This window comes from Pinus tabuliformis, chromosome 3_2, assembly GCF_031772625.1.
Source record: "Pinus tabuliformis cultivar Carrire ecotype Pingquan chromosome 3_2, CPIR1, whole genome shotgun sequence".
Lineage (NCBI taxonomy): Eukaryota > Viridiplantae > Streptophyta > Pinopsida > Pinales > Pinaceae > Pinus > Pinus tabuliformis.
In genome coordinates this window covers 1,025,565,692-1,025,637,780 of record NC_142302.1, presented here as the reverse complement: position 1 = coordinate 1,025,637,780, position 72,089 = coordinate 1,025,565,692, and the positions used below count along the sequence as shown (strand labels likewise).

Sequence of the window (72,089 nt, the reverse complement as noted above, 5' to 3'; positions counted from 1 at the left end):
ACCCAATACCCTTTGTAACTATTAAGGCTATAAGGTACTTCTTGAAACCACAACTTTTCACCCATAATTACTTCTTTGGTACCTTTCCTTTCCCTTCTGTTAGTTTCAGTCTTTCCAGCCTTCCTCCAGTGATCAAATATGCTCTTACAAAGTGGTCTCAGAGTGTCAAGGCCAAATTTTGTCATTTCAGTGAGTCTTCAAGCAAAATTTGGTCACTAGGCATTAGGTCTAGGGTTTGCTTTCACTCCTTCTAAAGTTGTCCAAATGGCGGTCCATGTCATCATTCAGCTAAGTCTATCATCATTCATAGGGTTTTCATTATCATCTCAGTGTCTAATGGGTCATTTTACATCTTGTCCATGCTTCAGTTGTGCCTAGGCAAGGTCATTTCCCTCTCCTAGGGTTTTGAAGCTAATTTCTCTTGGACGGTCAAATCATCGGCGAAACTTGTATCCTGATGTTCATACACCTTCCCCTATCCTTAAAGTACCTTACCAAATGCTTCCCATCACTGAGATCCCCCAAATTCCTTATTTTTGCACAAACCCTAGTTTCTAGCTACAACCTGGCAATTTTCTAGGTTGGGCCTGTGTTTTGCCCTTTTGGACCCCTTCCCCTCACTCAATCCCTGAGATTCCACTTTCCCCTGCTTCCTAACATCCCTCCCTACTTCCAAAAATTTCCCCAAGAATTTAGAAGCCCCTTATCCCCTTCATTTCGCTCCATTTCGACAAAATTCCTTGTTTCACACATCGGGACAAGTCGCACTCAAATGATGTTTCAGAGCAATCAAAGATGAATTTGGGAAAACCGAGAGAGATTTTTGTCCATAACATGACAAAGAAGAAAAACCTCCTTCACTTTTTGCACAGGTGTCATGGTTTTAGAGAAATGTCAAAATTGCAATCGCCAGATCCAAGGAGGTTGGCCAAGGCACTAAAACGACGGAAAAGGCCCGATCCACTCCAAATTTTGGTCAAAGCCTCTTTTACTGAGCATGGTACTTGATTGGGGAATCCCAGCACAAATCCCAAGAAATTTTGAGCATTTTGGGTAAATTTTGGTTTTTTCAGGCAATTTACAGGTTTTCTCCATTAACGGGTCTCACCCCCCGCGCGACCCTTCATCTTGGCAACTCCATTTTGCAAAAACTCAGCATTTCCAGATTTTTCATGAGAAGTTACATATGTTCATCCATGGCCAAGAGATTTTATGAAGTTTTGGGCCTCCAGAAAGTCAAAAAACAAGCAAGAAATGACTTTCTGCCACATTTTTGAGACACAGAAAGCAGTCTTGGGAGATTGCACTTTTGGAGGGGCAAATGACCACCAAATTCAGAAATTCTAGTTGGGTTGGAACGTAGACTCCCAGACCTTTCCAACAAGCCTACTCTTGCTCAATTTGGACACCTGGAAGTGCCCCAAAAGCGGTCCCAAAGGTGCGCGACCCGTCAGGCAGAGGTGCGCGACCCGTCAGGGAAATTTCTCCAAATTTCAGTGTACAGCTCAGAAAAACGCAGTTTGACCTTGTTTGACTTTTGGGGTGGATTATTATCTTCTTTGATGTAATTAATGTACTTTTATGACACTTTTACACTTATATACCTCTTCTAGAAGATTCATTCATGAAAAAGGTGAAAATTAAATGAATGAATTGGTTTCCTAGCTTATAGAGGCAAGTTGTTTTGACTGCCTAGTTTGTAGTGCTTAGTTTAGAAGTGGTTGAAACAACTCCTAGGATAGTGAGCTCGACCCATGGAGGCAGGGAAAGAGGTTAGATGATCTATATAATGTACTTTCTTGCTCATTTTCATGGTTGGACTCTTGAGGGAGAAGCTATCATTGTATTATTCACTGTATCTCTGCAATTTTTGGCTAAGGGAGACCAGGGTTTTGCAGTCCTTTTTGGGATTCTTGTGGTTACATGTATTGATGGTGTGTTTCTCTATGTACTTGTAAGTGTGTTATGTGAATCATTTCCTTTCTTTCCTTCTGCACATTAGGCAAATGAAGTGTTAAAGTAGAACTCATGACTGTCATGCTCTGCTTTTAAGTTTGCTTAATTTAAATGTTTTCTACTGTTTAAGAAGAATTCAAAGTTATTGTTTGCTCTCCTTAGCTCCTCACCTGTCTTTCTCATCCATTCACCTCAATCTAAGGCATCAATACTATATCCTATCTCGCCCCAAAGAACCCCCTGCAAAAACTGTGTCCTATCCCCGCACCCAAAATTGCCACCCTCAATTTGCCCACCAAAAACCCTAAAAATCCAAAATCAACCCTTTTGATCAGTTTACTAGCCTAAAATCAGTGTTACCCTATTGGTCATCTCATCCATTGAAGATCTCACCGAGATAGACCGGAGAGAGCCCTCTCCTGCCCCGTAGGGCTAGCTACGAGGCTAAGTGGTTTGATGTTGCCTTGAGGTTTACCTTTCTCAGCGTGAGGTGAAATTTCAAGCGCTAACACCTTCTACTATTAATTAGCTAATGCATTCTTATGCAAACATAGTTAATGTCATTCATAATTGCAAATGCATGGTTAACATGCAACTAAAACCAAATAACTTGGAAAATAATTTAGTGCATAGTATAAACAACATCGATTCAACATATTCACAAATAAACCATAAACTCTTAGCTTGATGGGAATTAACACCAACTTCTTGTATATGAAGGATGTTCCACCAAACCATAGGCTCTTTGTTGCACTTAGTATTTTTGAAATGAGGCCACTACTGACCTAAGGTTATGCCTCCACAAGGTAGAAACTACCAATGGTCGGCTCTAGCTCTCTACACACAACCCAATACCCAAATTTTCACAATTTATAAGGTCATACAAATATCCCAATCCACCAACCCTCTTTCCCTATTAGCTTTGACAACTTAAGGAATGAGATCCCCTTCTCTACCATATAGTCCCTTCAACTATTTAACTTCCCTCCAAGGCTCTAGCATAGATTAGCTATAAAATCCAATTTTTGAGGACTCCAAGGATTCTTGGTTGCAATTATTTTACTCATTGACCACAAATTACCTTACACATGGTTAGAATTTCATGGTAGTAACTTTCAACATTTATATCACAATTATCCAATGCTAGCTAGGTCTAAGAGACAAAAGTTCTAGGTAGAATGATTGAAAATTTCCCCATGGATTATATTTGCATGCATGGGAAAGACCATGTATCTTCATGAGAAGCCAATATATATCTCTTAGCTATGAATCTCAAGGTCTTAAAACTTAGGAAAGTAAAAGTCAAAGGCTTAATAATGCTAAGGTGCTAAGGACTTAGGCTCATAATAAAATAGCATTATCCTTCGTTGCCCCCTTGAGCCCCCTAAGCACCATTTCTTTCCCTTCTTGTGGATTAATAACCCCTTGTTCTTTTATCATTCTTTTTTTGAAACCAAAAATGTGATATTGAACGAACAAATAAATTGTAAATAACTTTTAACTTACTCTAAATAAATATAAATATTTTAATTACATCATTTTCTTTAGTAATTAAATATTTTTAATTGTTTTTAGATAAATAAATTATTTTTAAATAAATAAATATAAATTAATTTTAATTAACATAAATCATAAAATTCAAATTATCAAAAATCAAACTAACCCATCAAAAATATATATATATATATATATATATATATATATTAATTTATTTATAATTATATTAAAACATATCTCATTCATTTTACACAACTTTTCAAATTTAATGAAATTCTTTATATAAATAATAAACACTATAATTTCAATTCCAACTTTCCTAACAACAATTAATATATCAACTTCATGTGTAACCTTTCACAGGTTATAAAAACTATAACTTACAGAAATATAAAATGATAAAAATTATAGCTCGCAGAAATATAAAATAAACTCATATTTGGGTAAACAATATCACAATATCTTTTACATGTTTTTGGTGAGAACATGATGAATCATCGATGTTTAGGCCGATAGGCCTTCCTTTGAAATAGACTTTCGTCATTCTTTTCATTCTCAGGTTGACACGTGGCTGACACGTAGCATGAAAGCAATAGGGTTTGTGGTTTAGGTGTAGATGTTGGGTTTTCTGTACCTGTTGGATCAGTTATTCTCTCCATCTCCTGCTGAAGATGTTGCGGAGCCGGCTTGCTGCGAGTCTTTGAAGAATCTTCTTGGCACCTGCAACCTCCATCTCTGCGAGCTTTTGCAGATGTTGACATGCTCCAGCTGTGGCAATCTTCTTCCTGCAGGTTTTGCTGGTTGGGAGAGCCAACAATGCAGAAAGGGGGAACTTTTTAGCCACAGTCTGGTTTCTGGGATCCAGCAATTGCACCAGACGGGCCACGCTCTTGTCATCCTTGATGAATTCCTTCCTGTTGGTCTGCACAACGTGCAATGCAGAAAGTGCCTGAGCAGCCGCCTCCTGAGATGTGCTTGGCTTGGCTTCCAACATCTTCACCAGAGGGGGAATACACCCTGCTTCACCCAATGCCTTCTTGGTTATCATTGCTGAATGAAAGATTGCAGTTGCTGGACAGTCGAATGCCCATTTTTCAGAATAGAAGCCAACTGCTTCAGAAACCCTGAAGAAGAAACCAAGGCCTTAGCAGTGCTGACAGAAGCAGAAAGACTATTTATCGCTCTGATGACGAGCTCCTGCGATTTGGGCGTAGTGGGTTCTTCTAAAAGACGTAACAAGGTTTGAATTCCGCCTTCTTTGGCAATCAACTGACGCATTTTCTCATCTTGGGAAGCCATTGCATGCAGGCACTCTATTGCATTTTCTTGCGCAGACGGCATACCAGAAGAAACCAGATTGAGCAGAACAGTAATCGCCCCTTCTTCCGCCATCGTTTTCCCTATCTCTTCCACAGCGGCCACATTCCTTAGCGCCCCTGCAGCCATGGCCTATGCAGCTGGGGTTCCTGATTTGCAAATATGAATCAGAACTGAAACCCCACCATAAGCCGCAATTCCCCAAGCATTTTCTGCATTGCTCGTCAGCCCTCCAATGGCCGCCACAACCTTTTCTTTACACAACGAGCTCCCGGATTCCAGGAGCCGAACCAATGGACCTAAAGCACCCTCCACAACAAGGATATGCTTGCACCCATTAGTCAAAGAAAGAACAGACACAGCCATGTATTTTGTGTGAATTTTGAACGGATCCGTATCTGGAAAATGGGGTTTCAATAGGAAGTTTTAAGAATATGAAGTTTACTTCTTTTATTTTTTTAAGTAAGTTATTAGATTTAGATTTTTTCCCAAAACAGTATCTGAATCTTTGAATTGTATTTTTGAATTTATATATGGATTTATCTTCTTAAAAAAATTATTTCAGCAAAATTTGAATAACAATCTGTTAAATTTGAATCAAATTTAAAGAAATTGGAAAAAAAACTGGAAAAATCCCAAATCCTACCGTGTTTAATCTATGGTTTTCTTTATTTTTATGCGGATTTTGATAGGTTTTGATTCAAACTACTGGTGTGGACCTCCGCAACAACAGTCATAACATTAGTGTCGGTTAATCATGGAGTCCTTCACCTACTAAAAATTCTTTGTTTTCTTAAGCCTTTGGAAGGATTATAGGATTGATGTCCCTTCCGACTGAGCGGTGTAATGAAAGTTTGATTCAGTCCAGTAAGGGCAGATCCAATAATCTGGTTTTTGACCTGCAGCTTTTCGCAAGATAAGCGATCTCAGGGTTTCCTGTTTGAAAGCTATGTGCGTGTATATGTAATCTTTTATAATACTTTATATTCCTTTTAATATTATTCCAGGGAATGAAGGTAGCGTGGTATTTTTGAAGAGTCTGGTCATCTCTTCCATAACTTCTGTTTTACAAAAAGAATGGTGCATTTGCAAAACGGACATATTTAACTCACATAAGTGAAAAGGATTCAGAGCTCACTCGTTCTTTGTCTATATCTTGTCTTGTAAACTTTGCATATGCCACATTTTTATGAATACAGTAACAAATTGAGAGGAGTCTATTCTCAGATGCCCATATGGTTCTAATTTAAAGAAATGTCGTTGCAGATTCACCGTAGCTCAGGAGATTGCAACCTTTCTTGCTTCATCTGGGTTGCTCCCCAAGGCTTGGAAAGAGTTGCTCCGTGCTTGCGAAAATAGCCCACAGAGTTTTACTCTGACTGAGGATGAAGATGTTGTATATGTTGCCTTCCCTTCGTTTCACAGATTAGAAGATTTTATTGTCAAAGAGGGCAAATATGGAGAGGGAAATCTCCCAACTGGAAATAAGATATTCTCTGGTTGCCTCAAAGGTAATGATGGTCAACCAGCACGCGTCCATCAGGGAGCTCTGAAGTTGTTCCTGCTTATTATGGAGAATACACATTTAGAAGAAAAGGTAAATTAATTTATCTACATGTAAAGTGACCTCAGATTAGTGAAAAGAGGGTTTTCTTCTTACTTATTAGAGATGAAATTTTGAAGTTCAGAAAGGAAAGTACAGTATTGACATATTTCAATGGAAAATCAGCTGCAGATCTGTATGGAACTCAAACCCGTCATATTTATTGGTCACTTCTTAGGAGGATCTGTTGCAACCCTGGCCACACTATGGGCACTGGGAAAGAGGCTAAAGCAAAGCTCTCTTTTTTGTGTCACATTTGGTTGCCCTTTAGTGGGAGATGTAAGACTTGTTGAAGCAGTTGACCGTCAAAATTGGGTAGGCAACTTTTGTCACGTGGTTTCTCAACAAGACATTGTTCCTCGGATTCTGCTTGCACCATTTGAATCAAAAGATCCAGGTCATGCAAATGCAAGTTCAGTTTAGCGGCCACCACGTCCAGAGCACTCTGCATCAGAAGCTTCCCGCTGTATGACATCTCGCTGCATTGCTTGGCCAAATCTCTAGCCTGCTCGAGACTCGAACGCACGTCGGGCAGGAGTTCCTTGATGAGATCATTTTCTGTCCAGTGAGGAGACTCGGCTACTGAGGTCACACAAGCCTTCAGTTGCTCTAATCTTGTTTGAATTATCTGCCATCGCCCTATGAAGGCCTTAATTGTCGAAACGGTTATCAGAAGAACTGGTATCAGCCTCTGAACAATTGCCAGCAGTGACGCAGAAGAACTCTATGTAGTAAGACTGAGGGCCTGCGGGGCATCAGAGTTTTTGCATAACAGGGCCAGATTCAATGCACAGCAGAACTCGGAGGTGAAAAGAGGGCAACTCAATCGATATTTGGAAAAAGCAGTGAAAGTGCAGTGAAAAAGCAGTCGAAAAAATAGTCAAAGTGCAGATGAAAGGTTTCAACTTTCAACTTTCAAGGAGAATATATGAAGTGGTATTTTATCCATAGAGAGATTATTCTACGCATATGAGGACGCTTCAAACCATTCTATGGGTTTTGACAGGTTATGTAGCTTGCCTGGCATATATGTTGCCCATGAAATTATTAATGTGCAGATGCACAGTGATCAGGATACTAATGCTGAGTAGGCTCCTATCTATGCCTCAACAATATCTGGGATTTTGTTTATTTATGTTGGAAATCATACCCTGTTTGACTCAGTTGCTCTGAATTTTTCTGGACATACATAGAAGTTTAGATCTGCCTATTACTCTCTTACAAGTTACAAGATGTCATTGCAGCTGCAATGATATCCTGTGTGACTTTTGGGGACTCAAGGAGCAGTGTTGAAGGCTCTGTGAATGCTTTCTAAGATGCAATGGAGCTATCTAATATTTGACATTTGTGTGGGGGAAAACTATTGATGATCAATTGTCAGCATCCGATTGCGTGGCTGCACATGCATAAAGTGAATAATCTTGTCGAAATGCATTATAAAAGGCTATAGCTGATGCAAATGGCTAAGTTTACTTTTCTATAAAAGTTTTATAATAGGAGATAGTTAAGTCGATTGCAGTAGTAGCATTAAAAGTCCTGGAAAGGCAATGTAATACTTGAGGATCAACATTTACTTCAGTGTCAAAATGGAACACTCAGGCTTTATAATAAGCTGGGATGGTGGATATATTGATGCATGATAAAATCCTGGGAGCTTGGTTGGGCATACACATCATTCCCTTTTAAAATCTGAAGCTGAGTTGATATTACGAGGAACACAATATTTCTGATAGATTAGGGAGATTATTGGTTATGTATGTGTTCAAAACTTGCTTCAGTGCTAGGAAGATAAATTGCTTTACATTGAACAACATATTTCTATCATGTATTTGAAATGAAATATGCTTTTGGATGATCTATGTGGTTGTATGTTTGTCCACTCTTGTCCGTGATTGGCAAGCTGTTACCCAGTTTCAGTGAACTGAAACTGTATTCTTTCAGAGATTTTCTAGAAGGATCTAAATTTTATGTTGTTTGAGGAAAACTTCTTAGAATGTTATGTTGGAGTCTAGACCACAGAATGCCTGTATAGAATCACAAGAGAAAAAATTGTATGAAAATGTTGAATAATTCCTGAATTATAGGAAGGACAATAATTCATTGAAGAGGTTCTATAAAATCTGATAAACCTAACAACATTCGGCCAATATTAAGGTACTCTAAGTTTGATAACTGGTATAAAACTTTAGTAAGCTTTTGTCTCTGAAATTGAGTTCTAATGTTGTCTTCGTGTAGGCAGTGTGTACATTGGTGGCCTTACTTGCTTCAATGCCATTAGCAGAGCTTTTCTTTTTTCATATTATACTGATTAAAAACGTTAGGTTTATTTAAAAATCCATACGGTTCTCAAAAATCTTTTGTCGATTTCTATTCACTAAACTTAACATCCTTTAACAAGAGTACTGAATAGCAGGGAATTACAACCTATGAATATGTAGTTGCAATGAGGTCAGAAAGTGAGGCGTTAGGAGTTTCTGTTGAGGGTGATGCACGAAGTATACCTTCTTCTCCAAGTGGTTCAACTGCCACTGGTTTAAGTGGAGGAAGTTCTCTTGGTTTGCAGTATAAATGTGCATGGTGTACACCACCTCGAATATTTGTTGAGCATCAGGTATATAAATTTGTTATCCACGATTTCAAATCTTGGTTTAGGTCTGTAATTTGGTCAGACTATAGTAGTACAGGCTGACATGTATTGTGTGTTAAATGGTAGGATGAAGTTATTCCACACTTGGGCCCTGGGCAAGTGCCGTCCACTGTTGATCCTGATGATATCGAGGTTGTAAATAGGATGGAAAACAGGATGCAGAAGCGTCCTGTTAGAATCAGTGCTTGGAGGCTGGCCAAATTGAATCCAGATGAAGCTATGCGAGCAGCGGCAAAGGCTAGGGAGTCTTCATCTGTTTTGCGTCCAGTTGGTGCTCGAGGAGTCCCTGATACTGATTATAGCTCTAGTGTTGGTCTTCTTTACTTAGCTGTGTTCAATTTCAATCACTCTGCATAATGGCTGAAGCTGTGTCTGAAGTTGAGTGGAGTCCATGTAAAGTCCCTTGCCCACTTGATCTACTTGGAGCAAACTTTTAGAGAACAAGAACATGATAATAACAAACCTAGGGGCAAAACCTTTTGCTTTGCAAATTCTAGTTGGGGTCTTTAATAAATATAGTTAAAGTCTATAAGCACTTTTTAAGGCATTTCAGCACACCTCAGTAACTAATTTAATCATTTGCACATCTCTTGTCTTTTGGTGAGCATTTCTTGCCTTTTCTCTTGTGTTTCTTTACTTGTTTAAAACTTTTGAACAATTGATATCATTCAACGTTTTTGTGAATTAATTAAAGTCTGGCCAATTTTCGCTGATGAATCCATTGCTACTGCGTTGTAGCATTTCTTTTTGCATTCTGGTCAGGTGAAGCAGTAAACCTTGATGCATATTTAGCTATAATGACCCTAGTGTCTTTTAACTCCTCAATTTATATTTTATGTGACAGCCAAAGAACTGATAGCTTGTTAATTGAAAAGAAAAACTTATTGTTGGATGGTACAGCTTGACATTATTCTTATGATTGATCTCTATAGGATGAGTTTATGATTACACTCCATTAGCTGACATTGGAATGATGGTCATCTTAATTACACTTCACTGGCTCACTGAAGAGTAAAATATGTAAACAACTTAATAGTGATTACTGATGAGAGGATGATATTTACTGTTTTGTTCTTTATGTTATCTGCAAAACATAAAACACATATAGTTGAATAGAAAATATTGATTGTGAACCAAAACAAGTTCTAACTGATATAATAAAATTGAAACTTGAATGGCCACTGTAAACGCATGTGATAACAAACACTACTTATGAGAACAATAGTGTTTGACAATAGATTTCTAATTAGCAACTTTGTATTTTCTTTCGATTAATACAATTGTGTCTTTTCTTGTGGTCACTCGTTTTAGTGACCCACTGGTGCTCACTAGAGCTGAAAATTTTCTTGTCCTTGCCTTTGGAGCAATTGTATGTATGTGGAAAGAAAAGCCAGTATGATATCGCCATTGATTTGCCAGACCATTGTTATGTACTTTTTCAGGTCTGAAGATGTGTAACTTGTGGTTTAGCTTGATACATTCTCTTGTGTACCACTTTACTTTAACTTTGCCAATATCATAAGTCCAGTAGCGATTTAAGTGTATGTCTGCATGGCAGAACTGTTTGCATGGCAGAACTGCATTGGGCTTGAACTTTTATAAAAAATTACATTGTATTTAAAGAAATATGATGTCCAGATAGCATAGAACTCCAAACATCAAATCTTTTTGCTCCTTGTAGGCTTCAACCAATATCTCTTTTAGAGAAATTCAACAACTCTAATTTAATAATCCTATCGGCCTCTCTTTGTACCTTTTGGGACAATTGCTAGTAGCTATATGTTTATGGTGAGAACATGATGGATCATCGATGTTAGGTATCTTATTAACACTTGGATTTTTTATTTTTATTTTTCTTATACGATTGGTTAATATGGTTCGTATATTTTTAAGTAAATAAATATAAAATACAGTGTATGAAATATTATGAGTTGTTTTATTTTATTGATTTAGTAGTTTTTATGTTAAATACATTGTGGTGTATTTAATAATCATAATGATAGTGGATGAAGGGATGATTTTAATTATCGTTAAAAAAAAAGTAATATAAAATAATTGATGAATTAAATTTAAAAATATTTTTTTAATATAATAAACTTAAAAATTTGGTCTTGATATGAATCATATTTGTTGATTCGAAATTTGTTGGTTAAATTTTTTTATTATTTAATTTCTATCAAAAGACTTTGCTTAATTTATAATAAATTTATTTAAACATATTTAATAATAATAAAAATATTTTTATTTAATATTACACTGAAAGAGTTGAGTTTTTAATTTTTAATTATTATTAAATATATCATAAATAATAAAAATTTATATTAAAAATAATATATATTAATAAAAATGGAAATTAAGTTGGGAATATATTTATTATTGTAAAGTTTTTTTATTATTATTTTATATAATGTAATAATTATGTTATTTGATTGGAAATTAATTGAATGTGAAAACTATGCTTAAGAAATGTGAATAAAAATAAGGCTAATATGGAAATGCAATCATAGATAACCATTATACTAAAAATTTTATATGTGAAAAGATAATACACTTTAAATATCATTCAGGGGTTACATGACAATTTAATTCACTACATGCTAGAGCCAACACCCATTGTTTGGATCTCTATGTAGGGAATCTATACACTCCATAGAAGAGTTGTGGTTTATTAGGTGGTAGACCCAACAACCACTGCTTGGCTCTTTTGCAAAAGATGAATACACCAACTACTCCCCAAATTCCAATCCCAAATCCAATCCCCAATGCCATTAATGACATCTTTTCATCCACATGCTCAAGCCATCCCACTTCAATATGGAAACTGCTACTATTATTGTCCCCTTCTGTCACTGGTTTTTCTTTTCCACTGCATGAATCTAAAGGACACCCATACAAGCACTTATTCCTTTGAAATGATGTTGCAGAGAATGTGGAAAATTGTGTTCCTTGAGGGATGGGCCCACAAAGGTCATTAGATGAAAGATCTAGAACATCCAAACTATTTAGTTTAGAGAGCTCTTCAGGAATCGGTCCACTCAAATTATTCTTGGACAAGTCTAATTGCTCCAAAGTAGATATGTTACTGAGAGATGCAGGAATCAATCCTTCCAATTGGTTTCCAGATAAATTTAGTAATCGCAAGCCATTCAACATTCCTATGCTTGCAGGTATTTGTCCTATAAGATTATTGTTAGATAGATCAAGTATTTTGTTTGTACTTAACAAGTATGATAGAGTATATTCACTTCCTTTCATGTTAATTGGCATTTCCCTATATGTAGTACTATAGTCCCAAGGCGTGTTTACAAATGCCAGAAGTCTTTCAAAATCTAATGGCATTTTTCCAGTAAATCTATTGTTAGATAAATCTAACACATACAATTGGGTAAAATTTGTTACCCATTCAGGAATGTCACCATGGAAATTATTGTAACCAACATTTAAAATGTTAAGATTAACAAAAAAACTCAGGTAATAAGGAAGCTTCCCTATCAATTTATTTCTCCTCAAATCTAATATCTGAATCTGAGTACAATTAGCTAAAGATATTGGAAAAGTCCCTGAGAAATTATTAGAGTGAACAGAAAAATAATTTAAAAGAATGCAATTACCAATAATTTCAGGGATGGGTCCTTCAAAATGGTTATGTGATACGTCTATAGATGAAAGAGAACTACTAATATTAGGTATAGTACCAAAAAAGTCATTATTATATATATCTAAAATATTTAGTTTATCTATGCCTGATGGAAATGATCCAATTAAATGGTTGTTTGATAAAAAAAGAGCACCCAATTGGGTATTGGCTTGGGGAATGTTACCTATAAGATTATTACTGGCTAGGCCTAAATAATATAAGTCACTACAATTGAATAGTGTGGGAGGGATGTGGCCACTTAATAAGTTGTCGGATAACTCAATTTGAATTATGCTTTTCATTAAACCTATAACTGAAGGGATTGGACCACTCAATTTGTTTCCGTTCCAGACTAAGTACTCGAGTGAAGTGCAGTTGCTAATGGAAAATGGAATGCCTCCACTTATACTATTGTGATCCAACCGGAGTGTTACCAACCTGAACAGGAGACCGAATTCTGAAGGAATTGGACCACTCAAATTGTTACCGCCAATATCCAATTCTGTAAGTGAAGTGCAGTTGCCCAGAGAAGTTGGAATGCTTCCACTCAGAGCATTGCCGTGCAACGAGAGAGATTCCAACCTGAACAGGTGATATTTGCCGTTCAACGAGAAGGATTCCAACCTGCTGTTTAACCAGAGAGATTCCAACCTGACCAGGCGACCGAATTCCGATGGGATTGGACCACTCAAATTGTTTAAGCTAATACCCAATTCTCTAAGTGAAGTGCAGTTTCCCAGAGAAGTTGGGATGCTTCCACTCAGAAAATTGTAGTCCAACACGAGAGATTCCAACCTGACAAGGAGACCCAATTCCGATGGGATTGGGCCACTCAAACTGTTCTCGTAAATCACCAATTCCTTAAGTGAAGTGCAGTTGCCCAGTGAAGTTGGGATGCTTCCACTCAGAAAATTGCCGTTCAACCAGAGATGTTCCAACTGGACCAGACGACCGAGTTCTGCTGGGATTGGGCCACTGAATTCGTTGAATCCAGCCGCAATCTCAATAGAGCTACCAAGGTTAAGTATTCGTAGCGCTTTCAGCTGCGCAAACTCCGGTGGAATTCTCCCACTCAAAGCATTACCGGAAAGATCTAAATGCCGCAATAGAGAGAGGTTGCCAATAAACGGCGAGAGCATACCTGTCAATCCGCAATTAGGGAGTAAAAGTGCAACCACTCGTTTCGTGTTTGGTCTGCACCAAATCCCGTTCCACCGGCACACGTTATGTGAGTTATTGGCCGTCCAGTCGGAGATCAATCTATCTGTACCGTATGTGATGCCATTTTTGAAGCTCAGAAGCGCCTCCACGTCCCTTTTCTCGCGAGCCGTCGCCTTGGAGGATGGTAACAGAGAGGGTTCCCCCATCATACTCCGTCCATTCAAAGGAAAACGTTGAACAGTAGTGAATCCACCCCTCTGATCAGTATGACTATGATGAATAGTCATTGCTGCACCCATCATCACAAAGCATACAAACAACATCACGAGCTGAACAATACACTTATGCTCCATTTCTAGTCACTCTTCAACTCCAAACGTTGTGAGTTGTGTTCTTTCACCATGTATATGCATATATTTATAAACTAGAGCAGCAGTTGTCGTATGAAGTGTTGGGTGTGAACAAAAAAGTGGTTTGAGTTGAAAAACTGCAAGGCGCACACAAAATTCAAAGATAGAAAATGACGTGCAAAAAGAGTGGAGCCCAAGAGAGGCGAAGAAAGTGATGGGAATTTTAACTAATTTTCTTCGAGGCGAGGTCTTCACGTAAGTGACGACAGTAACAGTAATGGAAATTGTCCAGTGATTTCGTTACTCGTATCTTCGAGGCGTGGTCACGGAAGTAACAGTAACGGAAATTGTGCCGTGATTTCATTGCCACCACTCACGCGGTCCAACATTTAGTGTGCTTTGTTTTTATATGGAAATTTGGGGCGGTTCCCAAATTATAATTATAATACCGTGTTTACCAAGGCAATGCAGCGTATAAGTCTATGCCTGTACACAGAACAGACACGAGTATGACGTTAAAAACAAACGTCATAACATTTATTGTGCTTTGTTTTTATATGGAAATTTGGGGCGGTTCCCAAAATATAATTATAATACCGTGTTTACCAAGGCAATGCAGCGTATAAGTCTATGCCTGTACACAGAACAGACACGAATATGTCGTTAAAAACAAACGTCATAACATTTATTGTGCTTTGCTTTTATATGGAAATTTGGTGCGGTTCACAAAATATAATTATAATACCGTGTTTACCAAGGCAATGCAGCGTATAAGTCTATGCCTGTACACAGAACAGACACGAATATGACGTTAAAATCAAACGTCATAACATTTATTGTGCTTTGTTTTTATATGGAAATTTGGGGCGGTTCCCAAATTATAATTATAATACCGTGTTTACCAAGGCAATGCAGCGTATAAGTCTATGCCTGTACACAGAACAGACACGAATATGACGTTAAAAACAAACGTCATAAATGTGTATAGACATTGACACGAGATTTGAGCTCTAAAATGGTACGGCATTGAGAAAATCGAATGAGATATAATGATTATGGGTGTAGTCGGAGGAATTGCTCTGACAGTTAACTCTGGTAGGAATTCCGACAAAACAAAAGTGGTTGGGGTAAAAAAATTCAAAAAATCTTGTAGATGCAGTGTTTGGATTATGTTTTTTTATGATGGAAATAGATTGAGCACCATCAAAAACTTCTTAGGCACCTAAAATTATGAAGTTAGAAATCCCTGCCGGATTTTTTCAAAATATACGCTGAATTTCCATAACTTTCAGGGCAAAAAAAGCAGTGTCATAATAAATAAAAATAAACACATATATGTCCATAATTCAAACTATTGTCTCTCTAGATACAATATAAAAAATTATTTAAAAAAAATAAATGTCCATAATTGTCTCTCTAGAGACAATATAAAAAATTATTTAAAAAAAAATAAATGTCCATAATTCAAACTATTGTCTCTCTAGAGACAATATAAAAAATTATTTTAAAAAAAATAAATGTCCATAATTGTCTCTCTAGAGACAATATAAAAAATTGTTTTAAAAAAAATAAATGTCCATAATTCAAACTATTGTCTCTCTAGAGACAACATAAAAAATTATTTAAAAGAAAAATAACTCTCTAGAGACAATATAAAAAATTATTTTTAAAAAAATAAATGTCCATAATTCAAACTATTGTCTCTCTAGAGACAATATAAAAATTTATTTTAAAAAAAATAAATGTCTATAATTGTTTCTCTAGAGACAATATAAAAAATTATTTAAAAAAAATAAATGTCCATAATTCAAACTATTGTCTCTCTAGAGACAATATAAAAAATTATTTAAAAAATAAATAAATAAAATCATTTTGAATGTTCTTTCAAAGTAGTTTCACATTCAAAGTTCACAAATAGTACTCGTGTATGAGAGAAACCACCACAGAAATTGTTGTCTGATAGAAACCAGCGCATATGGGTTATTACTAGCAATTGTCCCAAAAGGTACAAAGAGAGGCCGATAGGATTATTAAATTGGAATTGTTGAATTTTTCTAGAAGAGTTAATTGGTTTGTGGAAAACCTTGTTTTCTTGGACTGGATCATTGTGCAATTACCCTTCTAAATGCTCTTTGTCGTTTGATAAAATAATCAGAATATTGTTTTCAAATTTCCATAGATTTCCTCTTGCAGTAAATTTCAAATACAAAATCAAATTACAGAGTATTGTTTTGTATGGGACACAACTCTTCTACATTTTGGTCATTCATGGCGGATATTTCAGACAATAGAAGATAAGCTATGAACAAATTAATGAAGAGCATATTATTCATGAGGAAAAGTTGTGTTTGCTTATCCATGGAAAAGAACGAAAATACCTGGAGCTTCATTGTTGAGGATCAGACTATTGTTACAAGATTTCACTCCACAAAGAAAGTTGAAATGTAATATAGAGGCAAGTAAAAGAGGAATTTCCCTCAAATGATCACGATCAGCTCTGGAACCCTATTAAACAATGCATCCTTCTCATGCCCTGAATATAATTAAATAAGAACACCATTTCCTGAGTGGCATGCTTTTAAGGATACGCTAATCGCAAGAATTCCACCAATCCCAAGAACTCCACCAGTTGATCAGTTAATCCAATCCTGTAATAATTTACTTCATTAACCTAATTAAATTAGATTAGTGACTACCCACATTGAATCTTTAATTTTTACAATTCACTATTATGCTACTGCATTTCAATGAATTTGAGTTCATGGTCTAAAAATTCTTGCAATATTAGAGATATGACATCTCTTGTTCGAGTCACATACTTCCGTCATAAATAGACGTGCCCAATGGTCTCAATAAATTTTTCATTTCACAGAATTTTGCTTGGGAATTTCCATCAACAGGTTCTTTGGAATTCATACCCCCTTGATGATGATGCGACAAATATTCCACTGGCCGAGCCGTCCGCGATTGTTCGCCATCTCTATTACGATGTTCAACTAGTTCCAACAAGCTGAACATCTGTTGGCATCTTTTGGCCAGCTTACAGGTTACTCGTCAATGAAAATCGGCTCCAGATCTACAAATACAGCAGGGGGAACATGCTTTCAACTCTAGTTTTGCTGAAGAAAGTGTTGAAGGCATCATCTCCGTGACCAACGGTCTTCTCACTGGGCATCTGGCCATCAAGATGAATGTACCAAGACACTAGAATAACTAAAACTCACAATCTGTCTAAATTTATAATATGCCCCAGCTCTACAGGAATTGTTCCCATGATATTGTTGGAGGACAGATTTCTGTAAAAGCAGCAACGTTATCCGTTAGTCACATTGAATATGCTTAATGCAATTCAACAGCTCATTATGTTATAGGTCAATTTAGAATATGGCCCAGGATTACTTACAGATAAGTTAGCCTGTTAAGTTTTTGAAATTCCAAAGGAATAGTTCCATTCAAACGGTTGCCATGCATATTGCTACAGGACAAAGGACAATGAAGGCACAGTGTTAATATTGTTAGCCAGTGGGAAATTATGCTCCGCAAATTCATCACTTGGCTTGAAGATTATATCACTTACAAGAAAATGAGAGCAACACATGAACTAATATTCTCTGGGATCGGACCTTCAAGTTGATTTCTGGCAAGATTTCTGTCTCAAAAAAAATACAACCTTGGAATGTTAAATACTTACAGCAAGAATCCAAAAGATATCATAGATTAATGTTTAGTGTATGGGAGGTTTCAAGATATTTCTATCATTTTTATCTCCACTTTCTAGAAAAAGGTTTGGACACAAACTTACAATTCGAACAGCTGTTCCAAATTCCCCAGCTCAGGTGGAATTTGCCCAGTCAGCTGATTGTCATTTAGCTGCCTGCATATGCATACAACCGTTGACTATCAAAGAGCTATTTCTTATCATGCACGTCCAGTTTCCATTTCTTACATATCAATCATCACAAAATATGTGATTGGAATCTCTTATAGGTATCCCAGCTTTGTCATGTTCCCCAATTCTGGCGGAATAGATCCCGTGAGATTATTACTGTGTAAATATCTGAGTAGTGCAAAAGAAAGAACAAGAGAATCAGCTTCTTGAAAATTGAACATAAAGAAATTTATAGTCAAAAAGCAATGGACTTTCACAAACCCAGATGGGAACAATTCGAGCATTAACCATGCAAGCAACTCACAGTTTATTAGTGTAAGTCAAGTTGCCTAGAATCGGAGGAATTGTTCCAGTAAAGATGATTATCACTCAAATCCCTGTAATAAATATTAATTTTATTAGTACACTAAAGCTTACACCATAATTACATAATCAAGTTTTTGCCAAAGGTCACAAAACATTTATCAATGAATGAAGGAATATTGATTGATTCTGCATAAGAAATATATTGACAATATCCAAAATCATTATGGATTCTTATTGATCTAGGCTTCCATGCAATTAAATGTAAGAGATTATACTTTAATCCGATCACAGGAAAATTTTGGACAAGTTGAGATCCAGAAAACACTGTACTTACAGAACAATAAGAGCCTGCATGAGACCAATTACTTCAGGTATCCTTCTGGTCAGCTTGTTTCCTTGTAACGACCTAGGATAACCACTTTAAAATTAGGGTAGGACAACTAAAGCAACCAAATTAATGATGTCGGTTGAATAGTGCATACCATGCAATGAATTGCATTACTTAGACAACCTGCATAATCTCATATCCCTGCCTATTCAACACAAAATTCCTGATACTAGAACACAGTTCAGTCCTGGAAATATCTCCACTTACAGAGTAGCCACTTGTAGAAACCCAATATTGAAGGGGATCTCTCCGGTAAGTTGATTGTATGATAAGTCCCTGATAAGAATACCAGCCCCAATTCAGTAAGTAATTGAGATCACGAGTCTTGCATCAAACCATACATTTACACCCGTTTGTTCATTTAAAATCCAGTTAGGAAAATCAGAAAACATACAAAACTGCATAGCTTGTACAGTTGCCAATATTCTCAGGAATGGTCCCCGACAAGTTGTTGCCTCGCACATCACTGCATAACAGAGATCAACTACTTAGAAACATTTAAGCTACCACGAAGAATCCTTCAGGTAAAATTCGTTAATGCACTGAAAACGCTGCATCGAGATACATAAATTTAAAGATAAATGCTCTGTGACCGCGAGTTTTGATGGGTTTCATATGCAGAATTAATTCGAAGAAAGAAAGCTTTAAAAAATTCTGCATCTACTCCACAAGATAGAAGTATTGTGACTTACAAGAACCACAATCCTGTCAATTGACACATGTCAGGGGAAAGAGTCCCAACTAAGAAGTTGTTGCGCAGCCCCCTAGAAACGATAACAATATGCCCATTTCAAAAATAATGGGCGCCAAATTTAGTTTGCAAACCTAAGAACAAGACTATTAACACAAATGCTTCTTCCAAACCTTAACAGGAAAATAAAAACAAATTTTGCTTAGTGAGAGAACGATAAGCCAAGGAAAACTCATAAAGAACCCAGACTCTTACAAATATTGCAAAACTTCATTCCAATAGATAAGCATGGGGATCTCCCCACTTAATTGATTGTCTGCAAAATCCCTAAAAAATGCAAAAGCATTGTTAAATGATACTCCTCCAGAATCTAGAGTTTACACATCCTATGCAGTTCTTTGACAAGTAAAGGGCAGCAAAGAGAGTAGAATCTAAAATAGTATTCCCAACCTACATTTTCTTCAAGTTTGGAATCTGAGACAACGTTGAAGGTATAGGCCCCATTAACTGGTTATTCTTCACAATCCTATAAATTTGATCAAATTATGTGTTAGAAGGAGCTTTCACTCCCTTCTAAGACAAGGCAAAATACAAAAACATCTACAAATTAAGCTAAATTCTTTACAATAGCGAGCAAGTGCAGAATGTTAGGATACTTACAGTTGTTCTAGTTGTTTCAACTTCGATATTGAAAAGGGAATATCTCCATATAAATAATTTAAAGAGACATCTCTAGCACATTGAAGATCAAATCAAGTTAGTGGTTTCTACGAAATATAAACCATGAGAATGATGACTTGTAGATTTGACTAGATGGACGTTTAGACACACACAACAGCTTGGTTTGGCATCAGATATCTTCTCAAAAGACAGTTGTTTTCAGCATAATACTTAACAATTATCTATAGTAAAGTAATATATGCATCTTGAACCAGACTATGAGTGTTGCATATGGCTCTGTCTGCTTTAACCAACTTGTAGTTGAACAATCATTTTTGTTTGGACAGATAAACGCTTGAAAAGAGACTTTCCTAGATAGGTGGGGTGAACATTTCTTTAAAGGGATTTTCAAGGGTTTTTCATGAGCCGTTCTGTAACACTCCTAACCGATATAACTACATAGTAAAAAAAAATTTTAAAGAACTGAGACCGAGAACAGGAAAAGTTCAAGCTGTACAATACAAACAAAAAAAAGTATGAATGACCGTCAACAGAAAAGAAACGTTCACCTGGTGTAGAACCGAGCCATCCATGCGCCTAGTAAGGATTTAAACTGCAACAAAACCCCACTGGTTGTCATTCGGCCACATGAAGCACTCACTGTGTAAAAGAGAAACCAGAGAGCTGAATCCAACGTAAAAGGCAAGGGAGAGAATGATGCATATCCATGGTAAGGCGGTGGAATAGCCTTCGGGTAGGAGCCAAGCCGTTGGATCGGCATCCTTTCTCCTTCGCCGTCGATGGGGTGGGGAACCCAAGGTCACAGACTCCCAAGTCTCATCTGCCACGCCACGTCAGTCCGGACAGCGTAACAGTTAAATGCAACGCGGGAACTATAATGCCAAATGAATTCACATTGTAATACTTACGGAGTGGTAGGACAGAGTAGTAACATACAGTATGTTTGCCGGCAGTTTAAAAGTATTTGACATAAATGCACCTGGAACACTAATCACAAGGGTGAATCGGAAACTGAACCCAAAACAATGCCAAGGGGGTGGGCACGTCAGTCAATGCAAACACACATGTAAATAGTCATAGTGAATGGTTGAACCATGTGTGACCCTGATGGGTTATAGATAGTGTGAGAGTTTTACTTAAATTTTTTTTTCCTATGTAGTTATATCGGTTAGGAGTGTTACACGTTCTGTATGGAGATGACCTGATTTAACCACTGTAGTCTTGCAAGATTAGAGAGAGTAACTCACAAGATTTTCAATGCAGAGCAATCTCCAATCTCGTCGGGAATTTGGCCTGAGAGACCATTTCCTTTAAGGTCACTGCATGCAGAACACTGAATCAACTATGAACAGCATATATATTATAAAGAGCTGCTAAATATAGTCTGCATTAAGACTATCAGTTTAATTGCAATGAACCCAAAGTGCTTAAAAGTAATATATAGTGAACCTATACAGTGAACTTCTGAATTCACATACATTGACTCTGAGCTTTTTAGATTTCCAATCACTGGGGAAATTTCTCCTCCGAGGTTCAGATGAGAGAGATTCCTGCACAACACAAACCAGAACAAATACAAACATATGAGCTTAAAGTAAGCATATAATCAAAACTCAAATAACGACAGACTGCCCAGCAAACATTCTTAATGATTCCCAATATAACATATTCAGAGTATATGCTCTATCTTACATCAATTCCAGTGGAAAAGTGATATATAAACTTACAATGCAACCTATAAACTTAGTGTGATGGAGAGAATTGGTCGCTGAGCATTTATCTACCACGCACGCTGCTTTTCCCTGTACAAATTTATTAGTAAAACCCATAGATATTGAAAACCAAAGCATACCTGCTTCTATCCATAAAAAATTTCGAGAATTTCATTCCAATGGATCAAGAATTTCATCTCTATCGATTCTTCTGCTCAACATAACAGCAACAAAATAGAATCGCCGGGATAAACCATGCAAACACTCTTTAAAAAAAACATTTTTTCAAAATAGAGAAAACACAACGAAAATAAAACACTGTAAAATCCAAAATGCATGGCCATGCAAAAAGAAAATAAACTTGAACAAGAAACAAGGCAAGCCAATGCAATGCAGAGTATTGAAGAAAATGATGAGATGAAAGTGAGAACGCCAAAAGCCAGGGAAGAAGAACAGTGCTTGCCAAAAGGCAGGGAAGAAGAACAGCAACAACAACTGGCAGGGAAAAAGCAGTGAAAATATCTTCAAGAGTGACATAAAAGAATGGGAAAAAGCAGTAAGGCAACTCAACCAATATTTGGAAAAAGTAGTCACACTTCAAATCAACGGTTGAAAGTGTCTCACCTGATCCAACGGAGCAGTATAAAAGTGTTGACGATTGTTGATGCATAGGAAGGCCTATCGGCCTAAATATTACCTTTGTTTAGCAAGAGGGGATTCAATTCATTACTAAATTTACGCCCAAGTTTTACTTTGTGTTCCAACAAAACCTGGCACCCCTGTAAATCTGTAGGTTTACTCTGCCAATTAAATAATAACAAGTTGTGTGTGTGGAGCGCTCAATCCAGCATTCACATTTCCACACCAGTGATTACCAACATCACAATGCAGCCTTCCATGCTTGACATGGTTTTCTTCCAACAGACATGAAGACAAGCAACACTTCAGAAAATATTGCTCGAGCATTAAACATGTCAAACCAACAGCAGATAAAATGTGATGCTTAAGCAATAAAACGACATAGAACTATTTCCTTCAAAGCCAAAGTTACCCAGCATTGGTGTAATGCCCTGGGAAAACGATGTAAATATTTGAATTACTGTGGTAGAAACAAACTGAACTTGTTATTAGTATTTGATTAAAAGTTAAATATAATTTGGTGAATTGTGAAAATGTAAAAGTGTTTCCTGAAAGAAAGTAAATCCTCAAGGAGGAAGTTGTCCTCTTGAGGTGGGAAAAAAATCGGTTGCTGAGGAAGCAACCCTAACTACCTTCCCTAACTGGAGGGTTTCCAGGGAAAAGGGGAGAAGGGAGGAAAAATTTTGTGCTGTAGTGACAGGCAGAAGAAGAGACTCCAGGAAAAAAAAAAAAAAGTGGCTAAGTCTGGTGATGACCAGATAGCCCTGCTCGCTGTACGAGCAACTTGCGCAAGACTGAGGTCTGGCAAGAAGCAAGGGGGGAGATTCTGGTCTTGAAGGGCGAATCTCGTGGTTGGGCGGTTTGACAGACGACAGACCCAGTTTTGGGTGACTGTTAGAAGACGACATTCTATCCAAGGAACTCCAGACCCCGTGTTTTGTTTCGGGAGTCAGCCAGAAACGACATTTCAACCAGAAGAATTTCAAGTACGAAGTAATCCCTAGAATTGATACTAACTTGGTAATTTTATAAGGTTATTCTTAGTTTTCCTCTTTCCTGTTATATTATGAAAGGAGGGTGAGAGAATTCCTACAGGGAATTGGACTGTGCGAGGGTATAACAGGGAGGGCAAGATTTTATTTCTGTCTTTCATTTTTTTTTTCTCTTAAAAAAAAAATACATATGGTTCAGGAAGTTAAGTGTGAGCGAGGGCTACTGGGAAAACCCTTTCAAAGATTATGGAAAACAGAAAACAGTTAATGCAGAGATTCATTATAATTAGAGAATTCTTGGAACTAAAATGTCATTGCAATGAAAACGATTATATTTCATAAATCATCAGAGAGTTCAACAGTTATCTATTCTATGTCCAATTCCTATATAAGCCGTGAAACGTAGCAAAACAAGAAAGCTCATTTCCGGAAACTCGAACCCGAAACATTTACAGAGTCAAAATTATAGACAGTCTCAAAGAAAAACACTAAGGAACAAAGCCGTAACCGCGAGGGTATGTCGGCTCCAGGACCAGAGTTACACATTCATATTAGCATGCAGGTAAAAGAATCTTTAAGTCGGCACTGTAACCATAAATATTTATATATATAACATAGCCAGGCAGTTATACAGAAGTCGCGGCTCCACAAGGGAACAAGAAAAACAAAGAATACATACAAGTGTGGGCCTGGAATCGAGTTCAGGTAGTACTCCTGTGACTCATGTGAACAATAACCCTGTAGTGAGATGCCAGACGAATATTCTTTGCCCAAATACTTAAAATAGTAAGGCATAAAAATCGTAATTAACATGCGGTAAGCATCTTACTGTATAATGGTGATAAGAAAACGAACAGGCAAACTGAGCATTGTGCAAAGTAGTATATATATTCAGATAAAATTATGGAAAAACACTGTCATGATTATAAGTGACTCCCTCCACAGTTCATGAACCCTAACCAGGGCAAATGCAAAAGAGTGATTAAGCCATACAGTCAGGCGCCGCAAGGGAGGCGCTCACCTCTTCAAACTAGCCGAGCTCGGGTCGTAAAGACCCTGACCCTCCATAGAAGAACAAAAGCATGAATATACAAATTGTACTCAGACAGCCTCGGAAAACTGTAGGAAGTCACAATAAAACAGTTCGGGGATACAACCCGCATAGTTTGATAACCGTGGAAATAAATTACATAAATGCATGCATCAGCGAGCTCGAAGGCCCGACAAATTCAACAAAAGAAAACAGAGTTATCAGTTCACAGCCACATCACGCGAAGGATTCCCAATCCTTGCATTGGCCGGGCTGACTTGTCAGGCTTAAACCCTGCCAAAACCCCTGTACAGTAACCAAGAGGAGAATCCGTAAGGGGTCTGGGCCAGAGGGCCGAATCTATCTGTCATTAAACTCAGAAGAGTAAAAAAAAAAAAAACCAATAGAACCCTATACTCAGAGTGATTAAATCATCAATTCCTGTAGTAACACACTTATGTTGAAGAATAGTAAGCGGATACAATCGGGTGTGAACTCACCTGTTCACCACAGCTCTGAGAAGGCAAGACCCTGAAGACAGGCAGCTTCACCGCGCCTGTGCATAGCGTACTTTGGGAAGAGACCTTCATACCTCGCCACAGACAACAGAAATACGCCGAGGGTAAGTTAGAAACTTCGGATTGTTCATAACACGTCTGAATATGGCAAGGGCATTAAAAAAAAAAAAAAAAAAAACAAACAAACAAACAAACAAACAAATAAACCTTATAGATAGCACATTAAGCCTTACTGCAAGGTAGCCATTGTAAAAGGCTCAATCCAGCTCGCTCCGAATCAGTAGCAAGCATGAGAACCACGACCATGCATCAACCAGAGAAGGTTTGGTATGAATGCTGTGCTCAAAGGAGGAGGGAACTGTAACAGGTCCGAGGGGGAAATGTATCTAGAACCATCGATAATATGTTTCATTGAGTATGGTTTTCCTGAAAAAATGTTTCATCGAGTATGGTGCACACCAAGATAGCTCTGCCCTCGGATGGGCATTCCCTCTTTTCCACCGTCGATGCGGGGAGACACCCGAGGGCGCGGAAGCAGAGGATACCAAAACCTTACCTCCATCACGTGACAACACCGGCAGGAGTAAATGCTTAGAGCCAGGTGTATCGAACCAGTGCAACCAGCAATTAATCCGGCAGATAACGCTCTGCCCCCACGGAATACTTCCTATTTTCTCACATAAGGACAAGATATCCAATCCATGACCTTCGTGAATGTGAATTCCGTGTGTAGGTGTTAATGGGGTTAGCCTTTTTATGAATAAGGTGCATGCAATAGTATCTTAGATGTGATTAAAGTTTAAAAAAAAAATATTATTACGTAGATTTACCGTGGATACATTACAATTGGCATGAATATAAGTGATAAATATATAAAAGTGAGGACTGAAAATTGATGTCGGAACACTCCTATAAAATCTAAATCACGCCAGCATTAATACAGAGCAGAAAATGCTTTCCTCCAAGACCACGTGAGCTGTGATGCCACGGGATAAATGTAAATATTTGATTTTACTGTGGTAATTGGTAAACTGAATTGACTATTATTATCTGTTTGATTTAATAATATTTCCTGTGGTTCTTTTTTCTTAAAAATAAAATTTTTCTTGAAAAGCTAGCAACTTCCCAAGAAGGTGGTTGTTGTGTGTCCCGATATACCCTAACTGCTTTCCTAACGGGGTTTTTTCCGGAGGAAAGGAGGCAGGAAGGGGGTTCTGCGTTGTAGGGACAGGCAGAGGGAAAGAAACACACAAACAAAAAAAAGCTAAGTCTGGTGAGGACCAGATAGCCACGCACGAAGGTGCAGCAACTTGCTGAGGGCAATGGTCTGGCAAGGGAGCTAGGGGGGAGATTTTGGTCCTGGAGGACGAATCTCAAGGTTGGGTGGCATATTGGAAGCGGGAGAAACAGAGGAGGCCCAACTCTGGAGTACTTGTAAGTTACAACAGTTCAGGTAAGTGAGTAAACATTTATAAGTAATTCTGTAAGGACATTAGAAAAAGGTAAATGTATTGTATAGAATTAACAACTACTGTTAGAAAACTCAAGAACTTGCTGCTGCCACCGAGGTGGTGATAACTGAAAAAAAAAAAAAAAAAAAAAAAAAAAAAAAACATACATACATAGGATGTATTCCCCTGTTGTTTAATAAATGTTTGTTTTAAAAAAAAATCATAATAGCAGTGGTAATCAAAACCTCCACAAAGGTGGGCGAGTGCTATGGACGCTACCGAGCGGTTGTAGTTGACAACTGTTGTCGGACTATTCCTAAATATAGGGGGACTGTATAGTAGAGGTTATGTTGGGAAAAGAACTGTTACAACGTCCTTGTTAAACACCATTAGCAAATGAGTCATGCAAGATTTAGTGCAATAATTAATAGAAGTACAGGTTTCATAGAATGCTATAAGCTCCTTGCCGCGAACGAAAATGGAGTTAAGCACTAAGGTTTCCAAAACAAAACAAAAAAGGAAAGAAAGTCAGGTTGATTCCTTCATGGAATCCGCCCTGGGTTTGACAGCTTGAGCATTGGAACCCTTGTGAGACGTGTTGGATTGGAAATTTGTGGACTCTGAGAGTATAAGCCCCGGGAATGGGGAGTAAAACAAAAAGATAAATCCTCTACAAATTAGGACGAGTAGTAAACATTCTACCTACAAAATAAGTGATGTTTAATAATCCAGAATTCCAGTGGAACAATTCCTCCAAACGAAAAAGGGAAATCTCCACTACCAGGAACGGGTGAGGTCCCAGTTCTGTGGTTTACACTGCATGCACCCACATTAGAAACCGCTGGGTCTAGGAGAGTGTTGAACTCATGGGCAGGGGGTCTCGGGTCTTGGCCGCACTGATACATGGTAACCGGAAGATAGGTTACAGTGGTTGTGAGTGGCAGGGTCGTAACCCTCAAAAACCCTCATGCGGGGCCAAACCCCCAAACTGATTAAAAACAGTAAATACATCTGGTTGGATTAAGCAGAAAGCACAACAAATGACATAGTTAACACCGAAAATCAATTCTTCAGGATGAAACGTAAAGCTGGAAACCGAATAAATATATATATACTGTTGTACAGAGCCACAAATTTAGGGAGTCGAAAACAGCTCTAAACAATCAAATAGAACTAGAATCTGAGCGATAAATCATTTCAGTGAAGCCATAATACATGTTCAAGATTTCAACAAAAATTTCCATGTTCAGTTCCAAGTCTAGTAGACAAATAAATGGAGCGCACAATACATATTACATTATCAAAAGCTGGGCCATGAAAATGGAGAAGCCGCCCAGGGACATAAGTTAATTCCAGGCAGACCTGGTATAAGTAAACAATCAGAACAGCATGCACAGCCAGCGCGGCTCAGAGAAAGCAAACCACGAGGAACGAAGCCTCATATTCATTTAACTAAAACAACAGAAGCCCTCTCGGGGATAACTTCACCAGAACCCGAAACCGGGCCACCTATCTGCGAGCTCTGGCAAGCGGTAGACACAAATCAGGCGCAATAGCCTGTAGACCAGGTCCAGATCCCATTCCTACAAACAAAAGCAAGTGGAATTTCATCATACCGATGGAAGCCAAGATGGTTATCTGCTCACCACTCCGTCTAATGCCATTCGCAACCCAGACAGAAGGAGTGGGGGTACCTGCATGCGAGCAAAACACTGTGGTTAAAGAATTGTAAATACTTATCCTGTATATGATGGGTCTATCTGCAAATCAAACGATTGTAAATCAACGAACTAGGAAAGGAAACTGTCAAATAATTACCCGGTCGATAAATTCTGGTGGTGGGATTAGGTTCTGAAACCTCGCGCACATGTTCTCTGCAACCAAACCATAGAGCCGAGACTGTCAAGCCCTCAGCTGAGGCAGGAGGCGGAACAAGTTCCAGGTCTTCCCGCAGAAGAATGGGACTACAACCCGGCGCCAAGAGTAGTGTAAGTCGGCAAGCATCCATGGCAGCCGTAGGATCACCTCTCTCGTCTCGTAGCCGTCGATACATGAAGGATCCCGAGGCGGCAGCTGGAGACTGCCCACGCCACGTACCCAGGGTGGGACAGACAAGTTAATGCTCAATTAATGTTAACCCAAATCAATGTGTATCAAACAACACAAAAACCACAGCATCACTAATTTCATAGCCCTGGGGGATTACACGAATCATCGGGTGGAGATCGTGTCAATTGCTAACAGGTTCGAGTCATGGAGAACTGCGTGGGAATCATCGCAGTCCTATCCAACCGGTTGGGTAGTTGTACAACTATAGGACTTGTTTCATGCAAGTTTTAAAGTGAGCCATTATGTGAGCGTACATAAGAATAGGAATTGCAGACCTGTCAACCGTATAGAGAATAACTCATGTGTTGACAATTATGTACACATGATACAGGACCGTCAACCTTATAAAGCACGTCTATGTGTTGGTAATTATATAGCTGTGTATATGTATATATTAAAAAAAAAAAATTGCAGCGAGATATATGACATGAGCTTAACATGGCCACCCATATATAAATGCAATGTCTAGCCAGCATATTTAATTACTGTCAACTTTTCAACAGCGTGCCATCTTATAAAGCTTTAATATCTACTTCAAATGGGAGTCAGAAGTTTGGATTTAAGATGCTACCTTAGCTTTGATAAGCGTTCCATCTCCCAGTTTTACTATAGTTAAAGAAGAATCTGTAGACTGTTGAATGGAAATGACCTTAGATTTAGACAATGCGAATCTTTATGCAAAAATCAATCGAGAGTCCAATTAATGAAATGGCGATACCTTTATGTGTTCGACAGACAACATACCCACAAGAATACCCAGGCAGGCTTGATAGCCACAATTATCAACTATGTAAACCAATTTCAGAGTTAAAATAAATCCTCAAACATAGCTAGAATTTTCAAAGAAAGTTTTAACAAGCCATAATATATTACAAGCAATAATCATCGCAACTAGCATTTCCCCCAACAGTACACAACGAAAGGCACTTGAACATTCTTGAAATATTTGAAGAGTACAAAAAGTTCTTGTGCAAAATGTGCAAGAGTATACAACGGAAAAAACTGTCTTAGCATATAAAAATAGCTCTGTAATGGAGTTGAACTAAGATAGCTTAGCCAACTCAACCGATGAAAACATCTACATGGTACCCAAATCACATATAGAGAGATGCGATAATGCTATTCTAAGCCCCAAATACAAATCGGAATTAAATTTCGGAACTCAAGAGCAAACTCCAATGGTACAAAACTAATTGAATCTGCCAATCCCTAAATATGCAAAAGCATCTTAACAAAGCTATTCAAAAGCATCATCATCGTCATCTGGAAGGGGTTGGGCCACAGCTGCTACAAGTTCTGCCTCGTACCTGACAACATAAAAGATTGTAAGCCAAAGTTTCAATCTTTTAGAAATCGAACAAATTATTTCAACAAAAGTTAACAAAAAATAATAAGAAAATAGCATTTTACTTACTGCTGCTGGGTTGCAAGGTCTATCTGAACCTCAGGAGGAGCAAGAGCAGGTGACTCCACAAAATGAAGGTTTGGATCCCTATAAAAATAACCCATTATAGAATCAATGCAAATTTTTTAATATAACATTCATATTAGGGAGCATCAGAAACTAGATTAAAGGCTCACCCTAAGAGCTTCCGTGCCAAGTACAGGAATGGATTCTCAAAGTTGTAGTTACTTTTTGCAGATATCTCATAGTACTGAAGATTCTTCTTTCTATGAAAAGTAACTTGCTTAGCTTTCACTTGCCTATTCTTCACATCAACCTTGTTTCCACAAAGAACAATAGGAATGTTCTCACACACCCTGAAATTCACAAAGATATTTAGCTAATCGATTTAGGCAGTTGTGCCACCACACAATTAAGGAACCTTCATTTCTACTTAGAGATCTAACCCCTCTGTAAAAGAGATACCTGCAAAGATCTCTGTGCCACGTTGGGACATTCTTGTAAGTCAATCGTGCAGTAACATCAAACATGATAACTTCACATTGCCCATGAATACTGCAACAAACAAAATCCCAATCAGTAAATAAGAAGGAAACAAATAAATGCTTAGGCAGACCTGAAATTAGACGAGTGAATGGAATCAACTCAAGACTAGCATTACTCACTAATGGCTTGCAGCCTTTAGGCCGAGCCCCTTTCTTTGAGAGACATAGGTGTATATAATTAGAAAAAAAAAAACTACGTCTGCTTGCCGCAAACTATATCGACCCTAATCTAAGGCAGAGATTATTGCAGGTTGTGTTAAGATGCAGTAGAGCATTTCCTCTGTAATAAGGAAGGCCAGAAAGCGGAGTGGCGCAGCTGGAGACCCGCTCTGTGGACATTATCTAAGCCAAATGGAACACCCAAAAAGGAAAACTAGGTTTGGAATAGAATGGAACAACAGGTTGGTAGGGTTATTATCTTGTCCGCGTTTTAACTCTTTCCAGCATACAAGTATTAATAACCTGGAAGCAATCAGGAATTAATTCAAAAGAACACTGTAATTGAGGGGCAGGGTTTGGACCCTCTCAACAAGGGAGGTTGTAAGCTTAGGGGATAAGACCCTCTTCAGTCAATTACATAAAACATCATATAAACTGTATAGGAATGTGCAGCTAAACCAAACAAAAAATGTGACATAGATAAAAGTTGTGCAATACTATGAACTCATAAAACAAAAACGAGTACAAATTCCTATACAGAAAGGTCGCGGTGCGGTAACCTTTAAACAAGCACAAACGAGGAAAAAATATTCTGTCGTTAAAAGCAGTATACCCTCACAATAAATTATAGTCCAGTAAACAAGGAGCCTAATATGCTGTGAGCAAAATAAGCACAGGTGTGCGTTAAAATATATATACAGTTACAATTGTCCGAGCAGAGGAATTGCAGTCGGACATCCAAATTCAAGAGTCTAAAATTACATTTGTCATGTCCATGGTAACTGGAGCCTGGAGGGAACGAATAACCCTCCCCACCCTGGTTCAATCAAAAATAAAGGTGACCTAGAGGGTTACCCTCCTCTAAACACAAGAAAAACTCTGAAGCAAAACAGACATAGCCGCGGCCGGTAGGATTCCCCATACCTGGAACTCAGAACAGAACGGGGGTGGGGTTTTCCTTAGTCTTTAGGCCGTGTGAGGAATGGGTGCCTAATCTGTACAAGGAGCAACCCGAATAGCACATGTTAGACAACAATAGAAGTAATGCAAACTGCAGTAAAACAAAAACTCAAGGAATTTATCCTCGTGCTTGCCAAGACACTTACCACTAAAGAAAACTCTGGCCAACGAATGAACAACACTCGTTCCAGTGCTGTAGGAGGACCCCATTGCCGAATAACCCTGCAAACGCATGATGCATGAGCATAATCGAGAAGTTTATCAGTAAATCGAAAAGAACGCATAGCCAAAAGGTTACAGAAGGAACAAGACATTGTGCGGTTATCTACCTGAAGGGTTTGGAAACGAATCCTCCGGCATTTGAATAGGGTCTGCGAGCTAGGCTCTCCGAGACGGAACGCATGGACTGAACCAGAGCAAAGCCGCAGAGAAAGTTCCCAAAAAAATGATCCCATCACCCAAGGCAAGCGTTAGTTTAGGCGGCAGCCCGCGGAGACGATCTGCCACCGTTGGATTACGAAGTGTGCCCTCCACCGTTGATGCAAGGTGAAAAGACTGGACAGCCTGTCGGCCTCGTACAGTACGAAGCAGAGCAGGAGATAATTCTCACAGTAATGGATAAGGGGTGCCACGTGATGGCTAAAGGGAAAACGTAAAGTTACCCCCGGAACCATTGCCGCGTGGTTAACATGCGTCCAAACCATATTACAGAGATTTTTATTAAAGTTAAAAAGCAGTACACCAATCCCTTAAACCATACCCGTATGACAATTGACGTGCATAAAGTGACATAAGGTAAATGAATCATAGGAAATTGTATATATAATTCCAAAGGGTAATCCCGGGTATGTAAAACCTTATATATATATATATATATATATATATATATATATATATATATATATAATTTATTCTTGAGAAATGGGGTTATGACAGTACATCATGAGATTGTGGTCTTAACCAGATGTCTGGCGAGGCCAGGGGCTCATTTGCCTCGTAACCGCTTTAGAGGCCAGAAAAGAAATCCAAACGCCTTGACTGTAGGTTTTCCAAAAGCCAATGTGGATAAGGAAACGTCAACATTAAATGCTTTATCCTACTTCTATATGATATTTTCCTGGGGAGCTTACGCTTTCATAATAAATTTTATTGCAATACATGTTTTGCTATGTATCGTCACTCGTTGTTCAGGTTGTGGCATTGGGGAATTACATAATTCATATTGTGCTGACTAAGATTTTCTACGTGGAAATAATCCTTATACCCTCTCTTGGAGTGTTGTGTTTATTACATTGGCGAAAACATTGGTTGCATTAGTGGAAAATATTCACTTATGAAGGCAAATCTAGTTAATCCTCCTCCATATGCTTAAAGCAATCAACGGTGAACATTGTCACATCCTCAAGATCGACGAAACCTCAGAAGCATCATATGCATGATGTTTATGCTAAGACGAGCCCCAAAATGCGATTTAGTCAAAGTCCAGAGTACTTCCAAAAGCTGAATCAAAACTGCCGTGAGCGTCAAAAATAGACTCAACAAAACCACTTATAGGAATTCACTAAGAAAAAGTAAATAAGAGAGACAAAACTAGTGATAAAAAAAAAATTGTTGTTTTATAAACCCCGCCAATTTGCTAAATGCCAAATTATTTATCTGCCATATTGGTGAATTCTCCACGTAGAACGATACGAGTAATAAACATCACAACGTTGATGTCATTAAGAGATATATGATAATAAGGCAGAGAGAAAAGAGGTGTCGGGCACATGGGAGAATGTGAAAGACGAGAGACGGAGAGGCTGCTTTAAGGCAAGACGAGTTTTTAAAGAAAAAAACTTAATAGGTTGCATGTGTTAACCTTAATGCATTAAGGTTATTAAAATTAGTGCTTATATTTAACGGAAGTGATAATATACATATACATTAATATTAAAACAATATAATGGACACCATGTAATTCATATAACTTGTTAACATAAAGTATATAATGGGTTGAGGTTATAATTAATATTTATGGATGACTATAATTTTTTATTAGAAAAAATAGGATTTATAGGATGTGGTATTATGAAAATATATTTAAATTAAATTTTAAAATTATAAGTAAATGTTTATATATATATAATGAGTGTTATTTTATATTATATAAAACATGTATTAAGTATAGTATAAAAATGACTCACCAAGTTTTAAGGAATGAGAAGGAATTTATATAATGTGGATTTAGTCATTTAATAAATTAGATAATAGAGCTTAAATTTGTTTAATTATTATTAAAGTATTATGTTGAAATGAGTAATAAAAATTGAATTTTTTTATTTAATATTAAAATATTATGTTGAAATTGATAAGTTGTTATTTTACTTTATTATTTATTGGAAGTGTGAATATTTATATTATTATTATTTTTAATATATTGTGTGTGTGGTATTTTGAGTTAATAAGAAATTTAAGTGTAAATTGATTATCGATAAAGAATTTATTGTCAAACATATTAGGCATACCAAATCATTCATGGATGGTAATGGTGGTAGTGGTTCCAAGCATTTCAAACTATAAACTAAAGATTTAACGAGTGAAAATTAAGGTGGAAGAATCCCTAGTCTAACTTGAAGATGGATGAATCTATGATAAAAGATATCAAGTGGGAACTTGATGAGATAAGCCAAGATTCACAATGAAAATCATGCAAGTGATGGATAAATCACTAGGGGACAACAAGCACATCATTTCAATTGTGGGGACTTGAACCCAAGCTGCTCTAGTAAGAGCCAAGTATCTTGACCTACTGGGCTACAATGGAAGCATAACAATGGATTAAGCCTTCATGTAGGTGGATTAAGCATAACCTAAGACTTAAAGAAGGATGACCTCATGTATGTGTTCCATTTGGATAAGCACAATATGTATAGTGATCATGGAATTTTAACATGATATTGATGATTTAAATGATTGTACAAACGATAATATCTTAACATTGAATTTGACTCAAATATCCTTGGGGAAGGAAGAATATTCAACAAGAGGTTAAGGCTCAAGATGATGAGACTCATTTGAAATTTAATGATGTACTTAGATGAGTATACCTATGATGTAATGGTTAACTTCCTAATAGAAAGAACAAGAAATGTACATTGAAAAAGTAATTGGTACCTTGATGAAAACATGACACTAATGGTACTCATGGGATAACATAATCCTGTTCAGGGTTGGACCACATCCTCACATAGATCCTAGAGGGATGTTGAACTGTTTATACAAGTAAATGAAATTAATTCATGATAAGAATGCTTATAGTGTATTATTGTTCTATACTTGATAAGTATTGATATGATTCTCATATTAACGATGTTCCGTGATATGATGGTATGTGGTAAATGTATATAGTTCTAATGAGAGGTTAACGATGTATATGTGGTGCTTATTTATTTATTTGTTATGATAATGATGTTGAATTCTCATGATGGATATGATATGCATAGGGATCATGATGTAAATTGACATGTGGTTCATTTATTATGAGATGTCATGATATATCCTTGATGCTGATATGTTGATGTTATAACTTATGAGAGTATTTTATGATGTGAAACATGGGGTAATTGCATGCAAATTTTATGACATTCAAGAGTATGCAGATCTTTACTATTCAAAATGTTGTGATAACAATCACTTTATGTTATTAGGATGAAATGAAAGTGTTGGCATCTAGACTATTTCTCTGATACTATGATTATAACTAATGCATTGATTGCATGTTGAGATGTGGTGATTGACAGGAAATCCACGAATGGGATGAGAGGGCCGATTTATTTGATGATCTCGTGGGCGCCCATACCTGCGAGGGAGAATATGTAACACCATATGAACCGGGGACAACCGAAATCAACACTACATATGCTAGTGGTTCTTTTGTATTGTATAGCTCTTGATGGATAGCTCTTGAGGGGCTATGGGACCATCTTGAGAGGGGTAGCTGATGGTTCCCTATGCTAGGTCAAGTGCTTGCAATGGATTAAAGATCAACTTCTGCTGCAAAGTCTCATGAGGAATATGATTATGCAATAACTGCACCTGAAGGATTGGAAGTCAAAGTTTAGGACTCATTATAAAGAAGCAGTTCAAACAATAACCACTAAGTTTTGAATGGGATCTAAAATTTGACTTTCTCAAAATTGAATGAAGTTGGAACCACTCTGAAACAACTCGAAACAATTAATGTTAATATTAAAAATTTAAGTAAAATCTGACATTATCCTTATCTTTCCTTTTCAAAAAGGAAAGATAAGGAGAATGTCAACTTTTACTTTAACTTTAAAAATTAAATATTACCATTAATTACTAGGGTTAGGTTTTGTAGGGCCCTCGAGTTAATAATTTTTTTTTTCCTTTTCAGTATTTTTTATTAAAAAATTATTATTTGGTGGTCATTAGCTATGTTGCACTACATTCTTCAGAATTGGTCAGTTTATTAGAGAACTAGTGAATTTGGTGTTTTAAGGTCAGTTCAATACAAGACCGACCTTAGCCAATCTGAACCACCAAACTAGACTAGTACAACTCTAAAACCATTGGGACCAACCAATTCCACTAGTTCTAGGCTAGTTCCAATAAGAGTTTTCCCTTCTCATCTTCCTCTAAAGTCGTTTTGTTGGATCCTTTCAGGAATGGTGATTTGGAAAGTGCCATAAACTGTCGAATTGTTGTGAGCACCTAAGATCATAAGTAGTTAAGCCTTGGCAAACAGAAATTTACAAGGACCTAGTATAGACATCCCAAAAGATATTTAGTGAGGATGTGCATGCAAGGAACTATTACAGACCTCCCAAGATACTTAGTGAGGACGTGCATGACCAAAAAGCATAAAAAAAAAATATCCACCCTCAAAAACCATGCCCAAAACATTGAAGTGTGGTGCAAAACAAATTGCTGGTAGGCTATTAATGCTACCAACAATCATTCGCTCTCTAATTTCACAAGAAGCTCCTAATCAAGCTACCTCCTCCACTATGGTTATAGCAAGTTCTTGCAACTGTGTGAGCTACAAGAAATTAAAACTACCTTCGAATCTCCACCAATTTTAGGGGACTTGACTTCTCTTCATGCCCCAACTATTTTGGGTTGATTGATCAATTAACTAGATGATCACCGAGTTTGACTGAAGTCCCACTGCTTAAATGACCTTCCACTAGTTCCTCCAAAAGTTAGAACTAGTTTAACTGAAAACAACCTGAGATAATTGACCTTTATTGCCACAAGTTAGCAATCGCATATGCAGAACTGAACTCTTACTCCTCCAAATCGAATTTATTGAGTAAACTAGGTGACACAAGCCATGTCACACAAGTTAACATCATCCAAGTTGTCTGTTGATGTGGAAATTTGAATTTTTTCAATTTAATGAAGGAAAAATCAAATTGAGAATTTCTTGCTGCATTTTTCAACACATAGTTCATTGGAATGTATTACTTTCACTATGAACTTGGCATAGTTCACATGTTAAGTTCATAAGGTTTTGGGCTGATGTGGTTCTATGTGTTGTGTATATAAATAATAGGTGTCCAACTCTTGCTATTAGAAACAATACTCCCTATGAAATGTGGTATGGCCACATTCCTTCGGTGAGGCATCCCAAGGTTTTTGGTTCCTCATATTATGCCTTCATACCTAAGGAACAGATTAAAAAACTCAGTGCAAGGAGTCACAAATGCATCTTGTTTGGGTACTCATACCTCCAAAGCATACCATCTCTATGATGAAGTGAATAAGAAGTTTATAATATCTAGAGATGTGATCTTTCTTGAGTCTTCCAAGATTGACAATGTTGTTGAGTGGTAGCTTAATTGTTTGGATATATTCAAACATGCAAAGTATTTTCAAGAGTTTGATAGTGAGATTCCACATCTCCTTCTCTTAGCTCTATAATTTCTATGAAGAGCCTTGAAGAAATCAGGTTGAAGGAAATTCCTTCACCTGCTTTGTCAGGAAAGAGCTAAGAGACTATTGGCAGCAAGTAGCCAAATCTGACAAGCGGTGAGGGTACATGCAAGATACAAAGCAAGGATTAATGCAAAGGAGTGTACTGACTACATACATATCATCAAACATCTTTCATCCCACTTAGGATGCCTTGCATCGTGCCTGGTTAGTCATAAGATCATGTTGGTCACAACCTCAGTAGCTTAAATAAACAAGTGGTAATACTCTTCATCTTCTAAGCTATGTAATAAACAAGTGAAAGGGAGCAAGACACGTAGATCAAACACATGGAATGACTTTCAATTCTTGCAACCATGAATGTCATTGAAGATGGAATGATACGACAATGATAAGCAAACTTTTAAGCTACATTAAGAGGTGTATTTCAAAAGACGTGCTTTGTTTTCCATACCTAGCCTCCAAAGGGTTATGCATCAGATGGAGTCTTCATGCGGTCCTAATATTCTATCATACCTTGGGTTTCTTGGTCTGCTTATTTTTCTCCTCAGCTCCTTGAGAGTCATCTATCATGTCATCTTTCTTCGTGGCCCTACTTGGGACGAGGCCCTGGGAGGACACATCTATGCAATTTCAGGCTGCAAGGCACACTGGGTAGTCAAGGGACAAAATTGCATAGTTTTTGGAGACAGTGGGTTCCGGCTAAGGGAAGGACACTGAAGGAAACCACTGCGCATTTTTGAATGGTAAGGGAGGTTTGGATTTCTGCGCATTGCACAGTTCGAACAAGCAACGGAAAAGCTTAAGGGTTACATATGTGAAGTTTGTAGTTCAGGAAAGTTGGATGAGGCTAGGTTTCTAAGGAAACTCTGAAATTTAGCTAAGTGTGGGATCAGTGGAACTTATGTGAATAGTGATAAAACTTCACTACGATCACACACTTGAAAACTTATCGATACAACATAGACCATCTAGAATATATAACACATACTTCACTTAACGCAACAACCTTTGTTGCAGCTTACGGCAAGTGCGGCTTCGATTATAGACTTTGGGAGGATAAAGGCGACACTTGTGTAAGAGTGTGTGAAATGAGTGTTAAACATGTCTCATTCTCATAAATATTTCCCCTTGAAGCAAAACAAACCTCCCTTTGCATGACAAGCGATTACCCCCATGCCCAAAGATGACACATTCTATGTAAAGATAAAAGCATAAACGACTCTTAAGATCGAAAAGGGGAGCTTGAGATCGTCAACTTACCAATAAGTGACTAAGGAACGATTGATCACAATATCCATAATAGGCTTTGAAATTTAAGTGCAGGCCAAAATTTTGGAGGGTGTTGCAGCGTCTACAACAGAGCCTTCATCTTCTTGCTAGCTTCGTTTTCAACTAGTGTCTTGAATTCTACGAACTCAAAGAATGTCTCATCTTTATTCCACGTGAGAAGATCCAACACTTCCGTGAGAAGTCATCAATAAAAGTGACAAAATATTTGTGTCTGACGGTGTAGGTTGTCGAGAAAGGTCCATAAACATCATAGTGGATCCTTTCTAGGACTGCATGTGCTTTGTTGTCCTGATCATGGAATGTGGATTTTATGTACTTTTGTAATGTACATCCTTTGCATATATACTATTGCTTAAGTGCTCCTTTAGAGAGGCGAGTTCCATATACCTTGATTCCAAATTGTTGCTATTCCTCCTGAGGCTCCTCTTGCCTCACTAATGCTTCCTCTATACTATCTTTGTTGCTCAATGACTTTATTCATTTCCTTGTGGTTTTGTTTGTTTCTTGTAACATAATAATTCTTGGCTTCTCAGAAATGATAAGATCCCTTAGGGCTGCTACCTTAGAGGGGTTCTCAAGTCCCCTGATGTTCCAAGATAATATTTTCATCATTGGATATGCGGTATGCGGGGAGGTGCTCGCCCCCCTTGGTCCTTGTTGATTACTTTTTTGTCATGCTACCCCAGGATATAAGTTTCTATGGGTGTCTGCGTTCCCATTGCTATGTCCTTTTGCGCGTTCTCATCCCTGTGCTGCTTAGCAGATTTCCTGCCTGGGCCAGGTTTCTTGGAGGGTTCACTAGAACCCTCGTGATCTTTAGATGAGCTTCTAGTGATTCTATTGAGGGGAGGATCAAGAAGAGGCTAAGAGGAAATAGTAAGAGGAAATGAGGATTCGATAGTGTCTTGGCGTTGTCTTTCAGGGAGAGGGAGCTCCTGGGGATCAGGAGGAGAGTGGGGGGATGAGGGTCTTCTTCCTGCAAATATTTGAAGGGGTTTGATGTAGAGGGTAATGGCTGAGTCAATATGGGAGGGGGGGAGAAGGATGCAACTTGGATTTCTGGGGGAGGCTTTGGTTTTGGGCCAGCCTGTTTGGGGTTTGCTTTATTTTTTCTGACTTTTTGCCATGTGTCTTCACTGGCTTCAGCATTTTCATTCATTTCATTTTCTTTTAGTTTACTACACCTATTAGCAAAATGACCATATTCATGGCATACCTTACATTTGAACGGGATTTGTTCGTAGTCCAGCCGCTGAATATGGGTCCATTGGTCCACTTTGATCTTGATTGCTTCCGAAAGGCCCTTTCCTAAGTCGACTTCAACACAGATCTTTGCACATGCGTGAATGTTGTCCTTTGGTTCGCCTCTGTCGATGTATTTTCCGACAGCGTTCCCAAAGGCTTTGACCGATTCATCTCCCCAACAATGAAGAGGGAGATGGGGCAAGCGAACCCAAACCGGGACTGCATTAGGTATATCCATTTTTGGGTCGAAGTCAGGGGACTATCTGTTCAGATAAAGACCTCTCGAATCCATGAAGTAGGGACCATTTTAGAAGATGAGATTCCGGTCTTCTTTGGTTTCAAAGAGGAATGTGTAGTAACCCCTTCCACAGAATCTTATTGTGATTTTTCCTTGGAAGTTCGCGTTCCTGTTGCGCTCCACCCATTTCTGTACAGCTCTGGGAGAGGGCCACAGGCCAGTAAATTGTCCAACCAGACCTCTCTCTACTAGAGAGATCGCTACCTTCCTTGGGAGACTAGGGGGAAGGGAGATTTCTGGGATGTCAGCCAGTTTCTTGATGAACTTTGAAGTTGTGGGTTTGCATTTTCAGAAATGAGAGAGGCAAAGATCTCAGCCTAGTCTTCATTGTCTTGCATTTGGGAGGGGTCGATCCCAGCCATGGAAAGGCCAAAGGGAGCCAGTCACAGCACTGGCCGGAGGAGGAGGGCAGAGCCCGACTACGGGGGTGCCGAGGAGGAAGACTAGAGGCCCAGTAGTAGGGGCTGCTAGGTGGGAGGCCTGCGGAGGGCCGCAGGAGGCGAGGTTGTAGGGGCGCGGGAGCTCCGGTTCAAAATCTCGCGCGTGATCAAAAGGTCGACATTGGAGCTTGTACATTTTTGCGCCTTCTGGTGGTGTGAAATTTCTCCATGTCTCTGTTATCAGGTTATGAAAATCGGGGTGATTCAGCCAAAAGGCTTCAAAGCGAAAGGGCCTGCGAACATTGTCTCCCAGTCTTTGCCAGTGAAGCCTAATAGGCCAATGGTCCAAGCCAGAGAGTGGCAATATAGAGGCCAAGAGATCCCCGCCAAGATGTATTGCATTATCAGAGATCAGGAATCTGTCTAACCGAGATGCAATTTGGTGGGCATCTGCACGCTTGTTGTTCCAAGTATAAACTCCATTGTTGAATTCCATATCTATAAGCCTGTTGTTATGAATGTAGTTTTTGAAGTGCGTGCTTTCACAGTCCAGCTTGATCCGTCCTCCTATTTTTCCTCCAATCTTGTAATCATGTTGAAGTCCCCTCCTGTGATCCAAAGTGGGTGGGATCTTTCTGAGTTGATCTGAGTTAGGGTGTTCAGTGTGTCTACTTTGTTTGTTGCCTCCTGGGGGAAGTAGACATTAGTTAAGTGTCCATGAACATTTGTCCCTGTTAAATGAAACTTGGCCTGAATAAAGTGCTTACTGGCATGTATGTTGGTAAGTGTTATAGCTCTATCATCCCAAACGATGGCTAGCCCTCCTGAGGCTCCCATGGCTTCCACCGCCACTTCTTTGCTTCCTGGCCACGCTTTGGCAAGGATCTGATCCAACGTTGTGGAATTACACTTGGTCTCCTGCAAGAAGAGAATTTGAGGCTTTTCCTATTGTAGCATGTTCTTTATTAATCGTCCCTTCCTCGGGCTGTTGAGCCCTCTGATGTTCCATGAGATGAGCTTCATGATTCACGATTGGGAAGGGGATTATAGTATTTGGTGAGCTTGGAGTATCTTCCAGATTCCACCAGCATCTCCCCTATGCGGATGGTTCTCTGAAGATCGGTTTTCCGTCCTCGTTTCTTGTTGTCTTTGAAGATATTTCTTCCATCCCACTGACTACCAGTTTGGATGCCTAATGATCTTTGCTTCTGTGCTCTTGAGAGAATTACTTCTAAGTTCTCTAGCTGTCGCTCAGGAATTTTGTCATATTCCTTTTTCTTACAAGCCTGTTCAAGTCCCAATATATCTAGATCTCCGATGTCGAAGCTCTCCGGTTCCTCTTCCATGTGTTGTACTATTTCCTGCTCTGCCTCTGAATCATCTACAATCGTGAGCTGCATCTGAGTGCTATCTACCTCCATACCTTGAGCAGTCCTTTTCTGCATGTTACTGGGAGAGGGCGTTTTGGTGTTCGCGGGTTGCTTAGAAGTGAGGGCTTTCTTTGAGCTTGATGGATCAGAATGGGCAGAAGTCTTAGGAATGGCTTCAGGTTGTTTCTGATTATCTAAAATATGAACCTTCGGCTGGAGCAGGATTTCAAAGTTGTTGCTTGTTGAAGGCAAGGAGGTGTTGGTGACAGGTTTTTTGACTGAGGTAGAGGGCTTTTTATGGGTCTTTTTGCGATTGGGAACTTTTGTGAACCCATCCGGGTCGGATTTGTCCATTGAAGGGGTGGTCGTGGATTTCATATTGGAGGGACAGTCTTGGAATAAATGGCCCAGGGCATGGCATTTTCAACAGTGGAATGGTACATGCTCGTAACCTATTGTTTGTAACCATTCATAATCATCATGGCAGAGGCTTACCGCATCCGGGAGAGCTTTGCTGAGGTACATGTATACTCAGATCCATGCATAGGAGGTGTATCGCTTCAGCTTTGTCTCCTTTGCCACTTTGATGAATTCGCCTAAACCATTCCCAATGTCTCGCAAAGAGTCTTCGTCCCAATACTCCAAAGGGAGAGAATAAAGGTGCAACCACATCGGGGCCCAGCTCAGATCTTCTTTGTCCGGGTTAAAGCATTCGATCCATCCTCTTAGGTACAGCCCTGCTGCGTTGAAGAAATATGGTCCTCCATCCAATACCCTATTTCGGTCCTCCAGACAATTGAAAATGGCAGTAAAGAAGCCCTTAGGCCCTAACTGTAGTGTTATATGCCCTTTTGGCTTCCATTTGGCTGCGATCCAACCATGCAAAGCTTTCTCCGTTGGCCAAAGGCCTATGAACTTTCCTATCAAAGCATTATCCCTTATAAAATGGATCTGAGTGTTGATGCGCTGACTTGGGAGCTCGATTTTGGGTCTGTCAACTGCTACCGGCTTGCAGGTGTTTGACGTCACTCGTGGTTCTTCATTTGTGTTTTTATTCATTGGTGTATTTTCATTCTCTGTTGATGTATCCTCTGGATGGTCCATCCTGACATTTTCAGTCTATCGCAGGCCGTTTTTCGTATCAACGGGGGGAGGCATCATGTCCTCCCCCTGAGGGGATTCCATTGCGCGATAGCTGTTCCTTATTGTGCTGTAGCTGCCTTATGGCTGAAGGTTAATGGCAGAATGACGCAGTCTATGAAGGTCTGCCAATTGCAGAGCAGCGTCAAACCCTAAGCGCTCCGCTCTCCATTTTCTTCTTTTTTTTGACATAAACGGTTAGTTTTTATTTAAAATTTGGCAAATCAGCTGCCGAGGACTTTAACACTGAAACCCTGTATTTCCTTGTTACAGTCGGCAGGGAAAGAAGATTTTGCTTTTGAATAGTCCGCTGAATGAGTTACACTGTGAATGCAGATAGAGGCTTGAAAAAGAACTTGATTTGGTTTCAGAATGGTGCCTTGAAATTCCACTGCTTTTGCTTTCCGTGACGTAGCTCTGCTTCCTAGCTTGCAGAGAGGAGATCCAACGCGTCGGAGTGCCGGATCATCCCAAGAATCACTGCGTTTTCTTTTTGAAATGTCTGGCGGAGTGTTATATAGTGTTCAAGAATGCCAAGAGCGGTAAATTGGCCTTGAAGAGGCCCTCGTGAACTCCCCAACACCTACCCAAACGTAGCAATGAGTTCCAACGACGAACAGAGATCGAAAATGCCACGGTTGCGTTATGAATTTTCCCTTGTGGATGAGTCTGTGTTTCCTAACAGTAGCCAGCTCAAAATGGTTCGGTCCTAAAGTCTGGAGAATCTGAATCAGCGAAATTCTCAAAGGAACAGAGGCCTAGACAACTCCAAAATTAAGGAATGCTGCAGTCCGATTCAACATCATTTACTAACAGAGATCTCCTGCTCCTGAGAGAGCCTAGGTTGGCTGCCAAGTCCGCCTGTGAGTTTAACTTCCTCAGAACATGATAGAAGGAGATTTTGTGGAACTTGGGCAACAGTAGTCTGATTTTTTTGAGGATGGGGGCTAACTGCACCTGAGAAGGGATCTTTTGAGAGTTCATAGCCTGTATAATTAGTCTAGAGTCTCCAAAGACTGAGATGGAGAGGAGATTCCTCTTGATAGCCAGATTTAGACCCTGCCACAGAGCAAGAGCCTCTGCTTTGTTGTTTGTTTCATGCCCCAGACCCCAAGAAAAGCACAGCTCAGTTGAGCCACCTGGGCTTAAGATAACTCCCCCGCCACCCGCCTTTCCTGGGTTACCTTTAGAGGCCCCATCGAAGAATAGGCAATGATCATCCAAATCAAATCTCCATTTGATGAATTCATGTTCTTCCAAACGAATTTCCCAATGAGAAGAGGCTTTCGCAAGAGGAATGGATCTATTCTGATGATTTGGAACAAGCTCTTTTAACCATTGATCTTCCTCGCTGTCCAGAATCATGCCATTTCTTATGGTGGGTTTGGTTTCTAAGGCCTCCCCCAACAGAGCTTTGATCTTAGTGATAATTCTGACCGGGTTACAACTCTCCTCCCTAAATATTCTGTTGTTCCTCTCCAACCACAGTTTCCAGCATGTGAATTTGGGGATCCACATCCAGGGAGTCTTCAGATGGATTTTTTTGGAGAGACAGAACGGGGATAACTTGGCCCAGTTTCTTAGCAGGTCCTGAATATTTCCTGGAAGCTCTATTTTGTCAGGTCCTAACATCAAGACACCCTTCCAAACTTCTTGAGCAAAGGGGCACAATAAGAACAGGTGGTTAGTTGTTTCTTCATCCGATGCACAAAGAGGGCACCTGGAGGGACCTTCCATTCCACGCCTCCTCAGGTTATCTCTAGTGAGGATACTTTTATGCGCCAGAGTCCAGCAAAAGAAGTCAATTTTGGGGAGAGCAGGAAAAGACCAAATAAATTTCCATTGAGTTGGCTCTGGGGGACGCTAGGGACAGCCATCATACTTTTGTAACCTTCTGCTACTGAGTAAGAGCCTGAAAGAGAACCCCACCCTCTTTTGTCCTTAGAAGAGGCCTTTAAGGGAGATTTTCCTTAGAGCAAATCCAACAATAAATTGGCTTCACCATCCAGCCAATGAGGGACCTCCCCCAAATTCCAACCATCCCATAGACTTTCTGCATCATTTGTCCAATTGGAGATGTCCCAAAGGGTTTCCAGATTGCTGGCCTGAAGCCAAGCTTTGATATTTTCCAGTTCTGCCATCTGATTCAAGGGCTGATCTCCAAGAATCAAATCTTCCCAAATTTTTATTTTTTTCCCATTACCTGGGATCCAATAAAGCTTATGACTGAAAAGTTTCAAAGCTGTGAGACAGAGTTTGAAAACTGGTGATCCTTTGGAAATTCTAGGAGGCTGGTCCAAGCACCTCAAATGCTGCCCATGAAAATATTTTTTCCACAGAACTCTCTTGCTCCAACTAGGATTCCCAGAAACAATGTTCCAAAGGAGCTTGGAGCCCAGAGCAAGATTTTGGGCTACCAGATCCCGCATTTGGAGACCTCCTTCCAAGAATGGCTTCTTAATAATGTCCTGATTAACTAAATGGAGCCTTTTTTCATTATTTTTCCCTCCCTCCCACAGAAATCTTCTCAAGAGACCATCCACTTTACTAATAAAGGTTTTAGGGGCTAGTAGAATGGAGTTCTGATAAACTGGGAGACTTATGAGAACAGATTTCATAAGGATTACCCTCCCAGCATTATTCAACCATGAGGCTCCCCAAGCTTGTATTCTGAGTTTTAGCTTGTCTAACAGGGGCATCCAGTGAGCTACCTTAGGATTTGATTTGAAGATTGGGATCCCAAGATACTTAAATGACTCCCAGGTGAGGGTTCTTTTCCATTTCTAATAGCCTTGTTATGTCTGTTAAATCTTTGATCGAGCAATTCTAGTCATAGATCGTGTTTTTTAGATAGTTAATCTTGCTGCTCGAAACCTCCCTATAAATGTCCAGCTCCTTCTTGAAGGTTCTAGCAGAATTTATGCTAGCTCCTCCAAGCAATAATGTATCATCAGCAAACTGGGCATGATTTATTTCTTTAACATTGTGAGCCATTCTCACGCGTGGTAGAGTTTGGATCTGTTGACAGTAGTCTAGCTGGAAGCTGAGCACTGAAGCTTGAATGGCGTAAAGAAGCGGGGACAAAGGGCAACCTTGTCTTAGCCCCCTCGAGGCCTGGAAAAATTCCGTTGAATGACCATTAACCAGAGGCGCTATCCAAGGGGAGGCAATGCAGGCTTTCACCCAAGTTATGAGAACTTTTGAGAAGCCAAATTTCTCCATCACAGAAAACAGGAAATCATGTCTCACCCTGTCAAAGGCATTTGTCAAATCTAGCTTAATCACCATGCCTTTCTCTTTTCGATGATAGCTTGAATGAATTGCTTCTTGCACCAGCACAATATTGTCAAGAATCTTTCTCCCTTTTATGAATCCTCCTTGGTTTTCAGGGATGATGACCGACATAATTTTCTTAATACGGTTGGCTATTATTTTTGTAATTAGCTTATAACTTGTATTACACAAAGAGATGGGCCTGAATCTGCTAAAATCGGTGGCGCCTTTGTCTTTCGGAATCAAGGCAAGGAAGGCCGAGTTGGTACTGCCTCCAATCTTGGTGCAGGTCTGAGATTTACGGATCATTCTCAGAAGGTCTTTTTTAATTGTAGGCCAGCAAGTCAGGTAGAACCTTGCAGTGAACCCATCAAGGCCCGAGGCTTTATTCGGATCCATGTAATCCAAAGCTTCTTTAATCTCATTCATACTGATCGAAGAAGTCAGCATAATATTGTCAGAATCTTGAACACAGTGAGGAATAAGATCAATCGGATAGGCTTGAGAATCGATAGGAGGGTCTTCCGGGGTAGAGTAAAGATCTTTGAAGAAGGAGTGGGTTGCTCGCTTTATGCCTTCAGAATCTTTAACCATAGTGTTTTGATAGTGAATTTCATTTACTGTTTTGAAGTGCTTGTGTGCTTCAGCTTGCTTATGGAAGTAGCTTGTATTTTTGTCTCCGGCCTGTAACCAAAGATTTCTGGACTTCTGTCTCCAGAACTCTTCTTCATCCCTACTTGCTCTATGGAGATCTTTTTGCAGCTCTACTTCTTTTTGAAGAAGGATTTGAGTTACATCGGAATTCTCCATTGTTAATTGATGGCCTGCTAAACTGTCATGCATCTCCTTTCTTTTGGCGGTGGGCGTTTTCAACCTTTTAGCCCACTCCTTGAGCTCCCTTTTAAGTCTCCTCATTTTTTCTTCCCACACAAAGAAAGGGGATCCTTCATGAACTTGCCGGTTCCAGGCCTCGGAGACCACCTCCTGGAATCCTTCTTGATGAATCCATAGAGAACTGAATCTAAAGGGAATGGGGCCAAGATTTCCATCCAAGGAGAGCTCAAGCAAAATGGGTTTATGGTCAGAGGTGTAGTTCAGCAGAATTTTAGAGGTGGCCATTAGACCACAAGTCAAGAAGGAGGATTGGACTATAAATTTGTCTAGACAAGCAGTGATGTGGCCGGGGCCTATCCTTTTGTTTGACCAGGTGAATTTCCCAGATGTGGGCTTGATATCCTCCAATTCCCAATCTAAAATGAAGTCTTCAACCCATTCTCTAGCTGGGTCCCTGACCAGCGAGCCCCCCTTTTTCTCTTTTGCAGCTAGCGTAACATTCAGATCACTTGCAATAATAATATTTTCTGGGTTGTGCAAGAAAAGATAGAACTGGAGCGAGTCCCAACAAACTTTTTTCTCAAATGGTAAGACCGGAGCATAAAGATTGAACATACTTACTTGGTGGCCAGATTCTTTATGGAGGAGCTTAGTGAGTAGCCAATGGGGGCAACATTCTTCGTGAATCAGATCATATTTGGAGCTGTCCCAAAAGGAGGCAATCCCTCCAGAGGCGCCTCTAGCACTGACTGCTCTCCCTTGGCCTTTATGCCAGAATGCTTTGCTTGCTTGGAGGAGTAGAAGGTCCTCCAGTTTTGTCTCCTGGATGAGAAGGATTTCAGGCGAGTACATCCTTACAATGTCTTTCAGAGCTTCTTCTTTCAACCTGCTGCCTAACCCTCTGCAATTCCAGGAGACGTATTTCATTATTTACTGGCTTGGAAGGTTGTGGCTCCTTTTGGAGCCTGACCATGCTTGCGCCTAGATTTGGTATTCATCATTCCTTTGAGAGTTTTCTGAGAGCCTTGGAGAACATCCAGATAAGTTTGTTCCTCTCTCTGTTTCTTCTTGGACTTTCGACCCCTGGCCGACTTGATAGGAGTGACTTGCGAGCTGTCTGAATCTGAGACTCCATCTTCTGAATCTCCCTCAAAATCGGAGCCTAGACTGATGCGCTCCTCGTTTTCTTCTTTTTCCCCTTGTTCATCCTCTGATGGAGGAAGAGTTGACTTTGCCTCTGCTTCTTTCACTTTCTTCGACGGGTCTTCTGGTTCCTCTTGGGTTCCAATGGCATCTGTCTTTACCCCAGAGGAAGAACCCTCTTTTGGAACTTCTTTGGCTTTTGGTTTAGGCCGGGGCTTCACCAATGGCCCTAAATTTTTCTTCTCAGTTGGTTTTGGGACTGCCTTTCCCTTTTTGATTTCTTTCCATCCTTCTTCGTCCACTTTGTCCCCGGTTGGAGCTTTTGGGCAATTTTGTTGGAAGTGTCCATGTTCGTGACAGGTTCTGCATTTGAAAGGCAGTTGCTCGTAATCCAATTTTTGATAGTGATGCCATTCTCTGACTGTAAGTTTTACCGCTTCGGGCAGTCCAGCTTCCAGATCGACTTCCACACAGATTCTTGCGCAGGTATATTGGCCCTTGTTATCTGCTTTGTCAATGAAACGGCCTAGGCCATTTCCAATCTTCTACAAGGTGTGATAGCTCCAGCAATGGATCGGAAGATTGGGAAGCCGGACCCAGACTGGGACCTCTTTAGGGGTATCGATTGAGGGATCGAAGTCGGGGGTCCACTTATTAAGATACAGACCCTGATTTCCCATAAAATACGGACCGTTTCTGAAAACCAAATCTCGATCTTCTTTGGAGGTGAACTAGAAAATGAAATACCCTCTTCCGACAACATAGCAGATCACATTGTTTTCCAGCTGGGGCCTCCAGTTGCATTGGATCCAGTCATCTGTTGTTTTTGTAGAGGGTCAACATCCCATAAATTGTCCTACCAACCCTCTGTCAGCCAGGGCTAGGGCGATTTTTATCGGTTGGTCTTCTGGCAGGGTGATCTCAGGAATTTCCTCCAGTTTTTTAATGAATTTCGAGACTTCTGGAATCAAATGTTTCTTTCCTTTATGCGAGAGCAATCTTTTGAATGCTTCTTCTGAAGAGATTGGTGGGGTGGGAGAAGGCTCCCCACCCCTAGGCGCACTCATGGCAGCGGCTACGCTCCTCTGCAATCGCAAAACCCAGACGCGGACGTTGTGCCAGCAGCAGCACTGGCCGGAGGAGGGAGGCAGAGCCCGATTGCAGGGATGCCAGGAAGGATTGAGAGCCCAGCAGCAGGGCTGCCAAGCAGGGGGCCTGCGGAGGGCCGCAGGGGCCGAGGAAGCAGGGGCGTGGGAGATCTAGTTCAGAACGCGCGTGCAGAGCACCCTGAAACTCAGTGCTGCCCTCCATTTTCATTTGAAGTGAAATATCGTATTAAACATAGGTTTGATCTAAAGTGGTCATTGTATTAAATATAAAGTTTTGTCTTAAAATATTTTTGTCTCAAAATGCTTTTGTCTTAAATATAAAGTTTTGTCTTAAAATAATTTTGTCTTAAATTGTTTTTGTCTTAAAACAATTTTGTCTTAAACTATTTTTGTCTTAAATATAAAGTTTTGTCTTTAAATTTTTGTCTCAAACTACTTTTATCTTAAATATAAAGTTTTGCCTTAAAATAATTTTGTCTTAAATTGTTTTTGTCTTAAAATAATTGTGTCTTAAACTATTTTTGTCTTAAATATAAAGTTTTGTCTTTAAATTTTTGTCTCAAACTACTTTTGTCTTAAATATAAAGTTTTGTCTCAAAATATTTTCGTCTTAAATTATTTTTGTCTTAAATATAAAGTTTTGTCTTAAAATATTTTTGTCTCAAACTATTTTTGTGTTAAAATATTTTTGTCTTAAACTATTTTTGTCTTAGATATAAAGTTGTGTCTTAAAATATTTTTGTCTCAACCTATTTTTGTCTTAAAGTATATATTTAAGACAAATCAATTGATATTAATTTTTAATGTAAAATAACTAAAATAAAAAAATGAGTTTTTGAGACAAAAGATTTCTTTTGTCTTAAAAAATGTCTCAAAAGTACCCTTGGTGTGTTGGAATGGTAATTCCAACTGTAGGTCGCAACACCGTGCAGGCGGACGTGGACAATACAGCAGCACCCAAAACCGCCGGAGCCAAACCAGCAAACCACCTCGGTGCGTATCGGACCGCTTTCAGCAGCAGGCAGTTTTCGTACACAAGGGCTCCGATAAACTATGGAGGCGACGCGTGTCACCCGCATGACATAAGCAAACGTCATTTCTTGGGTGCTATCGTTCAGTGAGGTAAGGCCACCCGATATTCTTGTTAGCCGTTCGATCAGTTCCATCGATCTCCACCGTCGATCTCTGAAGGTGCATACGGGCCTGTAGCGAATTAATTTTGCGTGGAGTAAAAGACTATTGGTTGACCGCCGAGAATGGAAGAGTTAATGATTTTAATGCTTGACGTAGTTTTTTGGTGAACGCCCTTTAAATGGTTATGGGCACATTATCATATATTTGTTTATATACGTAGTTTTGGTGGAGACCCATTAATATGGGTATGGGCGTATAGTTTTATATATTTTTTTATATATGTTTTATATATATGTCGTAGAAAAGAGTCTACGGAGGGTAGTTTTTGTGCATTGTGCATACGCACTATGCATTTTGTATGTTTTAATATATAACAATATATTGTGACTGTGTTAGTGTAGTTGCTGCGCGAGTTGTATTTTTTTGTGATGCTCATTGAGGCTGCGTACGGTATGCGCAAGAGAGAGCAAGGGAAAAGAATGTAATGGAGTAGTGGCTGCGCAGAGCTCCAGCAAGTTTTGTGTGTATTGTGACTGCGCGCGGTAGCGCATGAAAATTTTGTGCACAGCAGTGCGATGTATTGGAACAGGGATGTAATGTTTGTCTGACATTGAAAAACAGAGGAATGTTTAGAAGTTGATTTTGTAATATCCACAGCAGTGGAAAACAAGAAGTGAAAGAGCGCATGGAGTGTGTCCTTCTTTATATAAGTGAATGTAATGAAATTTTTACTGTGTATGTAAAAAGGGGTTTTACAGCAGTAAACCCAGCACAGTAATTTCTCAGGTGAAAACAGAGTTTTGGTTGAATGTTGTTTTTGGAAAATCCCTCACAGTAAAAGAGGATGAAGTTTGTAACAGTTTTTTTTAAAAGCAATAGAAAATGTTTTTATGGCTGTGTAATACTCTGTTCTGAGTAATTTTATTTAAAAGCTTCCCTGTGCATAAAGATCCTGGAACAGTGGAAACAGAGCATTGCCTCTGTGGTGTTAAATATGTTTGGTTTTGGTATTTCCCATTGAAAGATTCCCAACAGTGGTATCAGAGCTAGTCCAGGCTCTTTGAAGACTCAAAGAAGCTGAAGGAAGGTGTGGTTGTAGCAGTCAAACTTCTCCAGCAGTGTGAAGACTCAGCCAAAAGAGTTAAGGTATTTTTCAAAGCTTTCCTTTCTGTTACTGTTAAAGGAATAGTCAGTGATTTAAAAGAAAACACAGTCAAGTATTTAAAGCCTAGATAAGAATGGCAAGGTCAAGGAAGAAAGCCTCCAGGCCTGCTAAAAATGTGTCTCCCTCCTCTACTAAACTAGAAGGCAATCCATTTGAATACATTTTATTTGAAACCCCAAAGTTTGATGGAAATTTTGATGTATGGGAAATAATGATGAGGGCTTTCCTAATTTCTGAGGGGATTGAAGTCTGGGAGACAGTGATTGATGACAGCAAGATGGATAAAGAATCCATGGAGTATGATGCACAAGCAGCAAAGACTATCTTGGATGGTCTCCCTGATTCAGTAAAGAAGAATCTAGGAAAATATACATCAGCAAAGGATATATGGGACAGACTGCATGACCTTCATGCAAAGGGAGCACTGACCATGAAAATCAGTCAAGAAGAAACTTATGAACCCATCATAGAAACTGAGAATGAGAAGGTTGACCTCATCAAGCTTCAGGTAAAAGAAAGGGATGAAGAGCTTGCCAAGCTCAAGAAGGAACTTGATCAATGCAAGAGGAAACATCATGAAGAAGTCATATCCATGACAAATCAGCTGAATGAAGCAAAGAAGCAGGCAGATGCCTTGACAAGTCAACTTGAACAAAGACACAAGATAGTGAACAAACTTGTGGAAGAGATTGGACAGTACAAGGTAGAGGTCTCCTCCCTTAAGTCCGAACTACAAGAAGCCAGGAAGCAGGCACAAGGAGCTGAAAAGAAAATGGAGAGCAGACAAGCAAAAATCTCCAAAATGAAGTCAGATATTATCTCCTTCAAAATAGTAGCAGCTGAAGCTACTCGTAGCAAGGAAGAAACTGAGGAACAGCTTACAAAGAAAAATAATGTATGTGAACAGTTGGAAGAAGAGATTGTCCTCCTCAGGAAGAAGGTTAAAGGGATGAACAAAATAATGAAGAGCTCTCAAGCATTGGATGACATGCTCAGCTATCACAGATCTCCATCTGATAAATCAGGACTTGGGTATGTAGGTGAATCCTCAAACAAGGATGAAGATGCTTTAAGCAAAGGAGATGTGAAGAAGCCACAAAGAAGGTGTGATGCTCCTAGTTCCAGCAAAGGCAAGGACAAAAATGAAGGCTGCAATAGAAGAAATCCTATTCCAAGCAGAAAACCAGCTCAAAGAAGAAATGTAGCTGATGTCAAAGAGGTAAGAGGCAATGGTGATCATCAAAGGATCTCAAGGCAGCAAGGCTTCAGAAGTACATCAAGGAAACCTCCATCTCCCAGGTACCAAAGTTCATTTTATGGTTATTGTTATGCTTGCTCAAACTTTGGTCATATGGCAAAAGACTGTAGAGCCTTTCATAAAGATAGATGTTGTGGTCTTAGACAACCTCCAAGAAACAATTTTAGAAGAAATCATGAAATGTTATTCATGAACAATGTTGAATGTTTCAAGTGTCATAACATTGGGCATATGGCACGTGACTGTAACTTGAGATGGGCTGCTATGCAAACTAGACCCATGCAAAAGAAGAAAGTTACACAAGTATGGAGAAGGAAGGAAAGGCAATCTGAAAGCCCCTTGAGCTCCCTAGTGGATCTAAATTTGTTTTGAGAAGAGTCTGCCAAAAGAAGACAAGCATACATTAAAGGGGAGCTTGTAATTTTTGGTTGCTGAACTGTCTTAACAGTCATTCTTTAATGAAGACTTCTTTTTATAAAGGAAAGACATGAAATCAAATCTGCCATAAGAGCAGAGAAGAAAAGGGGCAGCGCTCAAATGTAAAGTGCAGCGGCGCAATAAGGAGTATGCAAAGCAAGAAGACCCTCACAGCAGTGGGAAGACAGAACATAAAACAGCAGTTTGGAAATTTTTTTTGTTATGGAGCACATGCATTGAAATGCATAGCAATGGAAGGTAGTTTCCTTCTATGTAATGTGAGAGAACATACTCACAGCAGAGTGAGTACAATACACAGCAGTAAAAAAAATGTAATGTTTTTCTTCATATACAATGCAACATGCACAGAAATGCCTAAAGAAAAACAGGGACAACAGATTTTTAATGCACATGGGTGAATGATAATGTGTGGCAGCAGAAAAATGAAAGGAACTACACAGTAGTGCATTGTGAATAAAAAAAAATTGAATGAAGACTAAGATTGTGTGAAGCAAGGGTGTAAAAAGAAAAGGCAGCAGCCCGTGGTAAATTTTTTTGTGTGGAGAATGCAGCGCAAAACAGCGTGAGGATGATTTCTCTCTATGTGCAAGTAATGGAGAGTAAAGAGTTAAGTGTATGGGCACACAGCAGTATGATGAAACAAAAGGCAGCCACAGTGCAAATTGCAGAGGCAACGCAGCAGCAAATAAAAACCCAGCGATGACAGTCTATGGTTATGGGTATGGACAGCAGTGAATATGAAAAATGTAGCAGCAAGAAGTTTTGAACAGCAGCACATGCAAAAGAAATTTTCCTTACAGCAGTAAAGGTAAATGTAATGAATTTGTTGTTCATTGAATTGAAATGCAATATATGCAACAGCAGTGAGTGTAAGAAATGTTTACACACAGCAGTGTAAATTTGTAAATTGGGATAGTGTAATTGTTCCAGAAAAGACAGAGTATTTTGTCTTTGAAAAGTGCACAAGCAGTGCAAGTGTAGACACAGCAGTGTGGGGTAGACACAGTAAATAAGATGGCACAACAGTGCAACAGAGAATATGCATCAGCATAAAAGAACATTGTAATGAGTTTGCACACACAGCAGTGCAATGATTGTTTGTTTTGGAACTGCATTTGAAGCAGTCATTTGGTGAATCCCTTTGTTGAGAGGAAGATGCTCTTTAGCATTGTTTGGTAAATCCCTCTGTCATGAGGAAGGTGCTCTTAAGCACAGTTACATGGTGAATCCCTCTGTCATGAGGAAGGTGCTCTTCAGCACATTGTAATGGTGAATCCCTCTGTCATGAGGAAGGTGCTCTTAAGCACAGTTTCAGGTTAATCCCTCTATTAAGAGGAAGACAACTTTGTTTGTTTGTGAACTGCATCAGAAGCAGTTGGTGAATCCCTCTATGTGAGGAAGATGTCTTTGTAACAGCAGTGTTGGTGAATCCCTCGATGTGAGGAAGTGTTTGGGTATGATTGAATGCCCAGCAGTTGAAATTAAAGGGGAGTGTTGGAATGGTAATTCCAACTGCAGGTCGCAACACCGTGCAGGCGGACGTGGACAATACGGCAGCACCCAAAACCGCCGGAGCCAAACCAGCAAACCACCTCGGTGCGTATCGGACCGCTTTCAGCAGCAGGCAGTTTTCGTACACAAGGGCTCCGATAAACTATGGAGGCGACGCGTGTCACCCGCATGACATAAGCAAACGTCATTTCTCGGGTGCTATCGTTCAGTCAGGTAAGGCCACCCGATATTCTTGTCAGTCGTTCGATCAGTTCCATCGATCTCCACCGTCGATCTCTGAAGGTGCATACGGGCCTGCAGCGAATTAATTTTGCGTGGAGTAAAAGACTATTGGTTGACCGCCGAGAATGGAAGAGTTAATGATTTTAATGCTTGACGTAGTTTTTTGGTGAACGCCCTTTAAATGGTTATGGGCACATTATCATATATTTGTTTATATACATAGTTTTGGTGGAGACCCATTAATATGGGTATGGGCGTATAGTTTTATATATTTTTTTATATATGTTTATATATATGTTGTAGAAAAGAGTCTATGGAGGGTAGTTTTTGTGCATTGTGCATACGCACTATGCATTTTGTATGTTTTAATATATAACAATATATTGTGACTGTGTTAGTGTAGTTGTTGCGCGAGTTGTATTTTTTTGTGATGCTCATTGAGGCTGCGTACGGTATGCGCAAGAGAGAGCAAGGGAAAAGAATGTAATGGAGTAGTGGCTGCGCAGAGCTCCAGCAAGTTTTGTGTGTATTGTGACTGCGCGCGGTAGCGCATGAAAATTTTGTGCACAGCAGTGCGATGTATTGGAACAGGGATGTAATGTTTGTCTGACATTGAAAAACAGAGGAATGTTTAGAAGTTGATTTTGTAATATCCACAGCAGTGGAAAACAAGAAGTGAAAGAGCGCATGGAGTGTGTCCTTCTTCATATAAGTGAATGTAATGAAATTTTTTATGTGCAAGTAAAAAGGGGTTTTACAGCAGTAAACCCAGCACAGTAATTTCTCAGGTGAAAACAGAGTTTTGGTTGAATGTTGTTTTTGGAAAATCCCTCACAGTAAAAGAGGATGAAGTTTGTGACAGTTTTTTTAAAAGCAATAGAAAATGTTTTTATGGCTGTGTAATACTCTGTTCTGAGTAATTTTATTTAAAAGCTTCCCTGTGCATAAAGATCCTGAAACAGTGGAAACAGAGCATTGCCTCTGTGGTGTTAAATATGTTTGGTTTTGGTATTTCGCATTGAAAAATTCCCAACATGGTGTAGTAGTGCGTGAGGAGCCTCCTCTTGTTACTGGCAATACTATTCTTTAGAGCGAGAGGGTTACCTGTCCAGCACGGAAGAAAGGCAATATTTCGCTTTCTTGCGTTGTTGTCAATGTTTTGCTTCTAGAATAGAAGAAACAATCCAAAATTCGCGCTGAGACATTAAAACACCATTAACCAAATGCGGTTAATAGATTATAACAAACTCAATGTAATTGATCGTTGAAATTACCTGTGACCATTTGTACTATGCTTTTTGGTTCTTCTTCCAGGGTAGTGTTATTGACGTTCCCAATCTCTGCTTCTCTCGAATTCCGAGCAAGAAAACATCGAAATGGATTTGCTGCGTCAAACGATTTCTTTTGTCTTTACGTTGTTACCGTCATTCAACTGCTTCATGAGATCTAAAATCCGATATCTTGGTGGGTTCATTCAAAAATTTATTTTTGGATCTCGAATGCTCATGATGATCCAATGATGTAAATTGTTTTAATCGTCTAACATACAAATCAAGGATACACAATAAGACACGGTAACATTTTAAGGAAGTTCTCATGATGATCCAATGATGTAAATTGTTTTAATCGTCTAACATACAAATCAAGGATACACAATAAGACACGGTAACATTTTAAGGAAGTTCTTCCCAAAGGGAACGCCTTACCATGTAAATAAAGGAAAAGATTTGATAAAGAAAATCTTAAACTCTAGGTGGTTAGAAAGTTGCTTCCTCCCTAGAGGGATTAAGGGGAATCCCTCATATGGGCAACACACGAGTGTGTGAGGAAGAAAAGAATAAGAAAGAAGAAGTCTCTGACATAAGCCTATTAAAGAGTTCTAAGAGATTCCAGAGCTAGTAGTAACCACTAGAACTTTGAATGAACATTCTGGACTGGACCAAGGTCTTGAGGTCAAGAATGGGTATTGTCTTGAATCATTCTGGAAGCTAGGAGGCTCGGGTGTAGATCTGGACATAATTGCGAGTCTCATTGGTTGTGTGGCTAAGAGTTTGTTTTCCATAAAGTAATCTCAGCAAAGTGATATAGATAAGTGCATACTGTGAATGGTACTGGTTAATGGAATAGCTTAAATATTGTTTGCAATAATTTAGAAAGAATAATTACAAAATAGATTTTAATTATTGCGATAATTTGTTATTATTCCAAAATGAAAATTTGAGTAGCGCTGAGCCGAGTCTTCGTGGTATGTTGAAATGGAATTAGTAAATAACAATATGGTAGTAGCCTGAATCTCGAATTAGAACTGAATAATCTCTATTTTTGTTGAATTGAGGAGTTGTAACAGAAAACAAAATAGTTGCAGAAGCACAATAAAAATAATACAGAAAAAATAGCACTGTAAATGTTTGCACCGCATGACAGAAATTTGCCATTTTCTTTATCTATACAACCGATTCTTTGTAAACAAGAATTAATTCTAAAGGCCAATACAGAAGAAGAACTGAAATATATAATCGATTTAAACTTCTTGAGCTAGAAAGGATCGAAACTCACGAAACGTCAGTTCCTCTCGAAGCCAAGACCAAAGAAGAACAATCCCTCCTCTCTTAAACGGATGATGTACCAAGACAGAGTCTGGAAACGAATCTCGTCCTCGTCGATACCCGTTCAACACGAATAAACCAAGAACAATACCACAACAGAGAACGAGAATAATGCATCTTCACCAAGATTGAAATTATACAAAATCTGAGAAGATTAGATAAAAGTGCTTACAGAGTCACTGTTTCGGAAAAACTTAAAAGCCTCAGGAAAATGATTTAGAAACCGTCGGTGACATATTTCCAGCTGACAAGGTTATAATACTCTCCAGAACATGAAAAACCCCGAATACACTTGTAGACAGCGATAAGGGTAAGAAGTAATCTGAAACCTGAAATAAAATAAGGACCCAAATAAGTCAGGGTCATTCCAAGTGCGAACTTGCTGGAAAGAACGATGACATGACGTCCATAAATTCCCTGGCATACAATAGAACCGATTATAAGCAATTAAACCCAACAGAAACTCAAATACGGTATCAAAATCCTCATGGACGAGATACATACCTTTAGAAATGTTGAAAGGAGTTCTGAGATGACTTGCATGAATGAGTCCTGACCAAAGGAAACCAAGTCATTCAAACCTTGAACGATAGGCAAAACACCAACAAAAATTAAAAGAACGCACCAGAAGCGACGATCACATGGAATGGCCTCCATTTGCCTTGTTACAACCTCTGCTAAGCACTGCGACTGGAGAAAGATGAACATTGTGATACTAAGGATAAGTAGAAGAGACATTCGTAAAGGAAAGCAGAACAGGGGAGGATGAAAACCTTGAGGTAGAGGCGAGACTCCACTGCGAATGAGGCAGAATGACGAGTTCAACAACATTCTAGGGTGAGAGAAACGGTTACTTCCAACCTCACCAGCAAATCCCACCGTACAATGAAGTGTAGGACGCGTGGATAAGCCAGATGAAGACATGTATACATCATCGAAAACCTCAAAAGGGCCAATTAATCCGTGTAGTGGGAACTTAGGAGTCATTGATAATTACATTAAGCAAAATTAATGAAATGTGGTCTGGAACCTCGTCACCTGTGTATACAAAGTACGACACGATGGATCTGAGGATACCTATTAAGAGACTTCATATATTGACTCGAGTTGGGGCAGGCCAAACCTATATATTACTCCGTCTTGGTAACCATGTTAACATGTTTCCCGCTGTAGGATGAGTAACCTCAGGCGCCACTTAATTATACCATGGTAGTATGCATATAAGTGTGGACATATTATGTTATTAACTCAAATTTATTTATGTAAACTAAATTGTACTCCTAGTAATGCAATAAAGAAAATAGGATTACATATGCAACACTTAATTTTTTTTTGTATGTTGTAAAGATCATTGTTACAAGTGGTATCATAGCCTCCGTTGCAACATTGTGGTCAGGTTTTGACAACTGATTAATAAATTCATTTGATGTGAACAGAGAGAGAGAGAGCAGTGAGCAGAAAACATGATGCACAAGGGAACTGGAAGCACCACATCTGGTGCAGGCGCTAGTTCGGAAGTGTGGGTGTAGTTGGAAGGAACCTGTAAGGCCTTCGAGCCTCCGTTGCGACGGGCGCCGGGTGAGGTCGGGCGCGCGGGTAGGCGCGCGGGCGGGTGCACGAACACACAAAGCGACGGAGCGACGATAAAAATGCGATGTTAAGTGCGACGATAGGGACGCACATAAAAATGACTAAATGTCATTCGAGCGAAAGTTTATATGCGTTGGTGAATAACTTGCAAGCCGACTTGCAAGTGCTGTTCGTTGGGCATATGTGCGTTGATATGGGGGTCGGCCATGGGGCTGCACACCCCCCCTTAACATACACATATGATGCGTATAAATGAAAGGTGAAGAGGATTCATTTGGACAAGTGACATTCGCTCATAAGGCCTTCGTACAAGAAGAAGTACACATAGGGGTAAAGTGAATGCACATATCTCATGCGCATTGGACATAGAAGAAGTGCGCAGATTGTCTCGGTTGAAGGTTGGCAGAGAGTGCCGTGTATGGGTGAATTCTGAAATGCGGTTTTGTGCAGAATTTAGAGGTGGAGTTCTTGGTGTCTCGGGTGAGCACCCTCCTACCGTATGAGGTTGGCACATGTATTGTAAAGGCTGTCTATCCCTTGATTGTAAATTATTCTAAGTATAGACTTGGAGTTTTGCCAAGTATACTTGCTGATGTATTATTGAAGAAGCTGTTATAATATTATTGTTGGGCAGAATGTTCGGGAGTTGCCCCTCCCTTTATACTTGTGTATTATTGATGTTCTCAGCTTATTGTTCATGGTTGATGATTGAGAATGTTCTTTGTTAAAGTATAAAGGATAACACTTCATTCGGTTATAAGAACACAAGTTAAGTAAGTTTATGTTGGAATAGGTGTAGCCCATAAACGTTAGTATTGTTAAAAAGAAGGCGTTCGGTGGTGCCGCACCTTGCTACAAGCGGTTGGAAGATCACCGCAGGTGTAGGGGCGTGACAGTTGGTATCAGAGCTCAATCGGAGCTGGTGAGAAAAGGTTGCTCATGACATGGCAGATATGGAACTCAAGGAACTTGATGATCTTCAAGAGCTCTTTGATGAAAGAGCTTGGTTGAAAGCCGAAATCAAGCAAGTTGAGGAAGAGATAAAGAAGAAGCTTCTTGGTAAGAAGGTTGTTGTAATTGAGCAGGAGGAGCTCGACTACATTGACAGGTTGGGAACTCACTACCGAGACCAAGAGAGCATTCGGGAGCTAAGTTCCATGAACTTGGTCAATGGACACTTGGTTGGTGCACTTGAGCAGAACAAGGTGGAAGGAAAGCTTGAAGCGAGTCAAGCTAGACCGGAACCAAGTTCCCTAAAAGAGCCAAGCAAGGAGGTGAAGTACCTTAAGAGGAATGTCAAGAAGGAACATGAGCCTATTGACACTTATGAGGCCGAATTCTTGAAGAAAGTTGCTGAGGTGAGACACAAGACAAAGCCAACAAAAGGAGGTGATTCCTTGAAGCCAAGTTTTGTGCAGGTAACCGTGAAAGGGAAGAAGTTTGCAGCTTTTGTTGATACGGGAGCTACTCATAGCTTCTTGAGTAGGAAAGCAGCAAAGTCCTTTGGGAAGAAGACAAAGATGGAAAAGGAATGGAGTGCTTTCAAAACTGTCAACTCTACCATTAAAACAGTTGATGGTGTATTGAAGGACACACAGGTGAAAGTAGGACTGTGATTCGGGAAGTTGGACTTGAGAGTTGTAGACATGGATGATCATTCTATGGTGTTGGGGATGGACTTCATGGAGCTAGCACAAGCCATGCCAATGGAGGACCGGGACATTCTCTTGATCACAGCTGAAGGAAAAACCACGATGGTGCCTATGAATAGGAGGAGTTGCTTGGGTTATAGACCAAGGATGAATTCTATGATCTTGTATCCCAAAGATCCTAATGTGAAGCATGAGGATGTGGAGCAAAGAGGACTTGGGAGTATTGTGCAAACAAAGGAAAAGAAGTTGGAGGACTTCATAGCAAAGGCTGGGTAGAAGAATGGAGGAAGTGAGAAGAAGGTCTCACGAACTTGGAGACACTTGATGGGGGCATCTTCTACTAAGGATCTTCACAATGAAGTTGCAAATGAAGAAAGCCCGAGTGCTACTTCAAAGGCAGTGGTTGATGAAGGTTATGAGGGTAGAGATCCTGCCGGGATAGTGGACTTTTGCAGGTATGCCATGGGCATATATGATTTTCAGCTGACAAAGGACAAGCTAGGTGAGCTTGGATGTACATGTGAGGAGATTGAGGCTGTGCACAGATACTTGAGGACACAACATCAATCCGATACATGGGTGGATGAGAGTCAGGGAGGGAACTTCCTGGCTTTCCTCTCTCGATGAACAACCTTGGAAGAAGGTTGGTGTGGAGGCCTTGGTAGGGAGGAACCACACCAACTCTATAAGGGGCCTTGAGAGAAGGCTTCCTTGTGATGATGATGAGATGGTTGAGTGACCGAGTTCACTAAACCGAAGTTTGAAGACATGGAGCATGGTAGAGACCTATGCAAGGACATTGTGTGGAAGCACTTGTGGAGATGTCAAGGGACATCCTAACAAGGTGCTAGGGCAGGAATGTTATGCAGGAGGACTTGCTAGTGTGACATGGGAACTTGAGGATGGCACATTGCAGATGATGAAGAGGACTTCATGGACCTGGATGGGGCACATCAAGAGTTGATCAGATTGGAGACTTGAGGATGGCACATTGCAGATGATGAAGAGGGCTTCATGGACCTGAATGGGGCACATCAAGAGTTGAATGAAGACTTGAGGGTGGCACATTGCAGATGATGGAGAGAGCTTCATGGACCTGAATGGGGCACATCAAGAGTCGGGTTGATATGGACAACATGTTGCAGATGAGATGGATGGAGTTTCCATGGACCTGAGCATGGATTATGGATGGTGAGCTTGGTGGCAGTGGTCACTAGGCCGAGACATAGTGGAGAAAGAGTCTCTACATATGTTGCAAGGATGTTTGCCTTGTGTAGAAAGGTCAACATCTTGAATGATGATGACCTTGGTGGAGAGCTACCGAGATGGTATGTTGTCGAGGACGATAACGATTTCAGGTGGAGGAGAATGTAAGGCCTTCGAGCCTCGGTTGCGACGGGCGCCGGGTGGGGTCGGGCACAAGGGCGCGCGGGCGGGTGCACGAACACACAAAGCGACGGTAAAAATGCGACGTTAAGTGCGACGATAGGGACGCACATAAAAATGACTAAGTGTCATTCGAGTGAAAGTTTATATGCGTTGGTGAATAACTTGCAAGCCGACTTGCAAGTGCTGTTCGTTGGGCATATGTGCGTTGATATGGGGGTCGGCCATGGGGCTGCACACCCCCCCTTAACATACACATATGATGCGTATAAATGAAAGGTGAAGAGGATTCATTTGGACAAGTGACATTCGCTCATAAGGCCTTCGTACAAGAAGAAGAAGTACGCATAGGGGTAAAGTGAATGCGCATATCTCATGCGCATTGGACTTAGAAGAAGTGCGCAGATTGTCTCGGTTGAAGGTTGGCAGAGAGTGCCGTGTATGGGTGAATTCCGAAGGGCAGTTTTGTGCAGAATTTAGAGGTGGAGTTCTTGGTGTCTCGGGTGAGCACCCTCCTACCGTATGAGGTTGGCACATGTATTGTAAAGGCTGTCTATGCCTTGATTGTAAATTATTCTAAGTATATACTTGGAGGTTTGCCAAGTATACTTGCTTATGTATTATTGAAGAAGCTGTTATAATATTATTGTTGGGCAGACTGTTCGGGAGTTGCCCCTCCCTTTATACTTGTGTATTATTGATGTTCTAGGCTTATTGTTCATGGTTGATGATTGAGAATGTTCTTTGTTAAAGTATAAAGGATAACACTTCATTCGGTTATAAGAACACAAGTTAAGTAAGTTTATGTTGGAATAGGCGTAGCCCATAAACGTTAGTATTGTTAAAAAGAAGGCGTTCGGTGGTGCCGCACCTCGCTACAAGCGGTTGGAAGATCACCGCAGGTGTAGGGGCGTGACAGAACCCATCAGAGTCCCACTACTATGTTAATGGAAGTTGTGCAGTAGTTGAGAACCGAGATGGCCAATCTACGGGCAGATAATGAGAAATTAATGTGAGATCAGGAGTGAATACTAAAGAGTCTATCAGACCACCAAAATCATAGGGCTTCAATACTTTGCCCTAGTGATAAAGAACATAATGAGGAACAAGGGCAAGGAGGCGAAAATGTACTTGAAGGGAGTCATACTTAGCATTCAAAGCAAGATAAGGGGCGAGATGAGGAGGAATATGATAATGTATCAAACCATTAAAGAAATAAGAAATAGAAAACTAAGTTAAAGGGGAATTCAAAAAAATAAAACCTTCAATCTTTGACGACGAGATGAAGGAAACTATCGAAGCTTGGTTGATTAACATTAATAAATATTTTCAAATTTATGAATATGATGATAATATGAAAGCAATGTTAGCAATATACCAGCTTCAAGGCAAGAATACGCTGTGGTGGGAAGAAGTTAAGGCAATCCATGCAGTGGATGAACAAAGGGTGAATTGGGGAGAATTCCATAAATATTTTAAAGAAAATATTTGACTAAGTGATTTTATGATGATAAAGCTAAAGAATTCCATGACCTTCGACTAGGACAACTTTCTATGGATGAATTTGTGGCCAAATTCACATCATTGTTGAGGTATGTACCTTACATAGGGGAGGAAAAGGCCAAGGTGAAATGGTTTATGAGCAACTTACCCACCTTTATAAAAGAACAAATATAATTTGAAAACCCCAAAACGATAGACAAAGCCTTTAGAAAGGCATGAATCTGTTATCAACAATTGAAGTAGAAGGGGGAAGGAGACAAGTCTTCGCTTAACAGAAAAGCATCAAAGAGTTTTCAAAACACGAGGAACATAAAATGAGGGAATTCTCAGAGTATACATAAGAATCAGTTAAATAAGACCTTTAGGAAAAATCAACAGAAATTTATATTTCAAAATGAGTCCAAACAGATGGAGGGCTCTAGTAAACCGGAACCTAATCAATTGCAAAAATCTCCCTTGCAGTTTTGGGGCTATGGAGAGACGCATTATTACAAAAATTACCCTCGTGCCAAGACGGAGCGAGCAACCAACATCCAGGAAGCTTCCACAGTTGGTGAAGTGGCACAAAAAATACCCAGGATTAATGCTACCCTCGATGACCATCAACTATAATACCACCTAACAATGATCGAGTTCGAAGGTAAAATGTTTTCTATAAAGTGTTGCGTGTGAACAAAAAAAGTGTTTTGAGTTGAAAAACTGCAAGGCACACAGAAAATTCAAAGGGAGAAAATGATGTGCAAAAAGAGTGGAGCCCAAGAGAGGCAAAGAAAGTGATGGAAATGTGAACTCATTTTCTTCGAGGCGCAAGTGACGAAAGTAACAGTAATGGAAATTGTCCTGTGATTTCGTTACTCATATCTTCGAGGCGTGGTCTTCACGTAAGTGACGTAAGTAACAGTAACGGAAGTTGTCCCGTGATTTCATGGCAAGGGCTAACCAGCCTGCCATAGGGCATTAAATGCCCGGTTACCTGCATACTCTATAACAAAATAACACACCGCGCGTATTTTTTATTTATCTAGCCAGAGCGCGCGTGTGTTATTTTGTTATAGAGTATGCAGGTAACCGGGCATTTAATGCCCTATGGCAGGCTGGTTAGCCCTTGCCTGATTTCATTGCCACCACTCACGCTGTCTATCAACATTTAGTGTGCTTGTCTTCTTACATGGAAATTTGGGGTGGTTCCCAAATTATAATTATAACACTGTGATTACCAAGGCAATGCAGCGTATAAGTCTATATACAGAATAGAGATGAAAATGGTTGTTTCTATCGTAGGCAACTCCATGTTAAAAACAAATATCATAAATGTGTATAGACATGACTTACATGAGATTTGAGATTTGAGTTGTAAAATGGTACGGCATTGGAAAAATCCGGAGAGAGATAGAATGATTCTAGGTGTAGCCAAATAGAGTGGATTGGAATTTGATGGCCGTTGTCATGGGGTGATTTTCCCATTAAATAAAATTTAAAAAATTACAAGGTCGTCATGATTCCGGCTTGAAACTATGAAAACCAGAATTATTTGAGTGTAGCTAGACATAGTGAAATAAAATTATTTATTTATATAACAATTTTTTTAATTCATCAATGAAAAAATCACTTGAGAGAGCTACTATAACATTTTGGGTAGGTTAATCTTTACCATATATCTAATAATTATTGATAATTAAATTAAAATTCTAAAATCTTTATTCAAAATATAACACACAAACGATAAATAAAAATAAACACATATATTCATAAAACTTAATTAAATTATAACTTTATTTTAAAATAGTCTAAATCCATCCCAACTCAAGATCTATCAAGCACCGAGAGGGGTCAAATCTCTCAAGATGCAAACATTTCCTAAAGTTTTGCACTAAAAAAAAGAGATTTGCAACTTGAAAAGTTTGATCACTCTAGGCTCTTAATAACTCTGGAGTTAAGATGGATCTAGATTTGTTTAAATTATCTAAAATATTGTAACTATATTTTACATTTAAATCATTCTTCATTTGTATATATGATACTTATCATTTTTTGTCTGATTTATATTTCATAAATACCAATTGTCTTTTACTTGAAGAAAATTTAACTCCCACATAACATTTTTAATTATCAAATCAATTTACTTAATTTATATATATGAAATACTAATTTTTTTTTACTTTGATAGCTCATACAAACATATTTTAACTATGTATTTTATATAGGCAATACTTTAGTTTTGCATTTTTAATTATCAAATCAGTTTAATTAATTTATATATGTAAAATAATAATAATTTTTTTATTTTTACAAAATTTACCTCACACAAACATATTTTAACTATGATGTCAATTTAAGTATTTTTTATGGGTAATACTTTAGTTTCGTAATTATTCCAATTTCATGCCACATTTCACATGTAATAAGAGTTCACTATATTTATTTAGTTTATTGTTTTAGAAAATAATCTTATTTTTTACATTACAACTAAAATCTAATTTAATAAATTTTAAGAAAATAATCTTATTTTTTACATTACAACTAAAATCTAATTTAATAAATTTTGAGAAATAATATGTTATTAAATTTTATAGTTGAATTATTTTTTTTCGCCATATAAATTTTGACAAAATTTACAAACAAATAATTTTATTTGATCATTATAATTTACACATTATATAATTTAAGAACTCAGAAATCATTTTCGCTTTCTATTTTTTTTTATTACCTTCCCCATTTTTCAACCCAAATCTTGAGTCCTCTCCTTTGTAGAAGTTTATTACATTTGTTTTTACTATAAAGTTACCTTTACAGTAAAGTTACCTCCCAAATAAGCAACAACCATAACGATTAATTGTATTTTATTCATATAGACATGCAAGGGAGATATTGACTTGGTAGACACATAAAAAAATATTTTAATAGCTAGATATTTTAATCGGTAAATTAATAATAAAAGAATACACAATAAAACGATTAATTGTGTTTGATTCATATAGAAACACATGAGATATTGACTCGGTAGACACATACAAAATATTTTAATTTCTCGATATTTTAATCACTAAATTAATATAAAAACAAACACAATAATTGTTGTTGAATCCCGTAACAAGCTGTTAAAATAAAATTACGGGACAATTTCTTGATAGATATTTTAATGACTAAGCATAACAAGGGAGGCTGCGAGGCAGCAAGTCCCTGCATCGAATAGGTTCAGCCTGAGAATGCAGATAATGGTTATCCCGAAGGTTGACCAAACTAGATGCTGAGAAAGTGTCACTTTTGCATGCTAGGTTATATCAATGAACGGTTCCAGCTTTAATCTACCTACAAACGCTCCAGCAGTGATATACATTGCAACGTTGATTGCAAGGAGCATTGAGTTGGTATTAGGAACAAAATTGGTAGGTTATATCAATGAACGGTTCCAGCTTTGAAAGTGCCACTCCTGCATGGTAGGTTATATCAATGAGATCAGATTTGAAGATTGCTTTACACAGTTCATTGCAGAGAACTATCCACACATCGATGAAATTAGCTAATATACACAATTGACTCCATTAGAATTGTTTGTAATCATCTGAAGATTTAGAGTTGCAGAACAAATTAATTGTGAAACAGAGAATGTGCTTGACTTTGTAGAAAGCCTTTATGTATTAGTCGGGGAGGCATCCATACGTCCAGAATTCCTATTACTGTGAGAAACGCATTTGAATATATATACTATGAGAAACCCATATAAACCAGGTCTGATACATATCCACAAATGGCCGAACCAGACATGCAACCTCTGAAATCTGATGTCAAGGGCTATATCAGATTCGGCTCGGATTTATTTCAGATTCCAGTTTAGATTTATATGTGCAAGTATCTTATGTGATCTGATAAGAAAATGGTCTTTACATGGAAATGGTATCCAAGAATTATTTGCCTCAGCCAAATGTTCCTTTAACTGACTTGCACAAGAAGGGTATAGAAGGCCCCAGCGTCCATGTTGCTAGCCCAAAATCACACAACTGCAATAGAAATAGTCACATAAGCACTATATACCAAAGATCTAAACATTATTGAATGTGGAATCCATATGCAAGTTGCATCAAAAATAGATCTTCTGAACATTACTGAATGTAGAATCCATATGCAGATTGCAATAAAGGATCCAAGGAGATTTCTATAAATCGTATTATGAAGTCATAGTTAGAATGTGATCATATATAAATCAGATATTGAAACAGAGCATGTCATTTGAAACAGAGACTTATTGTTTGTAATCATCTGAAGATTTAGAGTTGCAGAACAAATTAATTGTGAAACAGAGAATGTGCTTGACTTTGTAGACTTTGTAAAATTAGTTCAATATGTGCATTAATCTGCAATGTTGCATTACCATTGTCACTTATAACGTTGTTTCCAAAAAAGAACAACAACAATATGTAACATATTTTTGAGCTAGAATACGAACCTCAAGGTGTTGCCTCAACTCACTGCTGAGAAAGTGCCACTCAAGGTGTTGCCTCAACTCCCTGTTGAGAAAGTGCCACTCCTGCATGCTACGTTATATCAATGAACGGTTCCAGGTAGGAATGCAGTTGGATCTGCTGGAGGTTGGTTTTTTACTCAGCTTTATGAGAAATCATACTTGTCCATTTGTAGTTTTGTATATTTCGAGCCATAAGATTCAGGAACTCTGGAAAATCAATTGTCCCATTTCCATCAGCATCAACTTCACTGATCATGTCCTCCAGATCAACTTCAGTTGGATTCTGTCCTAGAGAGCGCATAACAGTACCCAATTCTTTGGTAGTAATGCAGCCTGCAGAAAAGCATGGTCAGCAGATTGGCTCAATTAAATATGACCCCAGCTAATTATTCTTCAATTTTAAATATCATAATAATGCTACAAATGACCTCAGTATTGCACCATGGCCGGTTGGTAAAGGAAATCAATTTAACTAAAGCCAAAACCACTGATTAGGCATCTTCAGCTTTCTGCCTCATTTTAATGCTTTCATTAGCCAATTTCATTAAAATTGGAGGTCATTGACTTGAGAAACAAAAAATTTATTCCATATAAGCATAATTCTAAAGATTTGTATGCCTACCATTGACTGCCCAGTCTAACACCACACACCCATTGGCAGAGTTTGGGTAAACGATATCCAATGCCACCAAATTGGAAGAGACGTGCTGCCCAAAGATCTCGGACCATACAATGAAAGTATTTATCAATAAAATTTCTCACGCAAATTCCATTCAAATTCAATTCCCCGCCAACACGGTAACGTAACAACTGCGGCAGCGGTTCCAGTTAATTTGGCCAACTGAGTGCAACATTCAATCATGGGAAATTAAATCCTTTTTTGTCCACGCTGGGCTACCGTTAGTTTCTAGTTAATACAAAGTTACCCTTTAATGAAATATCCATACCCACAATCCTTGCCAACCCGGTTACATGGTTACTATTTGCTTGCACTTCTGGGTGAAACAACCCCTATCTTTTCTCTAAATTGAGGAACAGAGAAAGGCAAGGAAACTCCAGCACCTCAGCACCTGCTAATTCATCAATCTCCCAAGTTTAGAATTTAATATTACAAGACCAAGAATTTAAATAAAATCCCAGCTGCTCTGTCTTCTGTAATCTGAGGAAGAGGAGGCTTGATTAACCATGTTGTTCCGTTACAGAAGCCAAAGGAAGGAGTCACAGAAGAAAAAGGCTTTCACAACATTAGATTAGAAAAAGAATCGCTTTAGACTGTGTGCTGCTATTACTTCTATTGCTATTGTTTTCACAATTGCTGCCACTGCTGCTAATCAGTTTCTTCAAGGTCTGTTAACACTGGTTAAATTCTTCGTATCATTTTTGAGATTATCTGTTTAGAGTAAGCATGGCATCAATCATCACCTTCTAAACACTCAGGAATAAAACGTCCTTGGAAAATCAGCAATGCTAAAACACTGTACACTGTGCTTAATTTTAGTTTTGTTCCCATTGTTTTCACAATTGCTATATTCCTACTTATCAGTTCCTTGAGGTTTGCCGATATTAATTTTGGAATTATGTAGATAAAGGAAGCCATTTTTTTATAGCAAGGCAAAATCACTGATCAGTCATTCAAAAAATGCCATGGTTCAAGAACACCCAATCATAAAGTTACGGTACATCTAAAAATTTAAACATTTTTGCTAGCAATGCGTAAAGATTATTGATTACAGAAAGTCTTGAAAAAGCAAAATAAATGGTTTACCCCTACTCCCTATAATATTATGTCAGAATCTTATAACTACGGTTGTCATTCACATGCCGCCGGAATAAGTTCTGAAGCGCTGCAGCCTAGGGCTGAAACTCCACGAAAACTACAGAGACAACAGATGCAAGTCTAAGATCCAAGAAGCCAAGAATTGGCACTACCAGTAAGCCCAAGAAGCCATTGCAGACTGCCTTGCCAGCACTTTATGTGGGGAGGCCTGTTGGAATGTTAATTCCAACTACAGGTTGCGGACGCTGAGAGTTGGACAGCGAAGGCAGCAACGAAACCGCTCAGGAAAACCACCTGACTTATCGGACCGCCTTTGATCATAAAGCAGTTTCCGTACACAAGGGCCCGATACAATATAATGCAGCCACGTGGTTCGCTGCATACGTAAGCAGAAGTCATTTCTCGAGCGCTAATGTTCAGCAGCAAAAGGCCTCCCGATATTCTTGTCAGTCGTCCGATGCAGCTCATCGATCTCCGCCGTCGATTGCCTCAAACCTGCATACGAGTCAGCAATTAAATGCATTGCGTGGAGTAAATCAAACGTTTGAGTTTGACTGCCGGTCCTGTCTGCAAAGGGAATTAAATGGAAATTAAACCTGGTTCGTAAGTTTTGGCAGAACATTAAATTTCAATTACACGGAGGTATGGGCAAGTCAACGATGTTTTAAAAAAATATCCTTTTGTATATGTTTTGCGTGTGTGTTCATTTTCGATAGAATGAGCCAAATGAAAAAGAGTTGTGAGTGAAGCAGTGAGCATATACAGCACAGCAGTGCGAACCCAAGAAATCAGGGTTGTAATGTAAATTTTATTTTGTCCAAACGAAGGGGAGGAGGCATATAATTCTTCTTGGTAAGCATGTGTAAATTTTTTTACAGCAGTATGTAAAAGAAGGTTTTACACCACTAAGTAAAATGTTTTCACAGCAGTGAATGTAAATGAGAATTTTACCCAGCACAGTAAATTCTCAGGTGGAGACAGAGTTTAGTTTTTGATGGCTGAATGTAATTTTTTTTTGGGTATCCCTCTCAGCAAAGAGGATGAATATGTATTAGGCATTTTGTTTTAATGAATAGAAATGTTATTATGGTGATGTAATACTCTGTTCTTCAGTCATTTAAAAAAAAAGCTTCCCTGTGCACAAAAGATCCTGTGGAGAGGAAACAGAGCATTGCCTCTGTGGAGTTTATTTTGTTTGTTTTTGGGATTTTACCAGAAAAATCCCGAACAGTGGTATCAGAGCAGGCTTAGGCTCTTTGAAAGTGTTCAAGAAGCTGAAGGGAGGAGTCTTTTGTTGCAGCAGTAGAACTTCTCCAGCAGTGTGAAGTCTCAGGCAAAAGAACCCAGGTATTCCTCAAAGTTTTTTTCTGTGTTTCTGTTGAAGAAACAGTGAGTCATTTAAAAACACAGTCAGGGATTTTAAAAATAGTTAAGAATGGCAAGGTCAAAGAAGAAAGCCTCCAATCCTCCTAAGGTTGTGTCTCCCGCTTCTATTAAAATAGAAAACAATCTATTTGAAAGCATTCTATTTGAGGCTTCAAAGTTTAATGGAAATTTTGATATGTGGGAAATAAAAATGAGGGCTGTCTTACAGTCTCAAGGGATTGAAATCTGGGAATCAGTGATTGATGATAGCAAGATGGATAAAGAATCCAAGGAGTATAATGCACAAGCAGCAAAAATAATCTTGGATGGACTGCCTGATTCTATAAAGAA

At 39.0% G+C, this 72,089-nt stretch overlaps 3 protein-coding genes and 2 pseudogenes across 5 annotated transcripts in view; 2 read left to right on the top strand and 3 right to left on the bottom strand.

Moving 5' to 3' along the window:
* The first annotated feature begins 5,591 nt into the window (after positions 1 to 5,591).
* LOC149184079 (lipase-like PAD4) lies at positions 5,592 to 7,273 on the top strand. The gene is made up of 4 exons (XM_089415218.1): positions 5,592 to 5,660; positions 5,778 to 5,786; positions 5,984 to 6,367; positions 6,500 to 7,273. The coding sequence occupies exons 1-4, from the start codon at positions 5,592 to 5,594 to the stop codon at positions 6,794 to 6,796; spliced, it is 759 nt and encodes a 252-aa protein (XP_089271344.1). The 3' UTR covers positions 6,797 to 7,273.
* A 1,543-nt stretch (positions 7,274 to 8,816) lies between these two features.
* LOC149184078 (putative protein S-acyltransferase 19 pseudogene) lies at positions 8,817 to 9,491 on the top strand (annotated as a pseudogene). The gene is made up of 2 exons (XR_016256796.1): positions 8,817 to 8,984; positions 9,087 to 9,491. The product of XR_016256796.1 is annotated as a putative protein S-acyltransferase 19 pseudogene (transcript).
* Positions 9,492 to 16,203: 6,712 nt separating this feature from the next.
* Positions 16,204 to 28,518, bottom strand: LOC149184077 (uncharacterized; annotated as a pseudogene). Its single transcript, XR_016256795.1, has 20 exons — positions 28,284 to 28,518; positions 28,023 to 28,159; positions 27,762 to 27,827; positions 24,997 to 25,152; positions 24,775 to 24,860; positions 21,602 to 21,673; positions 21,371 to 21,442; positions 20,103 to 20,174; positions 19,897 to 19,968; positions 19,698 to 19,769; positions 19,444 to 19,515; positions 19,146 to 19,217; positions 18,959 to 19,027; positions 18,698 to 18,769; positions 18,362 to 18,434; positions 18,154 to 18,225; positions 17,971 to 18,042; positions 17,746 to 17,817; positions 17,572 to 17,643; positions 16,204 to 17,464 (listed from the first exon to the last, which is right to left on the bottom strand). The product of XR_016256795.1 is annotated as an uncharacterized LOC149184077 (transcript).
* On the bottom strand, positions 22,148 to 59,148 carry LOC149184076 (uncharacterized). Its single transcript, XM_089417397.1, has 3 exons — positions 58,508 to 59,148; positions 57,954 to 58,420; positions 22,148 to 22,749 (listed from the first exon to the last, which is right to left on the bottom strand). Exons 1-2 carry the CDS (start codon positions 58,988 to 58,990, stop codon positions 58,220 to 58,222), a joined length of 684 nt encoding a protein of 227 aa, XP_089273523.1. The 5' UTR covers positions 58,991 to 59,148; the 3' UTR covers positions 22,148 to 22,749; positions 57,954 to 58,219.
* An 8,283-nt stretch (positions 59,149 to 67,431) lies between these two features.
* LOC149184075 (vesicle-associated membrane protein 725-like) overlaps positions 67,432 to 72,089 on the bottom strand; it is a 9,675-nt gene continuing 5,017 nt past the window's right edge. The window contains exons 2-4 of the mRNA XM_089418836.1: positions 68,579 to 68,929; positions 68,020 to 68,132; positions 67,432 to 67,564 (exon numbers count right to left, since the gene is read on the bottom strand). Of these exons, the coding sequence (XP_089274962.1) occupies positions 68,730 to 68,929 (200 nt within the window). The 3' untranslated portion in view covers positions 67,432 to 67,564; positions 68,020 to 68,132; positions 68,579 to 68,729. The remainder of the gene's footprint in view (positions 67,565 to 68,019; positions 68,133 to 68,578; positions 68,930 to 72,089) is intronic.

Excerpts from the sequence above, each read along its gene's own strand:
- LOC149184076 (XM_089417397.1), bottom strand. The coding sequence starts at position 58,990 with ATGACTCCTAAGTTCCCACTACACGGATTAATTGGCCCTTTTGAGGTT. Across the intron at positions 58,421-58,507 it reads TCCTTTCAACATTTCTAAAG|GGAATTTATGGACGTCATGT; the intron begins GTATGTATCTCG and ends ATTGTATGCCAG.
- LOC149184079 (XM_089415218.1), top strand. The coding sequence starts at position 5,592 with ATGTCCCTTCCGACTGAGCGGTGTAATGAAAGTTTGATTCAGTCCAGT. Across the intron at positions 6,368-6,499 it reads ATACACATTTAGAAGAAAAG|CTGCAGATCTGTATGGAACT; the intron begins GTAAATTAATTT and ends ATGGAAAATCAG.